General features: G+C 43.7%; 3 protein-coding genes across 4 annotated transcripts; 2 read left to right on the top strand and 1 right to left on the bottom strand.

Annotated features, from left to right (window-relative positions):
* Window positions 1–12,087: 12,087 nt before the first annotated feature.
* kif1ca (kinesin family member 1C, a) lies at window positions 12,088–40,343 on the bottom strand. The gene is made up of 23 exons (XM_062536351.1): window positions 39,754–40,343; window positions 35,827–35,976; window positions 34,537–34,610; window positions 33,796–33,975; window positions 32,778–32,843; window positions 26,707–26,885; window positions 26,099–26,210; window positions 25,423–25,500; window positions 25,171–25,236; window positions 24,686–24,764; window positions 24,456–24,534; window positions 23,856–24,004; window positions 23,285–23,457; window positions 22,732–22,811; window positions 22,232–22,307; window positions 21,848–21,927; window positions 19,472–19,566; window positions 19,232–19,315; window positions 18,713–18,893; window positions 17,979–18,051; window positions 17,589–17,687; window positions 15,086–15,688; window positions 12,088–14,643 (listed from the first exon to the last, which is right to left on the bottom strand). Exons 2-23 carry the CDS (start codon window positions 35,945–35,947, stop codon window positions 13,675–13,677), a joined length of 3,696 nt encoding a protein of 1,231 aa, XP_062392335.1. The 5' UTR covers window positions 35,948–35,976; window positions 39,754–40,343; the 3' UTR covers window positions 12,088–13,674.
* An 8,317-nt stretch (window positions 40,344–48,660) lies between these two features.
* Window positions 48,661–52,326, top strand: LOC134079490 (uncharacterized). Its single transcript, XM_062535573.1, has 7 exons — window positions 48,661–48,698; window positions 49,040–49,145; window positions 50,112–50,234; window positions 50,324–50,369; window positions 50,511–50,734; window positions 51,160–51,364; window positions 51,883–52,326. The coding sequence occupies exons 2-7, from the start codon at window positions 49,099–49,101 to the stop codon at window positions 52,045–52,047; spliced, it is 810 nt and encodes a 269-aa protein (XP_062391557.1). The 5' UTR covers window positions 48,661–48,698; window positions 49,040–49,098; the 3' UTR covers window positions 52,048–52,326.
* A 3,146-nt stretch (window positions 52,327–55,472) lies between these two features.
* On the top strand, window positions 55,473–59,065 carry tnfsf13 (TNF superfamily member 13). 2 transcript variants are annotated; one of them, XM_062535571.1, is made up of 6 exons: window positions 55,473–55,722; window positions 55,928–56,008; window positions 57,320–57,388; window positions 57,469–57,587; window positions 57,718–57,871; window positions 58,927–59,065. In XM_062535571.1, exons 1-6 carry the CDS (start codon window positions 55,512–55,514, stop codon window positions 59,040–59,042), a joined length of 750 nt encoding a protein of 249 aa, XP_062391555.1. In that variant the 5' UTR covers window positions 55,473–55,511; the 3' UTR covers window positions 59,043–59,065. The 2 variants fall into 2 exon arrangements, with proteins under 2 accessions (XP_062391555.1, XP_062391556.1); XM_062535572.1 differs by lacking the exon at window positions 55,928–56,008.
* Window positions 59,066–72,089: the final 13,024 nt, after the last annotated feature.

Genomic DNA, 72,089 nt, shown 5'->3' with positions numbered 1-72,089 from the left:
CTCAGTATCTCACAGAGGGTGCCTCTCATGCAGCGTTTATACGTCCTCCCTCGCTCCTCGATCCTCACTGATCTACATAAAGAAAGATAGAAGAAGGGATAGACTATCCCTTGTTGCCGCCCCATCATTCTTTATGTAGATCAGTGAGGATCGAGGCCCAAGGAGCGAGGGAGGACGTATAAACACTGCATGAGAGGCACCTAGAGACTGATGTCTACACAATCCAGAATGGACCAGACTGTCCTGCATGAGCAAGTCTAATGGAACGGGTAGTGTTAAGGGAGAATGCATGAGGCAGGGCCGAGAAAATAGCTATTTTGGCCAAAAGGATAATTACATAATTTGTTGATTAATGTTTGCAGTCACAGAGCAGAAATATTTGTGGAAGGCTAAATTAAGTGAACTGAACTGAACTGAGTGAATTGCCTCACTGCCAGTCTATGAAATACCTGACAACTCCATTAATCTGAGGCATTAACCACTACCATTTATAAAAACAGCATTGTTTTGTGATGAGGCAAAACATCCGCAAGCAAAAAAGCTGTGTGTGGTTACGATCACTCCTCTGACTCAGCCTTCTCAGAGACATTCTCAACTTCTTCTCCTTCTTCCCTTTCCCCTCATCGCTCACCTTGCTGCTTCTTCTTTTTTTTTTTTCTTCTTCTTCTGTCGGGTGCACCTAAGGGGGACACTGACTCACCGCTCCCATCATCACTCACCTGTAGAGCATGGCCTGGCATTCTGATTGGCAGGTGCCCAGGCTGAGGCCGCACTCGCGCAGGTAGAGCTCCAGACGCCGCCGCTCCACCAGCCTGTGCGCCGCCTCCAGGATCTGCGAGGCCAGCGCGTCCGAGTCGCCCTTCTGACCCGGGCCGCGACCCCGCGACCCCCCGTTGGGCGCGTTGGCGTTGTTGGACGTCCCCTTGGGCTTCTTGCTGATGCCGTACAGGTCCTCCACGGTCATCTTGCTCCCCTTCCCTCCACGACCCCCAAACATCGTCGCGACGGATGTGTTTTTTTCCTACTTTAGCTACGCGGTGTGACTTTGAGGGATGGCACAAGATAATCTACAGTACGATGCATCAGCTCTGGCCTGAATCGATACTCAAGCAGCCCTGGAGAACAGCCAGTCACAACTTAGGAAGATAAGTGTCGTCCCATTCCTCCATGCAGTCTCAGTTCAAAATACCAAACGAAAATGAAAACGTGAAAAGAATGAGAACAAAATGATAAATGGGAGACAATTCCAAAAATGGTCCCATAAAATTGATTATTTCTCCAAAAGAAGAAGAGCTGCAGTTCCCTCTTCGGCTCCTTATCAATGAATTTAATGCACGGTCTTGCAAAGAGTCTGGTTGGATCGCAGTTAAGACATTGTTATAGCGTGAGTCAAAGATAGACTTATCAGATGTCCGCACATTTTCATCTGATGGACAGAGAGCCAGAATCTCTCTTTTTCTCTCTCTCTCACACACACACACACACACACACACACACCAATGGACATGAGGGGGATTTACACTGATGCCCTTCAGAAAAACCCACTAATGCCACAGCTTTTCCTGTCCCAGATTAAACCAAGGCCCGGATGGAACGAAGTGAAGAACAAGAACTAGCATGAGGTTTACAAATGTAACATCTCATGTCCCTAAACAGGCCAGCAAGTTCATCAATGAAACTCTCAGATACCAGCTCTCAGTCTGGCACAAAGCTTCAGCAGCATCTGTGGTGGTGTTGCACAACAGGGTTAGTTTATACATGAAGTGTATGGATATAAAATGTATGCAGTAATATGTTTATAAGTATGCATAGAAAGCTTTGCCCAGATGCCACATAATCTGTGTTGGTGTGACCGACAAATGATAAACAAACTGGAGGAGCTGTAAAGCCTGTAATCTCAGATCCATCCATGGATTCCTAAATCTTACCAGAGACGCTAGCAACTTCACAACAAACAAGCAGTTTATTCATTCAATTTTCTCTTCATTCAGCATCGTGGCCTACTGTACTTCATCTCAGATGTTGGCTCAATAGCTCATACTCCTGAGAGGGAACCCATCTCACCAAAATCACAACTGTCAAAACATTTGTGATCTATTGCTGTTCTTCTTGTCTATCAGTGTTGCTTGTTATACTCATTAATCAATTAGTTATCAAGAAAGATATATCAGGAATTGGTGTTCTTAACCAACTACAGTGGAGATGTGGTTCACATGTAACAGAGACAGAGATTCAGGAAGTGTTCATAACTGACAAACATAAGAAAATGATGACAAGTAGCCCTGACGAGTAATGGTCATACTGTACAGAATATGTCCGTACGCCAGCGTTGCGTTAGGTCTAACTGGGAGAAGCCAGGGGGAGTTTCTATATTCCTCTCTTGTGAAAGGTTAGAATCATTAGGTGTCCTAGAGTTAATCCCTCCACTCTCCTTTGCCTTCAAACCCTTTTTTCTCTTATTCCCTAGAGAGGGAGGAAAAGCCTCTTAAAAAATCCCTCTAGACACCTCAGGTCTGAGCCCTGCTACAACAGGGCCGAACATCTGTGCTCCCTGGTCTCTGAGAAAAGGAGGGCGGTAACTGACGAGGAAAGATAAGACAAAATAGGATAGAGAGCAACGTTGAGGAAAAAGAATGTGACAGACAGTGGCGAACAGACAGGGACAATGTTTTGTTTAGATTTTTACAATCCTGACGAGAACCATGTGCTGCTAATACCGTTGCCCTCGCTTCACATACGGCGGCGTGCGCTGATTCAACTGTGAGCAAGAAGAGAGTGGACAGGGGGGCAGGCTAGAAAGCAATTTGGACACAGCGGGGGAGACAGACAGACAGACAAACAGACGGACGGATGGCCGGAGAGGGCACAGAGTGCCGAGGACCACAGGGCAGGCCAGATTAGGTGACCGCAGCGGACAGACACGATATGCTGGCTACTCCGATGAGACATGCCTCACGGACAGGCCCCTGACGCTGAAGCCAGAGGGACCCAGAGCCATCTCTCTGAATCAGCCTCTGCTGCTGCTGCAGGCTACAGTCAGCGCCCCCCATAGAATCCGCCAGAATCTGGGTGTGGAATTTTCAAGCACTGACAGGACAGGCGATGAGATGTTTGCATTTTGGTTTTGTTTTTTAAAAAAACAAACAAAAAAAACACACCACTTCCTTTAAAATTTAACTATAGCTAAAAGTGTGTAGAATATTACAATACCAACATATCATCTTCATCTCTCGTGCGCTCTTGTGAAGACTACAGAAGTCTATCTGTATTTTGAGCACACTCTGATGAATGGCTGCGCGCCATGTGCCATTTTAATAAATGAACATTCTAAGCGATAGAGACATTTTGATTGGCTCCAGTAAACTACTGGATCAGATAATGGACTGAAAGTGACAGCACTGGGAGAAGACACCATTGATTTTTTTTTTTTTTTCAGTCGAGTTCTTTGACCGTTCCACCCAGAACAACCGCGCAGATGTTTGGGCAGGGGGTATGTACTTCCTTTTTTTTTTTTTAAATCTCAGCTTGAAGTGATGGCTTTCCAGAGGCCGGTGAGTGCACATAGGCTGTTGAGGTAACCCCAGGGACCGTCTCCGAGCTCCTCTGTACCCCCTCTGAGCCGCCAGTGGATTTGAGGAGCCGTGATTATCCGGGATTAAGCTGCTGCGCTAAGCATTCTGTTGATTGACCACGCACACGCTGGCAGCTGGCAACGACAGATCGCTTCCTCTCTCTCTCCCTCTATCTCCCCCTCTCTCTCTCTCTTTCTCTTTCTCTCTTTTCTTTCACCCATAGCTCTTTCGTTATCCATCATTCTGTCTGGCCCCCTTCCTCTCTTTTCCTCTCTGCGTCAATCTTACAAATGAGAAATATCGGGTGCGCGGAGTTCTCCCACATTCTGGCACTTTCTATCTGTGGAAACCATGGTTACTAAGGGTTACCAAGGGGAAGGGGAAGAAGCTGACAGGGGAGATGCCTGCTCATTTAGCTGGTGGCAGCAGGAGCCAATTCCCAGTCTCTGGCAATGCAGAAAATCACATGTACAGTGTACTGCCCCTCCAGACATTACCTCCAGACATCCAGCATTACTGCAGAATACCTGTATCTTACGCATTCATTACCAAAACGTTTCACAGGCGCAGTGCTGATCATAAAAGTGCTGTATGACTCAAAAGCGGCTTTAGCTGTTTCCTGACTGGCGGTGCAACCAACTAAGCAAGCATGGGCGAGCACGAAAAATATCGCTCCAAGTTTTCTTAACAGCACAAATGGACTGCCTACTTTCAAATTAGACCGACGAGAGAGAGAGAGAGAGAGAGAGAGAAATCAAAGACAATATATGATGGGAGGGGATATGCCTGCCAGCCAGCCAGCCAGCAGTCTCAAGATAAAGGCGCAAGGCTGGTCTCCACTAAGTGAAGAGCCTCTCCATCGCTAATGGCCAACAAGTGCAGATTAATTAGATGAGCAGGCTTTCAGGGCCCCCACACCAGCCGTCATTACCAGCCCGGATGGATGGGCCCTGTCAAAGCGCAGGAGGGATGCCCAGGATGACATCACTTATCCCCCATCTCACCTGCCCCAGGACACGGGCCAGGGCATCCAGGGACCGAGCGGAGGGAGGGGAGGGGCGGGAGGGTATGTGTGTGTGTGTGTGTGTGTGTGTGTGTATGTGTGTATGTGTGTGTGTGTGTGTGTGTGTGTGTGTGTGCGTGTGTGCGTGTGTGTGTGTGGGAGGGAGGGAGGGGGGTTGTTGTAATGCATGAGGAGGAGTATAGGCGTATTGCTCATTCTGTTTCATCCAGGTGGGTATTATGTGAGTCATTATGTGAATATGCTTGTTCTGCTTGTTAATTACCATTCACTTGTCGTATGTTTTTTTTGTTGAATGCTTTTAGCGCATGTGAGTAAGAGATGGGAAAGAGGGAGGGAGGGAGGGAGGGAGAGACAGAGAGAGAGGAAGAGAGAGAGAGAGGGGGAGAGAGAGACTTACCCCTTTCATCCCCAATCTGTTGCCCTCGAATACTTATCCAGCCTCAGGAAGTGGGGAAATGCAGGTTTTCAGTAATCTGTTACATAACTCTGCGAAACGTGTGTGGCATTTTAATAATCCCTGGTCCTAATGGCGAGGAATACCACCCATATGGGACTCAGACACCGCACACACAGGTCACCCATATGGGACTCAGACACGGAGAACACAGATCATCTATGTATGAGCATGTACACACACACAAACTCACTAAATCTCTCTCTCTCTTCTCTCTCTCTCTCTCTCTGTTACATATGCACATGTTCATATGCTACCTCTGTATAACACAGACACTGATTCACACACACGCACACACACACACACACACTCACACACACACAGACACACACACACACACACACACACACACACACACACACACACACACACACACTCACACACTCACACACACACTCACACACACACACACACACAGCAGCAGCAGTGGCAGCAGCAGTAGCACGCAAGCCCTCTCACACTGCACTTATGCATAATGCATACACAAAGGGAGAGTGTATTTTCCCCCTGTGTACTGAGATGAAAACTGAAAACCAAGGGCAGGAGCTGCAGATGTGAGTGTGAAGGACTAATACTAAGAAGCCAGCTCTAAACCTTTACCATCCAATTCTGCTAAGGGCTAATGTGTTTCTCTCTAGGGTAGAAAGCTATATGCTTTAAAACGGCGAATTCGCAAAGACAAATTATCATTTTAAAATGGTCTACACATCTAAAGTCAGTTGAGTATATTGAATCAGTAATTGGCCAGAGGTTTGTGGACTTGTAGCTGCCCATTGAAAGAGCAAGCCAGCTTGAGCTGGAGGACCATTGAAAAACACAAGAAAAAAACTCATTGGTTAATGTCGCATCCAGTATACAAACACACGGGTAAATAAACTTGAATGGAAAAGGATTAAAAAGGATCGCACAGGATAAAATCTATTACAGAGGATCAAGGTGCATCCAAATTACTGTAACAGTCTAGAGAGGGAGATGGAGATAAATACACTATGGCAAAATATGTTTTTCTGAGTGACTTACAGTAAATTGTACAAGCAAGATTTCCCAGATAAATTGTAGGGAAGCTGGAGCACAGTAGCCAAGGGCAATTCTTTAACTGCTTGTCATTAGCCTACCTTGCAGGCGGGTCAGACTTTGGACTATGGCCAGGTCATGCCTTCAGCAAATGCAATAGCATAGCAATCAGTCTAATCCAATCTGAAATATAATCAAAAAGATTTATAATATGGACCTTTTGGATTAATAAAGATATAATTTTAAGTAATTTTACAATTTTGTCTAGAACTTCATCGTTATAGGCATATCTTATTCACAAGTTTAATTTTTACCCATATGTATTTTGGTGAACAATTGTCGCGTTTCAGCCACCTTTTCCCGCCTCTTGCCTGCCTTTCGCCTGCCTTTCAAGTCATCAAACACATGCAGCTCAGCTCTCCACAGGACGTCAACACAGACGATTTACTCTGCCGTTCACATCGATCGATAACACACCATCATCACTGAAGCGTGGAGGCCAGGTTTCTCAGGGTGTCCCACATGAATTATACAAAACGTTCTAGCATCCAAAAGATCGATACAAATGTGCACAAAATAAGCTCAAACCTGCACATACGTTATTAAAGGCTATATTGGCGAATAAACACACTCTTTGTCTTATGCCACGTTTTTTTACAGCGAGAACAAGCAACTGTCACCGTTCGCAACTGTCTCACTTATTGTGCAGCATCACCAAAGGTAGCCTATAGTCTATCCATTTTGCCAAAAGGTAAAACAAGACGGCGGCTAGACGTGCTTGTGATGATGTCGGACCACTCCTGAACAGTAGATGTCGACATACTGTATCAATGTGTCAGGACATTTGTCTAAATTAGGAACTTAGATCATAAATCTTTAGGCGTACACCAGTGTGTTTATAACTGGAAAGGCGTTCTGCGCTGGAGCTAGCCAAACCGAACCTTTATCACAGCACCAAGAGTTGGTTACAGATTGGACAGGTTATGAAGTTCGCGCTGGGGTGAGTTTAAATTTTCAGAAGTCGACCAGCCTTGTGTGATATCACTTGGTGCTGGTGACAACTGGGTTGCTCCCCTTGAAGGGAGGCCTATGCTCTGCCTGTAGCCGACGATAATCTCTCAAAACATGGTGTAAATCGCACTTAAGACGTTTATAAAGAATACATTTTTAAACATTGTTGACACAAAGGCTACATAGCTTCAGAATACTTGTTTTATATTCTCATTTTCTTTTGTAGGTATATAGGACCATCATCAAGCCAAATATGTCAATAATGTAGTGAAACAGTGAAGAACATACTTTGTAAAACCCTACTTACATTTACTACACCTAATGTAGGCCTACAAATATGTTGCTCATGGTCCATGTGCCAGGAGTCAGAGCCTAGCATATATACCTCATAGATTTAGCTCATACAGGCTGAAATTGTCCATATCCTTCCAAGGAAAATAAACAATTTCTACAGAAAAATAGAAAAACACGAAAACTTAATAATAATTGTTTATTCAATGTTTATTACAAATTTCACTTTGATTTTGACTCTTCATTGAACAGACTATTTTAAATGATAAAATAACAGAAAATGACACCGACAGAAGTTGAGTGAACACATCACCTAATAGTGTGTTGTTCACCTTGAGTTGTGCCACACTGTAGCTGTTTTTCGTCCGTGAGAACTTTTGCTTGCTGATAGACTTTGCATTTTGCCCAACATAAAAATAAGGGCCCTACATGCCTTACACAGACACTAACTTGTGTTAGCCTTTACCTTTAACATGCTTGTCTGTAATAGACTTTCTGATCCCCCTCAGGCAACTCTTTCATTTGATTTCTCTAGTCCATGTTCATTTAGGTGCACACACTGACATCAAACTGCAGTGTCTAGGCCTACTCATTTAAAATGTGATGCTACTCAATTCAATCCAATTACTCTCAATTCAATTTCTCTGAGGCTGAACGACTGGATTCAAGATCATACATCTGTACTAATTAAGGTGAAACCATTATTTTTTATAACATCACTATAATCTAATATTTCACCTTTTTTTTGGAGGTGCAAACAAATAGTTTGTGTAGGCCATTTTAGAATATATGCGTAAAATAAACGACCATGTAGGCCATTTTAGAATACTGTACATAAAATAAACAACAATGATTTTCAAACTTCCTATAGAGCACATCAAAGGAGTTTAGGACACTGTATACATGAGAGATCACTATTGAGGAAGAAATTAAGCATTCTATCAATAATTTGAGTGAATAATGTGCCAACAAATTCAGCTATGTTAAAGGTAGCATGAGCGATCTCGAATATCTCCTCCACTAGCTCTCCATTCTGTGAGTTCACTGTAAAAATAACCCCCTGGTCTTCATACACAGCCCTGGCTCTGAGAACTGGAAGGAAAGTGGAGCAACCCTGTCCCATGAACGTAACAAAACTGTTCCAACCAATCAACGAAAAGGAGAGATGGGAGTTTGGGGAAATGGAAGGAGAGTTTGGGGAATGGATTGGTGAGTACGTTCGCTGGTGTTTTGTTGGTGTATTCAAATATCAACAGACATGACATCATCCGAATTGCTGATGGTGCCTTTGAAAACCTTTTTCCTTTAGACTGTGATGAAATCAAAAAGTGCTCAACAACGTTTGAACCTGAGGCCTATTGATGCCTTATCAAAATAATTGTTTTGCAGACCACCATCATGGCAGTCGAGTTTGATGGTGATGTTGTTATAGGAGTATATTCACGTACAACAACAGGGTAAGAACTCATTTGTATACTGCTGTCAATACATGGTTGTTGGTGGTTGATTATAGTTGAAAACTTGAAAAAAAATTACCTATTGCAACTGAAGTAAAAAAAAAAAAAAAATGCCTGAGGATATGGTGATTGCTGGCACCACAGTCAGAGTAATTATTTTAGAGTTAATAAACCCTGAGGGCATAAATCTTGTTTTACATAGTGGAGAACAGTTTAAGTTTTTAATCGATCACCTCTTCCCCCTCAGGTGTTTCCAGTGCCCATTGGTGAGATGCTGGTGAGACAGCCTGTGGCTGTGGAAGCTCTGTACTGTAATGTCTACTTTAAACCAGGAATGACCAAAGAGGAGTGTTTGTGCTTCACTGGACAAGGTGGGTATAGTGGGGTTCCAAGTTCCATTCAATCAGGGTATGTCTGAAGACAACTTCAACCTTAAGGCTTCTGCGGCTGATTCAGATCTGTCTTTACAGTCATTGCTGAAATAGATGAGAGAAATAAATCACCCTTTTATTTCTTAGTCTGTAACTATAATGGTAGCAGATTCATTGTAATATTCTTGCCTGCCTGCCAGTTGTTTTGTGTATGCAAGTATGAAGGTGGGGGTGGTGGTTGGACTCCTCTAGTGGATAATGTTGTAAGTCAGCAAGAAAAACGAACATCGTTGATGGCAGATAGAAATTTAATAGCTAGTGCCACCACTTCCTCAAAGGCAGCTCATAAAAGAAAATATCTTCAAAGGTCACTGGTGGAGCTTGGCCCCACAAAAAGATAAAAGGGACTGCTAGAGTTGTGCCATCATTAGTGAAGATAAAGGACAAAAAGATGAATGGACGCCTCTGGACACTGTGATAACAATGTGATGGCCTCCCATTATTGACGGCAACGTTTCACTGTAAATTAATTTAGTCATTTTCTCTCCCCTCTCTGAGCATTGGCTCTGGCCATAGACCTCTGAAGTTCGCCTACAAAAAAGCTACCATCTTTGCCCAAATAAGGAGATCCGGTATCTTGAGATTTTTTCTATGGGAAAATAACATGGGGATTTTCACCTGTTTGCACCTGTTAAACTCTCGCGGGGATGATGACATTGGAAATGCAGACGTTTTTCGCTACAGTTTTGTCCACTGCCGTCTAGTGGATACTGTGATCTTCGGTAGGTGAAGACGGCACACTTTGATCTTTGCTACCCCAGAGCTAACTTACAATGCAACTTGCCATAGGCAGTTAGCTTCAATTAACCATCATGTTGTCCTCAAATCTTACCGACGTTCGTTATCCTTGGGGTCAATTTGACCCCAGCTAACAAAACTCTCAAAAAATGATTGAAATTATTTGTTTTACCCAGTTTTTTTGTGGTAGGTACTTAACAAGAGTGTAATAACCACCATCAAATGCCCTACAAAACAATCCCACCCCCCCCCCACACCCCTTTATGAACCCTGGAACCCTGGCTGGCAATATGGCCAATCCAGTGTCAACAGCCACAAGGCTGAGTTTTTGGACTTTTTCAGACCTGCCAAAATAACTTATATGTAATATGTACTTGTTTATGTAATAATGATAATAAGTACATGTTCTCATACTATTACAATAATAATATTCATATTGTGTCAAATATTCATTTACCTCATGTTTCATAAAAATGGGGTCAAATTGACCCCAAGAACACCAACGTAACAATTTTTTTCACAGGACATTGGAAACATATTTTTGTGCAAATTTCATGTTTACTCTGTTGTACCCTTCAAATGAGGAAAAGTCATGAAACTTGAAGCAAAACAAAAAAAGTGAACCATATATTTTATGATGTTAAACATTGCTTGGGGTCAAATTGACCCCAAGGACAACATGGATCTCCTTATATGGGCAAAGATGGCAGCTTTGGATCCTTTTTGTAGGCGAACTTCAGAGGTCTATGGGTGCCTCCCATGCAGCGTTTATACGTCCTCCCTCGCTCCTCGGGCCTCGATCCTCACTGATCTACATAAAGAAAGATAGACGTAGGGATAGACTATCATTGTTGCCGCCCCATCATTCTTTATGTACATCAGTGAGGATCGAGGCCCGAGGAGCGAGGGATATATACGTATAAAACGCTGAATTGAGAGGCACCTTGTGGCTCCTCGAGGGGTGTGGCCAGATTGGCGGCCATTAGAGAGGCAGGGCTTGGGCACAGTGTTATTCTGGGAGAGCAGCTGCCCACATTCTCAAGTTCATAGAGTGACGTTATCTCAGTCCTCGTAACCTGAAAATACCTTAGCATTCATGTCACAGTTGTGGTCTACATGAAAGCTTTCAGGTTACAACTTATTATTTTTATAAACTACATAAATTGATTGTTATGTTTTTTTTGTAAATAAAATAATATAGTAAAAATACAGGAGGAATGTTCTGAAGACTTTTTTTGTTACATTGAATAAAAGTGTGTCCTATCCACGTTGATATTAGGAAGATTTTGAAGACTATGTAGTCATTCAATGGAAATATTATATTAATGTTATGTATTTCTTGGATTTGAGAACTTTGTGAGTGGTGATCTGTCGTAGCAATTCTCAAGTAATGCAGCTCGGCCATTTTTGGCTTGGCAGATATCCTGATAACTCGCTCCCCACTGAGCAACACAAGTTCGTCACCACAGTGTCGTTACCCATGATTTTGCACCATCTGTCTCCTGTCAGAGACAGTCAAATTTAGCTTGGGGAACCCACTGCTCTGTCGTAACTCTGTTCCACTTTGCTCTCTGGCTAATTTGATAACAGCCAAACCGTGAGGAAAATCCTTGATCACAGGCTAGATGGTGTCGGTGTCTACTCTTCCATTGATCTTGCAATTTTCTCTTTACTGTGCTGCTTTAAACTTAATTCCACCATTTAAAGAAAGACAAACATCCCACCATCACTTCACATGGATTAGCCAAATCTCCTCCACCATTATGGAGACCACTTGCTAAGATTAGTTCTGAACTAAACCATATTGATCTTCTTGAGTGCTGCTGAATGTTGAGAGAACGTTGGAAGGTTGAATGGTTTTCACCCCATATACATCAAGATGTGTATTTGTACCTCAATAGATCTCTTCTTTCCATTTTATTACACAATAATAATGTTGAATTTCTGTTAAATATTTCCCAAAATGTGTCAGATTGTGATGATGAAAAAAGCCTATTAACTGCATTGATTTAGCAAATTCGGGTGCAATTCACTCTGTTTCTTATTAACATTTTCTATCACCAGAGGAGATAATATACGAAGGATCACCACCGTCATCATAGATATTGTTTATTTTTATTATTAATAATATGAGCAAACAAAATTCATGTTTTATCTATTTTCATCTTCTGCAGGGGGTTGAAATTACCTCACACAAAATCTATATTACATCAATTCTCTTCTCTTAAAAATACAATTTATGTCCTTATGATTGTATTGCATATTGTATTGTACAATGGAAAAGATTGTTAAAATGTAAAAAAAAAAAAAAAAAACTACAACTGTTAGCCCTGGATCTCAGTCACACTCATAGCTTCATGACTGAGTGTTTGTCCTGAAAAATAAGAAAAGAAAAAACAAAAACAACCTTCCTTCCTTCCTTCCTTCCTTTGCCACTCTTGCACTGTTGCTCTGTCCATGATGTCTAACTTCATTTATCCAACAGTACATCACGCATTTGGCTTTTCATCGTTTCTGATGCCTTCCTGACAGATCTCTGAGTCTTTGTCTAGTGGAATGCTGCCATTCATCACTCACACAATGAAAGCTGGGAGGGGATGGGATGGGGACTAAAATTATTAAAATGGAGAGCGAAAAAAAAATACAAAATATACAAATCATTCGCAACCACGCATTAAGCCTTCTCTCAACAAGCCTAAAGTTCTCAAGTGAACAACACATCAATCACGCACAGCAGTCCAACCTGCCTGCCTGACCTATGCATTTCTGTGCCTGACCAGGTGTTCCTCCTTGTTTATGTGCAGTAAGGGTCTCTTTGCCCCTGGGTGAAATTCTTTGGCTGTTTTAGCAGGTAAATATGTCAGTTTTCATAACCGCAACAGCAGTCAATCATAGCAGCTTATGCCTCAATATTTGCAGTTTATATAATCATATACACAACCTAACGGTATTCCAAATATATAAAGTATACCCCATGGTTTATACGGTATTAAAAACCTATGGCAAATCCATCCCTCCATGTACAAACATTGAATATGTACATTGTATAAAATGTTCTAATATATACCAGAACAAAACCCCACTGTATAACTATAAATACAGGGCGCAATTGTGGGTATTATATAGAGGCTGCAGAAAGGCACAAACATATACAGCACAGTGAGTAAGGTCCTGTCGTGATCCTCTAAAGGGTTGTGTCGGATCAGGCACATTTATCAACAGTCAAGAACACAATGATTCTGTCAAAATGTGGTATAAAATCAAGCTCAGTGTTATTGCACTAAAAGTGTTTCCATGTCAAACCCCCTCAAGGAGATTTCCAATAAGTGCAAGTGCTTGCCTGTGAGCACATACTGCCCTCGGAGCAAAATATCTCAGCACCTAGAACAGAGCGTGTGTGTGTATGTGTGTATGTGTGTATGTATGTGTGTCTGTCTGTGTGTGTGTGTGTGTGTGTGTGTGTGTGTGTGTGTGTGTGTGTGTGTACAGTATGTGTATGTGTGTACAGTATGTGTGTGTGTGTGTGTGTCTGGATTTGAGTGGTGTATGTGTGTGTATCCCAGAGAAATATTTGTGGAATCTGAATACGAAAAAAAAAAAAAAAAAAAAAAAAATTAGACGTCTCTCCCGCTTTCTTTCTTTCTTTCTTCCATTCGTTCCATTCCACTCCTCCCTCCCTCCCTTAAGCCTCCATGGGCTCCTCAGCCCTACTGTTCCTCTTGGCTGCCTCCTGGGCCGGCGGCCCTCTGGGGCTCCCCCCGCTGCGGGGCCTCTCGCTGGGCCTCTGCAGGCCCTCCTCCCCTCCCCTCCAGTTCTGGCTGTTGACGCCGCCCTGCTTGTCCTGGAGGTCCGAGCCGGCGTTGTGCCAGCTGTACCGCATCCTGCCCCCCTGGTGCTGCTGCTGCTGCTGTTGCTGCTGTTGCTGCTGGTGGTGCTGGTGCTGGTGCTGGTGCTGCTGGTGCTGGAAGCCCTGGTTCGGGTTGCCGTTGCGGTTCTGCCCGGCCTGCTCGTTGGCCCGCTCCACGTAGCCGTCGAAGGGGTTGCGTCCCTTCTGGCGGGAGCGCTGGCGGTTGTTGCGCTGGTTGCCGTGGTGGTTGCGGTTGCCGTGCTGGTGTTGGTGGTTGCGGCGCTGCTGCTGCTGGCGGTAGCTGTTGTGCCCCTGACCCCAGGGCCCCGAGCCGTCCTGGGGAGGTGCGTGGGAGGCCTGGAACGAGGGCACCGAGTCCGCCAGCGAGGCCGGCTCCAGGGGGCCCTCCTCGTTGGGCCCCTCGTCCGACCCCGGTGGGCCTGAGGTGGGGCCCCAGACGAAGGCTCTGTGCTGGGGGTTGTTCTTGAAGGGGAACTGCAGCTTTCGCTCCAGCGGGGGGAGGAAGCGACCCGTCCCGGGCAGGAAGGGGCCGTTGGGCGGGGCGCCGATGGGGATTCCGAAAGGGTTGGGCGGGCCCCGGGGATTGGGATTGGGATTGGGGATGAAGGGAGCGTTGGGTGGGCCCCCGGGGACCCTGCACAGGCGCTTGGGGTCCTGATGCTGCTCAGGGTGTTGCCAGCGGTGACGGCCGCGCCGGTAACCTCCGTCCTCCATCTGCCTGCCGATGGGGCCGCTCACCTCTTCCTCTCCGATTGCGTCAGACTCGTCCATGCCAGCGTCGCCCTGGCGACAGAGGAAAGGGAGACTCTGCATCAGCACAGCAACAGTGCCGTGCAAATGCACTCTGTGTACATGTACAGCTGCCTGCATCAGGTATCTATTTATCTAGATCTATGTCTGTATATCTATCTATGTATCTATCTATCTATCTATCTATCTATCTATCTATCTATCTATTCTATTCACTAAATAATATCAGTATATATGTGAGTAGGTGTATCTCTGGTGTATTTCAATCGTGTAGTTCAGTACCAAATGTGGCTTCTTCACCTTGTAAAACAAAGCCAAAAAGTTGTTCTTTTACTTACTATGAGTTAACCCGTTAGTATCCTATACACATATTCTATCTACAAACGGCACATGTGAAGGTCTATGTGTAGGTGTGAATGTGTGCGTCTGGTGGTGTGTGCTAGAGTGCGTTTGTGAAAACACGACGACTACTCACCATTCCAGGGATGACCTTCTCCATCTTGATCATGCGGTCCCTGAGCGAGCGGATCTCCTCGTCCTTCACGTTGTTCTGCAGCTTCACCTCCTGCAGGATGTCCGTCAGCTTGTCGATGTGCGCCTTCAGGTCCACCATGTCCGCCTTCTTCCGCTCCAACTTCCCCCCTCCTCCTCCTCCTCCCATTACTCCTCCACCACCACCTCCTCCTCCTCCTCCTCCACCTCCTCCTCCCGAGCTCCCCTCCACCATCTCCACGGCCCGGTCGCCCGTCTCCTCCTCGCCGATGCCCACCGTGTCGCAGACGTCGCGGGCCACGCTGCGCCAGCTGTCGCGCTCCTGCGGGTCCCGCTGCCGGTAGGTGCGGCACAGCTCCTTCATGCGCACGATGGCCAGCGCCTCGATCTCCTGCCGCGTGTGGCGGAAGTCGCCCAGCGCCACCTCGTAGCAGATCTCCTTGACCGCCTGCGTGCGCAGGTCGTCCATCGTCAGGTGCTTGGGGTCCATGTGGATGCGGCGGCGCTGCGGGATCTGGTAGACGCGCAACGGCTCGCGTCGCTTCCCACTGCTGGGCAGGCCACACTTCTTCACTATGGACTGCACCTGCACAGCCAGGAACAAGACGCTCATTAATGGCCTGGTCAGATCACACGATTTCAGCCCGATTTTGGCCCGAATTTGTCGTGACCAACAAGTTTACAGCGTCGTATCCGATTTCAAATGGTCGGGCACGACATCGAACGCGGAGTGAATTTTAATGTGACATGCTTCACGACTTGCGATTTGTCGTTCACGACGTTCTAAAACAGCCCGACAAAAAGTCTGGCTTGAAAACGACAATCGTGAGCGACAAAAAAATCGTATAGTCTGACCGTGCCATAAAAGGGGCTTGGAGTTGTCTTCCACACGCCATTACTTCCCCGGAGGCACTGTTCTATTGACTCGTTAAAGTTCAATTCAATTTAATTTAACTCAATTCAGCTTTTTTTTATTACAGGTTTATTCATATTATATTGCCATAACATGAGAAAGCATCTCAGGGTCCTTCGCATGGGGTCTTAACAGCTTGAACATGAACTCTGATTAAATATCTATAAAAGAGTGGGAATGAGTGTGTTAGTGTGAAAGAGAGAGAAACTAGGAAATGAGATGAGATGTGCAGTTATTACTACAGTGGTACACTGGTACAGTGATTGTCTTTGCAAGGCTTTTACCCATATAGGGTAAATGTGATGCTGTGCAAAATCACGTGGATAAAAACAAATCTTGTAAACTCATATTTAGTTGCAATAATGACAGAGGCATGCTGAAACTGAAAAATGTCATAAAAAATGTATGCTCATTTTGAATTCATCTTTATGATGCTTTTTTTTGATGCTTCATTCGCAAATATTGGTTAAAACTCTTTCCTTCTAGGAAGACTAACATCTATTTGTTTGAGCATGTATATGTTGTCTTTGCACTCTTCCCAATCAAATACAGGGTTTACGGGCCTTGCGAATCTTAGTATTCTGTTTTAATTTACATTTTTCACAGCATCCCAACTCTTTTGGAAATGGAGCTTTAGTATCTCTACTTTACAAGCACCATTGATTCCAGCAAGGAAATAAATTGAACTGTGAGTCCAAATCACACTTACAGACACCATCAGACACATTTGGCTCAAGGTGCCGCCAGTGAGTTGTCTATCAAAGGGCACAGCACGTCCAAAAAGCCTATTCTGCCAAACTGCATGTGAATAATTCCACCCTCCCATCAGATAAGGTGAAATAATTAAATCCCTAACTAGTGCTACCAGCAAGACAAGGCCTTATCATTCAGATGCAGCCCCGACAAAGAGAGCGAGAGAGAGAGAGAGAGAGAGAGAGAGAGAGAGAGAGAGAAAGAGAGAGAGAGAGAGAGAGCGAGAGAGACCAGCTCACAAACACAGTGGTGTGTGTGTGTGACCTTCAGACAGTGACTCAGACAGCGGGCGAGGAGAGAAATACTCTCCGGCTAAAATGTGGGTGTGTGTCTGTGTGGAGGTGTGAGAGATGGGGAAAAAAGAGTGTGTGTGCGCGAGAGAGAGAGAGAGAGAGAGAGAGAGAGAGAGAGAGAGAGAGAGAGAGAGAGAGAGAGAGAGAGAGAGAGAGAGAGACAGAGAGACAGAGAGAGAGTTTATCGGAGTGAGTGGGAGCCGTGACCAGCCGTGCGTAAAATGGGAATGTTTACCAGGTTCGGTAAAAGCATTTGATGAGACTGAGGTCGTTGGTGAGAGTGACAAGGGAGAGCACAAAGCAAGTGTGTCTGTGTGTGTGTGTGTGTCTGTGTGTGTGTGTGTGTGTGTATGTGAGAGAGAGTGTGAGTTTGAGTGTGAGTGTGTGATGCAGAGACTGACAAAGAAAGACAGAAAAGTGAGAGAGAAAAAGGGGAAAAACAGAACCACAAAGAAAGAGAGTGAAAGAGAGAGACCGAGAGAGCGAGAGAGAGAATGAGAGGGAGACTGTGTGTGTGCGTGCCTGACCTTGTTGGCTGGTAGCTTCTCGCGCAGGGAGGAGATGAGCCTCCAGCTCTCTTCACAGGAGCGCTTGTCGGAGTCGTCCCCGCTGTCGGAGTCTGCATACTGGGGAGGGGGAGCACAAGGTCACCGCCAGTCCACACGCTTAGGACCATACACATCACCAAATGCATATGTATATATAGGACTGTATGGGCGTCATGCCATTGTATCTACTGTGTGTTTGTGTGAGGGGTTGTGAACAGGACAGCTTAAGGTGCTCTAGTCTAGACTGCCTGGACATATCTGCAGTTTCAGCATATTAAGTAGTGATAATATGGAGATTAGTTTGAACAGCCTTTCTGTTTTGTTCCCTCGCTCACACACACACACACACACACACACACATACACTCACCAGTCTCTGTTGTTCCAGAATCTGGTCTGCCTCCTCCTTCTCTTTGCGGTACTGATTCTCCAGATCCTGAAGCCTGGTGGATGGGGACATAATGACAGATGCTGACTGACATGCAGGGGTGGGGGATGGGGGATGGGGGATGGGGGGGTTCCAAAGTGGAGAAGTGCAAAAAGATAAAACAACAAAAACAAACAAAAAGACAGAAAAAAAAGACACAAACCAAAGAAACCACAGGCAACAGATCAGCCCTTTATCAGCTTTTAATGTCTGACAGTACAAAGCGAGCCCGGTATCATGTCCTCACTGTGCACACAACAACAACATGCCCCTGAGCCGCACGCCAAAAAGCAAAGGGTACTGTGAGGGCATCCCTTAGAGTGATGATTTATTTATAAGACTGCCTGATGTCGAGATGAATACATTTCAACTCCCCAAATCCACTTGTGACATTCACGGGTCTGAAGTGCTATTTTGAGAAGTGACAATAGCACTGTCAGCTACAGTTTTCAACATGCAGCTATTCACTTGTTAGATTTATCTCCACATGATTTGATTTTGAATGTGAAACTTGCGTGAATAACACTATAATCCACCTCATATCCATTTCCTGTAATGATCCCTTTCCTTCAGTGTCAATTGTCCTGACGTATTTTGTCTCCACAATATGCCTGTCTGGTGGGTAACATAACGCTAGGGCGTGACTCAGGAGGAGAAGTTGTCTGGCGTGTGCTCACCTTTTCTCCATCTCCTGCTTGATGTCGATGCCCTGCTTCTCCAGCAGCTCTCTCTGGGCATAGCTCCAGTCCGCCTGCTCCCCCTGCTGGTCCTGGGCGGCGTTGCGCTCGCGCTCCTGCCGCGCCTGCTCCGGGTGGTTGAATCGGAACACATGATTCTTGCCCATCACCACCCTGTTGCCTAGGAGACAACAGAGAGTGAGAGTGAGCGAGAGAGGGAGAGAAAGAGAGAGAGAGAAAGAGAAAGAGAGAGAGAGGGAGGGGGATAGACGGACAGAGAAAATGTAAGGGGCGACAGCAGGAGCGTGAGAAAGATGTACGACCGGAACTTAGAACACAAGAAAACAAAATAGCCAGAATCCCTGCAGTCAGTTGTGCATGTATGGGCAGATACATGCATACATCTGTCTGTCTCGTCTGCGAGTGTGTGTGTGTGTGTGTGTGTGTGTGTGTGTGTGTGTGTGTGTGTCTGGTGTGTCTGGTGTGTGTGTGTGTGTGTGTGTGTGTGTAGTCTGGTACCTTGTTTGAGCACCACCGGCTCTGTAATTTGCTTGCCGTTGACATACGTCTCCGCCCCGTCCAGAGGCAGCACTGTCACTTCCACTGCAGGAGAGAAGAACACAAACTGCCATGACAGTCGGCACACAACAGAACAGCACACGCTGTACTAGTGCATACGGGAGGAACGGGCAATTAGTGGAGCTCAGTATGTGTGTGTGTGTGTGTGTGTGTGTGTGTTTATGCTAGTGTGTGTCTTACCCTCTCCCGATTCGGTGACTCTGCTTCCGAAGATGCAGTGCTGCTCTTTGATGAACTGACCAGTCAGACGAATGTCCACCTCGTTCTGACCCACCCTATTAGAAAACACACACACACACACACACACACACACAGTTATACCACAAGCTTCACACTGGGAGGAACAGGCCAGACTGTTGTGCAGTTAACACAAACGGGAATTTGAATGAATGGCGATAATGACTGACGGATGAAATCTCCCACAGACTGTGATCACACAGAGCTTGAACCATTCCAAGCTGTTCAACTCAACAGAACTCAAACTTGAACGCCTCCCACAGGAAATTAGGTTTGTAGGCAGCGTAATTACACCAGCTGACGACTATCCCAATCTAAAACCACATTAAGACAAGAGATGAGCTTCACAATACTGATGAGTGAATCTCGGAAGAGCGATTCCACAACTTGCATGTCAATGCTCTCAAAGTACTTTGTATCTCCAACTACCACTGCACTGAGTGATTGCTCCCAAGACTTCAACTGGTTAGGGGAAAAAAACATGACAGAATATTATAGTGCAATAGAGGTAAAGTGCTCTTCCTCTCTCTCCAAACACCCCCCCCCCCCCTTGCTTAAGCTATATTGTTGCACTCTCTTTGACAAAACTGGTTGCAGGGTAACATGGCAGCAGTGGCTAATTGCACTGAGGTATTTGTAGTCTGTGCACCAGTTTAGCTACAGAGCCTGTCACAGCAGCACCCAGGCCTTTTATGACGGTGCGTGTGAAACGTGGGTGGCGACTTCCTAAAGTCAACAGCCATATTCTTTACTTTAATAACATTCTGTTGACTGACTGGCCACACACATGACACAAAGTCAATACCGACAGCACAATGACTGGGGTTCTGTGCTTGTACATGGTTAGCAATCACCAGTGGACTCTCTTTTTTGTCTATTGTAACAAATGTTCTGACATTCACTGGTATTATGGGAGAGAAATGTCCCTGTGGGGGAAATTCGACTTGGTCGCCACAAAGCTTCACCCAACAACATAAGAGACATATTATGAATGAACCAGTGCCATCTAAAAACAGAACAGCAATTTGGAACTAGCACCAATTACTCTCAGCACAGTTTGGTAGCCTATTAAAATCACAAATGTTACTGAGGGACAAATTACCGCCTGTTTGACGCTATTTGCACCTTAACACATGACGTCGCATGCAGGGATGTAGTGAAGGTAAACACAGTTTATCCAGCTCTTATTCGAGTTCATCCACCTCTCAAGGGTTTATTCACCAATTGCAACTTTTAACATTAAAAATGTATGTGTACACTCATCAACACTCTAGGAATCATTTAATACCATTGGTATTGTTATAAATATTGGACAATAACCTTCACCATCATCAAACATGTTCTGAATGCCTTTTTCAAAATCCGAAACAGCATGGTGCAGTGCACCTTACAATCATCACAGCATTCACTCACACTTCCATCTCTAGCATTCACTCACACTTCCACACTAGCCATCTCTTATCTTACCACTACACCTCTGATTATATGTACAAAATGAAAATGAAAACGGGACGTGTCTGTTTTACGGAGAAAAAAAATTGCCTTTTAAAAAAGCAGGTGTGATCCCGATAACGGTGAAACGTGTCCATTTGAGAAACTTTCAGGGACAACAGAATCAGTATTCAGAGCACCAGTTTTTCTACACCGTACTATGTCAAAAGCACCCTTAACTTTTGTTTGCCTTTCTAATGACGTACTTTCACTTTCACAACATCCACTTCCCAATCTGCTAGAATAGGATATTGAAGGAGAACTCCATTGATTTTTCACATATATATCTCTGTCTCCCGAGGTCACCGAGTACTGATAGTACAAAGTACGAAAAAAATGATATAATGTATCTAACTCGCGTTGCTGCAGCCAGCAGCTAAGGCAACCCAGCAGCTCCAGTGCTACACTATGGGGGCATGAGCATGGGGACTCACAAACATGCCCCCAGAGTAACATTCCCCTGCGCTTGTGGTGGAATTGTACCTTTCAGCTGTGGGCACACAAATTCTAGTGATGAGCGCTGTTTACGTAGTGAGGTGACAGCTTATTAAATTCCACGTAATATGGCAAGGCACAGCATTCGCTTTCTGTGCATAGAAAACTTGATATTAGCGCTTTCCAGCTGTGAGTGTCTTAAGTGTGCTGCTTTTTGCTATTTGGACATGTGTGTAAACAACACTGGATCCCTTTGTCTCTTACAAGACTAGGATCCCTTTGCATCTTACGACAGTCAAGAATCTCTCTACAGATTCACATACAGTTTGTTTCCTTTGGCCTAAATAAAGAACTATTATTATGAGTGATTATCATGATGTCGGTGATGTTTACCTAGTCAGCCCGTCCTTAATGTAGTAAATCAAACACTCTGACATCAGTGGATCTTCATTCAAGTTCACCAGATGAGGAGTCTGAAACACACACACACGCACACACACACACACACACACACACACACACACACACACACACACACACACACACACACACGCACACACACAGCACAATGTTAACTCCTGACACAATAAGCGTTTTATTAGTTTTACCAGCCCGGAGGCACATTTCCCCTAAGCTGCGCAACAAAAGCTTCTCTGCAGTGTAATTACCCTTAGTAAAACAAATTATGGCACATTTGTGTGCGTGCTGGTGTAAAGGACTGTGTGGGCGGCGGGGGGATGGGGGTGGGGAGCGGAAGACTGGAGTGTGCTGACTCACTCTTTTAGGGGAGAAGACCCCCACCGTTCCTCCGTCCTCGCGGATGGATACGCCCATCTCTGCCAGCAGGGACTCTCTGCAGACACACCGGGGGGAACAAAAGAGACCGTGAGCCACAGCGCTCATCCTGACTACTGCACCGATAAAAAGGAAAGAATGAAACCAAAGTTTCCACTGTTTCACACACGGAGTGTGTGCCTGTGTGTATGTGTGAGAGAGAGAGAGTGTGTATATGTGTCCATGTGTGTGCCTGTGTGAGTGTGTCTGTGTGTGTGAGTGTGTAACCAAAGTTTCCACTGTGCATGGGTGTGTTTGTGTGTCTGTGTGTGTAACCAAAGTTTCCACAGTGTGTGTATGTGTGAGTGTGAGTGTGTAACCAAAGTTTCCACTGTGTGTACGTGTGTGTGTGTGTGTGCGTCTGTGTGTGAGCCACAGACAAAGCGATAGAGAGCATGTGAATGAGGCGTGACCGATGAAAGAGAAGGCTGGGTGTGGCGCACCTTTCCTGTCGAATGGCCTCCGTTTTCCTGAGCTTCTCCTCCCAGGTCTCGTTCATCTCCGCGATGATCTTCTCCGTTTCCTGGGAAAGCAGAGCTGAGGTGTAAGAGAACACATAGGGTGCCCTGCATAGCAAACATCAACAACAAGCAAGTGCTCTGACACTCTAAATACCAACATGAATACTATACACTACTCACAAAAACGTAGGGATATCGGACTTTCGGGTGAAATTCAAGCTACAGTGGTATTATGCCATGAAAGCAGGGAATTTAAGTAGAAGCATGCAATGGTTATTCCATCAAACAATTTATACCTGAAAGCCGAAATCCCTGACTTTTTGTGAGTACGACTGTTATGTGCATTGTGCACATAAGTTGACAACATGTGCACAACATGTTTGGGTATTGTCTCCACAAACACTTACGTCTTGCTTGGAAAAACATTATTGAAAAAGCAGTGCAGTCTTAGCAAAGGCTTTTTTGTCAAACGCTCAATCTCTTGTGCAGCCCAGAAGTCGCCTCCAGCCTGTGGAATGTGAGAGGAATGTCCTACCTTGAGCCTCTCCACGGCCTCCTCCTTGCTGATGGGCCCGTGGGGGCCCTGCTCTTCCGTGGGGGCCTCCAGGGGCGATGTGGGGTCTGAGAGGGGAGGCGGGTGGACGTCGGACACTTCCATGGCACTAGAGGAGCCGGCAGTTACCCGGGCCAGACTGTTGCCGTCCGGGCCTGACGACAGGGACAGAAGACAGGGAGGAATGAGAGGAAGTGAGAGTGTGTGTGTGTGTGTGTGTGTGTATGTGTGTGTGTGTGTGTGTGTGTGTGTGTGTGAGAGAGAGAAAGAGCGAGAGTGAGCAAGCGAGCAATCAAAATAAAATTAAGAGTGTGTGTGTGTGTGTAGCTGTGCATACATGTGTGGGTTTGGGTGTGTGAGCACACAGTGCAGAAACTTGGCATCAGTGTCTGAGCTATGCATGTCTACCAGTGCAGACTCAAACACAAGAGGAAGTAATTTCACAGTCTGTCTGCTTGTATGTATGCGTGAGCGCGTGCGCCAGCCAGTGTGCGTGTGCAAGTGTGTGTGTGTGTTTGTGTGTGTGTGTGTCAGTATCTGTGTGCTACTGTACCTGGGGCGGTAATGAGCTCGCTGAGGCCCTGGGCGAGGAGCAGCTCTTTGAGCCGGTTGACCTCCTCCTTGAGTTCTCGCACCAGGCGATGGTTGGGGTCCTCGTTAATGACAGCGTTGCAGCGGATCTGCTTGGCCCGGTCGGCATACCTGAACGAACACGAGAGTTTGAGCCGCCGGAGGAAACGAGCGCTTCAACATCCCACTTTCGCATCTCGTCTCCCGAAAAACAGAGCCATTACGTGAGTAAATGGTGGATGAAAAATAGACCAATTCTCATTCTCCTACAGCTTGTCTTCTCCTCAGAACACTCTGACAAAAAAGTGGGCTTGGGAATGTACATCATGAGCGATCCAATTTCGCCAATGTCAGAAGACAATCTCTGAGGAGGTGGTGACACTTGTGCTTTTGGAGAAGGGTGTGTGCATGTGTGCATGTGTGCGTGTGAGAATTGTACTGTGCTGACAGTACAGGAGTAGAGTTATGTGTGACAGTGGGTGTATTGTCTGCCTGCCTGTCTGCATGCATTTATGTATACCTGCATGTTCATTCATGCATCTGTGCGCATGTGTGTGTGTGTGTTTCTGGTTGTTGACAGTACCTGAGTGTGCTCAGTGTTTCATCGTAGTTGATGTCAGCTGGACTAAGAGCAGCGATCATGGCTGTGCGTGAGTTACCACCTGGAGGAACGAGAATACAGACTATCAGTACGGACAAAGCACATACAGGTATAGGTGTGCACTACACATCTAACCAACATACTTGTATTTGTGAACTCTATTCACCCCCTTACACACACACACACACACACACACACACACACACACTTACCTAAATTCTCCCTCAGAAGCCATGTTAGCACAGAATCTCGGTAAGGAATGAAGTCCGACTTCCTCTTCTTGGTGCTTTGCTTTAGGGGGGGAGGGGGAAGGAGGGACACACATTGAGATCTGGCAAATATGAGTCACACTAAATGAATAGTGAAATGCTCCATCACGGCCACTCCATGAAGAAGTGCCTCCGTAACCCCAAATCAATGACACTTGGCATAAATCAATACCCCCATCAGTGCATTAGTCTGATTAAGCTCCAGCCAAACAGGACCAGGGGTCAAGTGTAATGTGTTCTCAAGTGACAGTTGCACACAGGAATGTTGGTGGTGGGGGTGGTGTATGTGTGTGTGTGTGTGTGTGTGTGTGTGTGTGTGTGGTGGGGGGGTGTGGGGCGGGGGGCAATGGAATGTGGGATATAGGGGAGAGAGAACTAGAGGAGTGAAAGCAAGAGAGATGGATAGATAGATAGATGATGATGATCACCATTTCAGCCAGAGCAGAGATGACCTTGCCCAGCGTGGTCAGTGACTTGTTGATATTGGCACCTTCCTGTCGGATCACACAAGAAATTTTTTTTTTTAATTACAACAAAATGGCCTTTAAAAGTCAGCGAATTCCAAGAAAGTTGGATGTAAGTGCATCCCATCTGACATTTACTGTGAGGTGTGAAATATCACATCAAAGCTGGCCACCGGGACGGGTGTGGCGTCTGCGGTCGCTCGCTCGCTCGCTCACCTTTAACCTCATGCCCTTTGCTCCCGTCGAGTCGGCTCTTTCGCTTCCCGCCAGGTCAACCAGGCTGATCTTGCTCACCTGAGAAGTGAGAACACGTTAACACAAACCTCGGCTTTCACTTCTCCCGTTTCTGCTGCAACAACACTCAGCCACCATACCATGTAGCGTCCGATACCATAACAGCTGGTGACGTTTTGGACATGTTTATATTGTACAATATATATATATATCCATTCATAGCTGCAACCCAACCACTACTACTGGTTTTGGCTACTTTTATGTAAGGGATAATGTATAGAACACTGGTCATCATCGGGAAAATAAGTACCGACAGGGCGAACCGGACCCTGGCACAGAAGCAGAGAAATGTAAATAAATCAGGAGGTGTGGCTTAAATGTAGCCTGGCGTGGCGTGATAAATTTGGGCTGGCTTCCAGGCCAGATTAAACTGTTTAGTCGTGTCTGATCACCATCACCATGTTTTGTTTAGTAATCTAGGCTCTTTCTGTTTCTAGCCGAAGAACAAGATATGCCTCGCACCAGAGGAAGGCCTTGAGTGACCCCTCTGCTTCCTCCTTTAATGTGCTGTGTGTGTTACGTTCACACTAGTGGGCCAATTGCGCAGATTTATTGACACTGGCAAACCACACACCACTCCCCCAACCCACACACACACCTTCTCCGTGTCCAGGTTAGTCATCTGGTCGTGTCTTCGTTGCGTGAAGAGGATGGTGAAGACTGCATGCGAGCGACTGCTCGTCTCGTTCATGTTTGTGGCTGCCACAGTCCTGAGGAGGGGGGGGGGGATGTCAAAGCAAGTTAACACACCTACAAATGTGCGCACACACACAAACACAGAAACACACACTAGACACATAAGAGAGCCGCTTTAAAAGCAACCTTTAAAGCAACAATAAAAGTGTGATAAAGCGTTTGATTTCCTCAAAGTCCACGTTAATGTATAACCACTACGTTACGTGTACTTTCACTTGTATGACACACTGACATCGATAACTGGTGAACAAGTGCCCCAGGAGAGCACAACACCACCCAAACAGTAAGGGAACCCAGCCGTGGTAACACCATAATCAAACATTTCCTCAGTGTGTGGTGTACCTGGCCTTGTTTAGAGAGACGGGTGCGCACATCCACAATTTTTTCTTTAGCAGGTGCCAGACAAAAAACGTGTCAAAGTAGAAGTGATGGTCTGCACACTGCAATGGCTCCAAAAAGTAGTTCTTTATTATTTAAAAAGGCAACGTTTCGATCAACAGATCTTCGTACCTGGCCTTGTTGCCACAGTCCATGAGGTCAGCGATATCACTGTAGTTGGTGACGGCCATCTTGGAGAGGTCCTCCACATAGGGCCCCATGATCGGGTGCTCACGCACGCGCAGCGGCCCTTTACTCTTTGGGTTCAGCAGGTCCCTCACACGCTCACAGTAGATCTCCATATATGATACCTACACACACAGAGAAAGAGAGAGAGAGAGACAGAGAGAGAGAGAGAGAGAGAGAGAGAGTGAGAGAGTGAGTGAGAGAGAGAGGGTGACTGGTGGCTCCATACAATATGTCCCTCAAATGCCCAAATAATTCCCCCCCAAATCATTGATGAAATCAACACTAGCACTACCAGCGATGCAGGACTAAAACAGAGGTCAAGAAATGTCTGTAATCCTCTATCCTTTTGCAAAAAAATAGGCTTTTAATTTGTTGATGAACTTTCTTCTCCATTTTGTTAAAAACCTCTGCTCTGCCATGTTAAAATCCCCATCCAGTCCTTACCCAATCCACAAGTGATCTTTGTTAAAGCCCGTGCGCCAAGTTAAATTTATAATTATGATTGACACAAAATATATAGGGGAAATACATGTTTGACAAGTCGATGTATTGTTTTGTATGTTTTTCGACACATAAAGGCACAATATAAGAGGATAAAGTTGGTTATTTTCAGTACCTACTTAAAACTCCCCCTACCCCCCAAACGAACGGATTGACGTCATAAGAGTGACTCCTGCAGGTCCCTGAGAGAAATGGCGGGTTGCTCAGGTTTACAGCTGTTAGGCCTACCCGTCAGTCAAATAACTCCGCCATGACCCAACTCATTTTATCATTGAAAACTTCCTCATAAAAGTCAAATCATTAGCTTTCCAGTGGTATGATTGGTTAAGGGATTTGTGTGAATCGAGAGTTGAGGTCTTCTTCAGCTGAAGGAAAAGCAGCAAGAAGCACATAGCGCATCACATCACCTTCACGTCGTCTGAAGGAGAAAATGCGAGATCAACAGAGATTGGGTAAGTGTTTTATGAGGTTATTAGTTGTTATCCATGTTATTACTTCATAGTAATTTTTAAAACGTATTATTTTTAAGTTATTTCAAGCTAAGTTATTTTTGCCGGTAGCACCGTGTGTGCTATGCCTCGTGGTTCAGACTGGTGGTGTTCAAATTCATGATATTTTGGCACACTAATCTTTAGTAGCAGCTAGGCTAAATCAGAGACACTTATGTAGGCTACATGCATGATTTCCAGTCATTCTTGTGGGATTACTATATTATGTCAGCCAAGAACAAGATCGACCGACACTTAAAATATTTTGTCTATTTTGAACGATGTTGCTTGTCATTTAGGCATTTAGAAACTAGCTAAGATGTTGCTTGCGTTGCGTTGTCTCCATAAAATGAACTCCCGTGCATCCTTTTTGTCGAGCAGCTAATCTGTATTTTATTGTCAAATAAACCTGTTATTCCGTCGAAATATGTAGCACAATTTCAATAGCAGGCTAATTGTTTGTAGGCTGCTGTGGCATCTTGCTTGTGAGCTAACCTAGCTAGCAGTTTTGTGGGTGTGTGTTTTGCTCGTGCATGTCGGTTCACTTGGTAGCATCGGTGGCATCAGAGACCACAACAACGAAATTGTAACTCTCTCACTGTTAATCGAGGTGAGCAAACTAATCACTGAAGTTATGGTAAGATCCCTCATCTAATGTCATAACACTCCTGGCTGTTGAAATGGGCACGTACAGCTCGCTAATACTAATAGCAACAGAAGCAAGCTAGTGCACGTTTGCATAGTTAGGATCATTATGCTGATTGTTTGCTCATTCAGTCCCAATGGATTATAACACGTATTTCCCAACATTGTTTACATATAGGTTGCAAACTTAGAAAACACGTGGGGAATCTAATCTCTCCTACCAGCATGATTAACGTATTAGCTATCCAGCTGGTTTCAATCAGCAGCGCAGCTGAGTAGCTAAAATAATGAAAATATGTCGGAGGAGATAAAGAAACGATGCGATAATGAAAATGTCAGGAGAAAGAGCAACGCTGTATGCTGCTACCAACTAGTGCAGTGCAGAGATGTAGGCAAGTCTACAAACATGGTAGAAGTAGCCTTCTAAAGAAAAGGGCTTCTTTTTTCCCCCATTAGAAAAAAAAAAATCAGATCAGCAAACCTGTTACTGCATTCAATCCAGAATGCTAATAAAGCAGCCACTGATAACAATTTTAGTGAAAAGTGTGATGGTGTTTAAGATTATGTGTAAGTGACATATAATAAAACTAAACAACCTATTCACTACCATGCTTGTTTTTTTGCTTCTGTTATTTTAGATGGCACAACTGGTGGAAGCAGCCAACTGCAGGACATTGGCAACCATATGACCCCATGGACTATGATGATGGCATGAATATGGAAGATGGGAAGCCTCTGAATAAAGAGAAAGACAAGGATGTCCTGAATGTGCAGAGTAATCTCACCTATCCTTCTTTCTTGAATTTCCCCTTAGTGGTCAATAATCTATTTTACAGACATAAACGTCATTTACACCCCATCATCTGCTAGGTTTAGATGGACAGATGGACACACGTAGGCCTACACATATCAGCTGTGCTGGAACGTACATCACGTATCTGGTGTGAATGTGGCGTTATGTGTAACACAACTGTAATATATTGTATAAAGTATGATTTCATAAACATTTGTATTTACAGTTACTGTCTTCCCAGTAAGCACAAGAACGTCTGCAAGGCGTCTTGCAGATGTGTTCGAAAGGTCTGCTGGACGGCTGCAAGATATATTCTAGAGAGCGTTTGCTCATCTGGCAGACGTATCTGATACGTCTTGCTAAGTTCTTCAAACAGCGTTTAGCAGCCGTATCCCAGATGCTCATCAATACGTCATAATAGGACATCCATCTCCCTAACGTCTTCCAAAGATCTTATAAAGGTATTAAATATGATAAAGATCTAGAACTACGACACACATTCTCAGTGAGATGCCGCCGCTGTTTGTAAGATCAAAATAAGACGTTCTAAATGGAACGCGATGTAATTAAGCTGTTCAGATCTTTTCCAGGCGTCTCGGAGACGTATTTGTCTCTATTTGTGCTGACTGGGTTAGTTAATTCAGCCTTCTGATAATCTCCCCATTTCCACCAGCTCTAGGATGCATCTAGTATGCATACCATTTTTTTTAATTCTTTAAATTGACCTTTACATTTATAGTAATGATCCATGACCTAGTCAAGTTTGGGTATATCATGTGAGTGCATTTGCATCAACCTTCCTTCATAGGTAAGCTCCCATCCTTGAGGAGCTTCAACCCCACATGTATTGTAAAATAAATGCTCTTAATTTTGCTCTTCATATTGCAATCTTCAGTCAATAAACAATTTTTCTTTAAATAGAATTTATGTTTTCTGTGTATTGTGTTTGAACTTCTGTACACATTTTGTTTCCTGACTGCCAGCCAGTATAGCTTATTTTCTGTTTAAGTTAGGACAAGTAGTCAGTAAATAGCCCCCTTGCTACTTTCACACAATATGACAGCTTGTGATCAGAATTATTATTATTATTATTGCTATTATTGATCTTGGCCAATTAAAACATTTGTACATTCCACCTTCTTGAAACTGCTTGAAAATGTCTTCTGATGGCTGAAGCAAGAATGAGGGCCTCCGGATGTGCCTCCCCAGAATGCCATAGGCCCAACGTACCTGTCTGTATGCTGTGTAGTGGTATTGCCACGGATAGGGATGTAACAGTTAAACTAGATATGGACAGCTGGATTATTTTTCATATGCTGTTGCAGAATTAATTTGATTTGTTCACTAGAGTACTGCTCTGATGATAATGAAATGAATACCAAAAAAAAAATGTGAATGTGTAAGCATACTGATGACTACTAGTCTGTAGGATCATTCCTGCCTGAAGTTTGGTAGGCAATCTTGAGAACAAAGTGGGTTCATACCATGCCTCAAAGTCAGGGCATGTTTGTCTGGCAGAGGGTAATGGTCAATAGGGCCCAGAACCCACGCTTCTCTGCACAAGTTCTCTACAGCTGAGACCATGGGCTGGCAATGCCTACATAAACATTATCAATCATAACGATAAGGTAGGCTATGATAACTCCTTTCTCTTCCTCTCCAACAATCGGTCATCACTCATGGTAGCACCATGATTTGCTCATTACAACGTCTCGCACCAGTCTGACAATTATGCGCTTTTCAATGAATTGATAATAACCCGGTGTTGTGTCGAATTGGGCTACCCGTTGAGTTGCGCTACCATGCAAGTGCAGTGGAAAAGACAACGGACAATTCACTGTCATGTACAACGACTGTTAGGCTATGTGCTATCTCAGCGCACAATATTTCGCATACCGTAGTCAACCAAAATCGCTGAGCCAAAAACAAAACAAAAACCGGACATATTCATGTTGTTTATTTCATTTCACCTCTCCGTTTTGAAATAGGCTAGTCCAGCCTGTATGCACCACCTGGGATTCCTCGATTAAACATTGGATAGTGGGTGGCTGGTAGCAGCATTTTAGCTTGCAGAAACAGCACAAACGTGTCATTCAGAAATGCTAAACACAACGGTAGCACATCCTACAAGCAGCATACACTGGAGGTGCGTCCCTGGACACCGAGCGCCTGTCGGAGTTGGGAGTTGTCATAAATGCACACAAAGCGTAGTGGAAAGAGTTACGTTGAACACTAGAGGTCATATGGTGTATTTCAGACAGATTTAAATGAAGAATGAAGCATAAGGAAGGTCAGGTGAATGTTAAGAGGGAGGACGATTGGCTAAATTAGCTGTAGGCTACTTTCAAGGTGTTTTAGTGAAGGCGCATTTTTCTACATTGGATAGGCCTATTTTGCAAGTTATGCCTCCAAATTAATCTTCATGTTTGCTATTTAAAGTGTCTGAACTTTTGAGTTGGCTTTATTAAAAATTGATGAGAGTGAGAATTTGAAAAAAGTAGCTGCTATCGTTCTTTGGCCAAGTTATAGGCTACTTACCAAGACAACTGACTCCACCAGCACATGGTTTTCTTCACACCAGATATTTATATTCCTTAATGGGAATTATTTAATATTTGTGTTTAGTCCCTCATCCCTCTCATGTCTGGGATGCTCAAAATTGTATGGCTGGGTGCCATTATAGAGGTTTGAGAGAGATTTTGGATCTCCTCAGACTCAAAACTCTCCATATTGCATAATACTTAAATAGAACTTTCGTGGCAGGACTCACTCTTCTGACGTCATAACTCGGCTATGATTTTAAAATGTGATTTTGACAGAAATGGCTATAAATGTTACTGTATTGCAATTATAGTAATACTTTTAATGGTAATTATATCTTCACTGAGCTATCTAACCATTATCCAATAAATAATAATAAAAGTTTTAAGTTAACGCACGCACTTTAAGTTAGCTTGGCAGCGATCGGAGTTCATGATCCCCGGCACGGTGATGACACAGCGCCGAAAGAATGTTTTTAACAAGAACCTAGTGTGCGCAGCACGGGCAAACATCAACAGCACGACTCCTGAAGTGGCCACTGGCCACGGAGAACAATCGACAAAGCTCGTGTTTGCGTGGCACACTGCCCCAGAGCAGATGTTTAATGCCACCAGGAGATAAGGCAGGATTTGACTGGCACACGAGGGCAGGTGTGAGGGGAAATATTGATCGACTTGTATTTAGATTAGAAAAGTACTTAAGAACAAATGCACTTGTGCAAGGCAGACATTCCAAATGCACTTGTGCGAAGCAAACATTCATTCCATGTATTCTGTACTGTATGCGAGATGAGATTTGAAATAAGATACTGGGAATGGCCCTTGTGTGCAGTTGTCACATTCAACACCTCATCCTGAAACTCAACCCCCTCCCCCTCCCCCTCCCCCTCCCCCTCCTTGTTGTTACTGGCTGAGCTTCCCACTTCCTGGTTCTTCCAGTCAGGTGGGAGCAGAGCTGTGTATGTGTACATATATGCACATGTGTGTGTGTATGTGTGTGTATGGGTGTGTTATGTGTTGTGGTGAGGCCCGTGGCTGCTCTCTCACCTCCACTGAGAAGGACACGTCGGGGTCAACATTGTCCACAATGCGCTTGAACAGATCCTCACATAGCTGCAACAAGAAAGTACAGACATAGGACTGTTACATCAGCGTTTCACCAGCATTGCACCAGCTGAGAACAGAACGTGACAGAACATGAGGGTCTTAAAAAAAACACCAGAATCTTTCCAAAAGTAATAAATGGGTGAAATAAAGATGTTTTTGAACAAGAAGATTTGATCTTGAAAAATCAAATGCACTGATACACAGAAGGCCTTGTACATTAGATTGGTGCTTCACAAAGGATGGCTTCACGAGGCTTAACCTAATATAGACTCAGACGTTTCAGCATCAAGTAGTCACGTTACGTCTACTTGTTCAGATCATGTTCCCAACAAACATGTAACAATGTGGCTTTTGCATATTTATAAATTCGGTATTTCTCTAAAAATACATCTGCTTGCCTGCTTTAAATATCAGTTACTACACAGCTGCATGGCTCTATACATAGACATTAGCTATTTATGTGCCCTGTGAAATACAACTCCCATGATTCCCAGGGTCAGAGTACTAGTCTGCCAACAGGAAGTCACATATTTCAAGGCTGAATGTCAACATACAAATTGCTCACAGACTTGGCCTACTTGTTTGAGCTGCCTAAATGGTCTGATTGTATTTTGCATGGAAGCCATATCCAAATCTGAACCTGTGCCACAATATTTCCAAATTAAATGACATGCAGTAAGTAGGCAGCAAACATAAAAACCTCAGCCAACCAAAGTTAAAGTATGTCTCCTGTTCAACTCAAAAAATCCAAAATCCCCTTGCACAGCCAATTAAGTTGGGTCGTTGGGTGCTGGTGACTTGCAGGTTCACGATTAATAAGAAAGAAAAAAGGATCACCATTGCGTTGCTCAGTAATAAAATCTTAAAAGTGTAGTCCAATGGTGTGCGGTGATCCTTTTTTCTTTTTTATGTCTCCTGTTTGTTTGTTTTCCCATCTCCCTCTCTCGTGCTGAGGTACCTGTGGAATGATGCCCTGCTGCCCGGGTTCCTGCTTGCCCATCATGGTGTAGGACTTCCCCGACCCCGTCTGGCCGTAGGCGAAGATGCACACGTTGTAGCCCTCGAAGGCATGCAGCAGCATCTCCTCGCCGATGTCCAGGTACACCTGCCTCTGGGAGGCAAAACATGGGTCCTCCGCCTGTGGTCAGCGAGAGGGAACATCAGCAAAGGACAAAGGACATCACCAATGGACACTGTGTATCATAGTCTCCAGGGATGTAGTGGAGGCTAAACGCAAGTAAACGCAGTTTAGCCACCTCTGAAATTTCAGAAATAGATTTTATCCATCTCTTATAAGAGTATGCCTGCATGTTTTTTTCCCCAATTGCAACTTTTAACATCGAAAAATTGCACTGCATTATCCACATTCACAATATGTACTCATCAACAACCATTTAGTACCGTTGGTATTGTTATAAACATTACTCAATAACCTCCACCATCATCAAACATGATTTTTAAAAATCCGACAACATATGGTGCAGTCCACCTCACCGTGGCGTGTTCACAGAACTCATAGTTTACCCACCTCTTATGTTACGACTACATCCCTGAGTCTCGTGTATTCAGGATGCTTACTTTCATGATTGAATCGTGTAATTTAATACCACGTGAGTCACTGTGAGAAGTCACTCTGAGTCAGCTATGAGAAGACAGACAGACAATCAACGGGAGGAGTTTCAACGGAAGGGTTGCTCACCGAGGTGTGTGACCAGTAGGAGTAATCAAACGTGAAGTTCTTGGAGTCTTTGGGCTGCCTGGGGTTAGAGATGCCTGCCCATGGAAATAATCTGGATTATAATCTCATTTGTAACACAGATAAACAAAAAGTAGCTTTACTTACTGTAGACATAAAAATAAAAAGTTCAGAATTCAGCCCTTAGCTGACTTTCAAAGTTTGCATAGTATGTCTATTTAGCATTTAAGATTTTGAGAATAATCTATAAGAACCCTTTGAAACCAAGCATACTTAGCTTCAAATAAAACAAATAATAAAACACCAAAACATCAGGCAAACTTGGTTCGTAATTGTGAGGCCTTCTGTAGATATCTGTCTGGTCTGCACGAGTTCTCTCTTTCTCCAGAGGTTCCCTAACAAAGCCCTCTCTCTCTCCGCTGGCTATAATGGGACATGCTGAGTAGGAGGGCTTGCTGGGCCTCGGTCCCACATCTAAGGGGCGGTTAAAGGAAACGCGGGGCGGCGGCGGCCTCCATCGAGTGAGAGCAGACCGCCACCGAAACAATGGCGAAGCCCCAGCCTTGGCCTGTCAAACATCAGCGTGTTTGTACTGGAGGGAGGTCAAGCCAAACAGACTGCCAGCTGAGCAGATTCTTTAGATAGGGAGAGCGAGAGAGAGAGAGAAAGAGAGAGAGAGAAAGCGAGAGAGACAGAGAGGGGGAGAGAGAGAGAGGGACAGAGAGAGAGAGAAAGAGAGAAAGAGAGAGAAGAGAGAGCGAGAGAAAGAGAGAGGCAAAGGAGGGGTGGGAAGCCCTGGGTGGAAAAGTGTTGTGTAACCTGAACTAGAGAGCACTCATCACACGCAGGAGCCTCACTTGGCTGGTGTGCGTTTTTGACAGCTCCGGGCCTCGGCTCGTGGAGAACAATAGACGTAAGGCAGATTAAACAGCCGAGAAGAGACTAAGGATTGCCATTTGTCTAAACTGATGGATGTGGGAGAGCGTGAGCACGAGCCCCCAAACAGAGCTCCAGGGAATAGCCACGTATTATCAGTATCAGGGCTCTCGCTTCTTAGAGGACTCAGTGCGACTGACAACAATGGGGCTATATTTATACGGTCCACAACGCATGCTCAACACAACACCCACACTGTGATCTAATCTAATGGGAAAATAGGCAAACAGCTCGGGAAACAAACCGATGCCAAACATTTCACAAAGGCAGGCCAACGTAGCATGGGGGTGTGTGTATGTTTGTGTAAGAGTCTCTCTGTGTGTGTGTGTGTGTGTGTGTGTTTTGCATTTCACTCACATGTGGATTTCTCCTGCATCTGGATGACACACTTGGCCGCTCGATTGGTTTCACGAGAGTTAAAGGGCCGGACCCGCACTGCCACCTTCACCGAGGCCGACGCCATATTGGCCTCTGGCATTCCTGTCTCTCCTCTCGTTCTTTCTCTCCCTAGAGCACAGAGAGAGAGAGAGAGAGAGAGAGAGAGAGAGAGAGAGAGAGAGCAGATGTGTAATTATTGTGGCAACACATTAAAGAAAAGACATTACAGATAAACTTTGCACAACCCAGCGAAACAGAATGCACTTTATACAGAAACCCTTTGATGGAAAATCCTTTGCTTTTGCTGAAAGCCGGCGCGGCGCACAGCCCAAATACCCAGCCACGTCAGACAGGGCGGCGGGTAATGTGCGTTCTTTGGTCTTTTCATTGCAACCTGAGGCAAAAGCAAAGCCGGAGCCAACTTCAAAGTAGCCACGTCAATTCGAGGCCAAGCTCACCGGCCTTCGTTTGTCCGACACTCCGCCAGCCCTTGCACTCGCTTGCACCCTCGTACACTCCCTCCCTCCCTCGCTCGCTCACTGAGATACTAATATTTCCCGTCATTCTTCTCCGCCTGTCTGCCACTTGTTGTTGAGGGCAACAAACAGGTGTTCCCAGCTTGAGAGACGACTAGGTCAGAGAAGCACTCCACTGATGCAAGCTCTTGCAAAACCTCAGCATGGGATGATTGAACAATTACTCAACAGTTCTGTCTTTTAAAAACAGTCTCAGTCTCAGGGCAGGTAGTAGCCTCGTGAAGGGGGTAAGACAAAAACACATCTAGAAACAATCTTCCTAGAAACTCTCACCTACACAGTAAGCATGTGGACGTCCTAAGCAGATGATGTATGCTGATGTGACATAACTCTGGCTACTTGTTTTGGGAGGATCACAGGGCCTGCTGGGTGACAACAAGAAGGTGTCATCATTAAGAGACCAGTCCCTTTGGAATGTGCCTGTGGGTATGGACGACTCCTTATCTCCAATTCCTGAGGAACAGCCCTGCAGAGAAAAAAGCGGCCGTCTAAAACAAGTCCGGCGACGCCCTCCTAATGCAGACAAGACGGTCTGTCCGCAAACAGAGCATGCCTGCATGGCACGCATAACAAACATAACAGGCATAGCTTCCACAGGCTGGAGCAGCCACAGCCTTACGCAACAGCAGCAGGTGACCGAGCGAGCTGGCGAGCGAGAGGCAGAGCCCTCACCCCATCCACACGCCTCTTGCCATTCTTTCTTTCCACAGACAAATACTACAGCTGATGTGTGTGTGTGTGTGTGTGTGTGTGTGTGTGTGTGTGTGTGTGTGTGTGTGTGTGTGTGTGTGTGTGTGTGTGTGTGGCAGTCAGCGCACCTTCACCGTAATCCTCTTCATGTGGGGAGAAGTCATAAGGAGCTTTGATCATGCAGTGTAAAGTCTGCTTTTGTGTAGGCAACAGCAGTAGAATTGAGCCGGTACAGGCTATGATGGCGCTCAACTGCGCTCGTCTGGGAGGACCAGATTAAACGTGGTGTTTCAGGCCTACACTTCACTGACACAGTAACTGTTTACAAATGCTAATATTTCTAATTGCCATGCATAAACTTTGTGCAAAGTTAACATTTAGCTGACTTTGGGATTAGAATACTTCAAAGTAATATGTCAAAGTAATATGTCAACAACATTTGAAAAAGTTGTGCTTTACCGATTATTCTACCACAGCAATATGTTTACATTTGTGTCTGTGTGTATATCCGAATAATTCTGTAATCAACGTCTATTCTAACAGGTGGAGGTGGCCCAAACATGGCTACATATAGTCACTACTATACACACTGTATTATCCAGATCCAGATCATTCCAATTTACAAACAGTCCAGCGCACACTGGAACACATTATCTTTCTCTAACAGCTCCTGGTACAGCCTATACAAAAATCATTTGCATAGCAAATCAGCCGACCACTACTCGTTTCATTCTAGTTCCACAGGCCTGCGATCAGTTCCGACACGAAGGAAAGAACGTTAATTTGAGTTTGATTATGTCCCGTCTTTATCTCTCCCCCAAGTGTCGCCCTGGCACCGGACACGGCTGATCCACTTTCATAGGAGAGCGCGCTCGGTGAAGCGCCCGGCCTGTTTGTTTACCCCGGATTCAGATGACTGGCACTCGTTGCTCTTTGATGCCTCTGCCAGCGCTTGTTCTCTGCCGTCCGTGTAGTGTTAGAGACATATTAGTGGTGAGTGCGGCGAAAACAAGAGTCGAAAACACAGCAGCCAATTACATGGCGAGGCACTCAGTCCCTCTCTAAGGGGTCGGCTAAGGGGGGGGTGGGGTCATTTTAAGATGTTCGGATCATACTGATGTGTTTGAGTGAAGCTAGGCATACGAAATGAACTCAGCATGTCAAAAAAGCTTGTGCTCGTGGCGATGACACATGAAATAGGCCTTTTTGCTAAAAATATTCCACATGAGTGATTCCAGTGTCTGCAGGACTTGAAAAAGAGGTGGGATCGAAAAACAGCAAAAAAAGAAGGGCCCTGTGCAGAAAGAAAAGAGAGAACTGAAGATGAGAGAGAATATCAAGTGAGAAAGAGAAGAGGGGCATACAGGGAGAGAGAGCGCGCGAGGCAGGGAGAGATCCTGTGAGTCAGCTTGAGGAATGTACCTCATGCCTGTTATTATGTCTCCCATGTAATAAAAGCCTCGTCCAGCAGACGAGACCACAAGACGGGGAAACGGTTCGCACACAGCGTCGTGTTCTACAGCCTGCAAGCAATTCAGCTGAAGAACAGATTTAAGGAAACCACGCAAAACCACGTTTCAAACCTACCAGGGCTGACAAACCTGCAAGCACCTTGTTAGAGGATAAACAGAATCACATGGAGATTAAATGACGTTACATGCTGCATTGGCGCATGCACACACACACACACACACACACACACACACACACACACACACACACACACACACACACACTCTTCTCTGCAACCCAGTGAAAGACAACTGAACTTCATGATACGTTCAAACTATGTTAAGGCTGCTTTGTTGTCTGTGGTTGGAAATCAGACCCCTTAAAACTGAGAGTGCAATCCGGCTTTCACAGGGCGACTAATTACATGAAAATAAAATAGCTACAAAACATTTCAAAGAGCTGTTCAACCACTAGCCTAGAAAACTGACTTCATGGGGAGGAGATGACTTACAAATGCCCCTTTAGAGACAAAGGCCTCCACTGGGAGCCTATTGTACATGTGGAGTGCTATAGTCTCACTTCACTGATTTATCTTCACTGCACAAATAGCCTAACCTGTCTCACAAATGCTAGAGGAAAAATGCAAGACAGTCAATCATCAATGAGCAAGAGACCACAAGAGACTAGTTTTAGTTGTAAAAACATCACCAGACTAGATCACCTGTGAGCTACCTTCTATCAGATCACCGGTCACATGGTTTGGTAAACACAATGATGATGAAACGGCCACTCATCAGTGTAAACAAACCAGATGACGGCCTTCAACTAGGATATGTGGTCGTCGACGATACCATATCTCTCAACTTTAAAGTCTTTAAGTCAATCAGAAAAGTCGTTAAAAGTCAATGAAGTCTGTGCTTCTGCTGAACTAGAAAAATAGGCTGTAGGCCACACCAGTGGCATGTTAAATAGATAGGGCACGCAGTTCTACTATTTTTAAGAAACGTTGACAAACACACAGAACTTCGTGGAGTAGATGTGTGATTTAGTAGTCTGCCTGTGATTTAGTATGGGTCTACATCCTAATTGAGAATTCTGCTCACAATTTTAAAACAGTTTTAAAGTAATCGTGCCCTCCCTTTCCATTACACGGACGACAGATAGAGGGAGAGAGAGAGCGAAAGAGATTCCAGATGGATGATGTAGGAGTTAAAAGTAGGATACTTACCAGTTAAATTATCTTATTTCCTGCAATAAATGCTCCTGGTGATTGCAAAACGACCAAATCCCAACTCCAACTGCTTTAAAAGTTTGAAAAGCTCGAATAACTACAGAGAAAAACTTCAGAAAATACTCTAAAGCTTTGCCTACCACCTGCCCAGATAATTGGCAAGCGGATCACTGCTCTCGACGACGGAATAAAAAGTTAAGTCCAGTCAGTTTTTTCGGGTTGCCCATACATCAGACATGAAGTGAAAGTACACCAGTACAGCACGTCGAAGAAGAACACGACGTAAACTTTTGTAAACTTTAAAACACGCTGTCTTGACCAAACAGACGAAAGAAAAAGAATAGATTTTCCGTTCCACGCCTGGTCACCAAGACAAAATTCCGAACAAGTCCCCAAAATCTTTCCTTCCAAGTGACTGCCAAAAAAGTACACCGAAAAACTTAGAATGAGAAGGGCTTGGACACTCCAATAGTTGACGCGACAGTTACGTATGACCCTAAATAATAAACCATAAATAAATTTAAAGAATAAGGTGATAGATTAAAAAGTTGCCGCTGCCCGCAGCCTCGCGTGCGGCCCCGTCACCCTTCTTCCCCTGTAGGCTCCACCTCTTCACGCTCACAGGACAGCACTGCCCCTATGTCCCACATGACGTCGCTTTCCATAAAGACGAGTCACAGATTTTTTAAGAGCTGAGGCACAGTTATCTAATAGCATTTACCTCTTGGTCTAATTTGAGTTTGTAAAAACTACAGTGAAATTGCATTAGAGTAAACTAAAGTGCCTCAAAATAGCATTCTCAATATAAAAAAGTAGTGAAGTCTGCCCTGAGTCTAACTGTGTTGACCTGGCTTTCATCCATATAAAAATAAAATACTCCCAAAATAATATGGGTTAGCCTACATTGCTCTGCGAGTCTCATATTCATTGTGGTCTGGATTTATAGGAAACAAAGTAATTAGATTAAATAATTAATCATTAAAATGCAGTAGGCCTTCAAACCTGATTAGTTTAGCCTGATATGAACTATGTACTCCTATTAACACCTTACAGATTGAATTATAACACCTGATTATTGTTTTTTACATTAATTGATAACCCTTCATATCTCAAAAAGCCAACTAATTGTTCAGTTTTAGATTGGCACTAGGGTATCTTGTAAATGTGTGCTCTAGGTTCCTCTGTACTGTCTGCAGAGTTCTTCAGCATGTGGAAACAAACAGGGGCACTTTAGAAAACAAAAGAGGGAGTGTAGCAATGAAGCAAGGTCCAGTAGGCTATGTGCCAACCAGCTAGATTGTGCTTTGAATTGGATTGCTTTATTAGCATTGATACAGTCATTCAAATGTATTTATTCAGAGATAAAAACAAAACAAAAACAAGTCAGTTTTATTCCCAAAAGTTGTGTTCCCAAAATATGATGGTGTTTGTAGACAGATAACAAAGTTGCATTAAATGTGTGTGTGTGTGTGTGTGTGTGTGTGTGTGTGTGTGTGTGTGTGTGTGTGTGTGTGTGTGTGTGTGTATGTGTGTGTGTACATAATGCTCCAGCCATTTGTTAGTGATAAGAAATATGTGAGAAGTGAAAGTGTGTCATTCTAGCGATACACACACACACACACACACACACACACACACACATATGTACCTACATCTGCACGCACACAAAAATGCTCATTCAGATATACACAAGTGCAGACAAACACATGGTGGAGGCAAATCCAATATGCTGTTATGCTGCTAAGACAGTCTTGCAAAGTCTACAAGGCACATGCATGCATACGAGAAACTAAAGTTCATTTCGATCCGGTAGACTTTTGAATCCATTTATTTATTTCAATAATCTTTCATATCATATTGAGGGTTAAGTGACAGTGTCCATGTGATGAGTTGGTGCAAAGCAGCAACTTTTCCCTACCATAGCGAACAGGCCCTAATTTCTCAGTCCTACTTCCCAACCATTTCCTCTCTACTCCTCCCTTCCACACACTCTCTCTCTCTCTCTCTCTCTCTCTCTCTCTCTCAAAAAAAAAAAATAGGTAAAAAAGCCCCAAAATTAACTAAAACAAAAATAAAACTAGAAGATCACTCCAAAAGCGCAGACCTCAGCCGCCTCCTGGATCCAGACGGTGATCCAGATCACTCCCTTGGGTCATTTTCTGAAAATTTCATCAAAACTCATCCATAACTTTTTGAGTTATCTTGCAAACAGACAGACAAACAAACAAACGAACTAACTAACAAACAAACCCTCAAATTTTAGACCCATAAGCTTGATTAATTGTGACAATAAGATAATAACAAAGGTAATAAATAATAGAATGGCCAAGGTACTACCATCAATTATTCATCATAACCAAACTGGTTTCATACCACATAGAAATTTGAAAACAAATGTTAGAACCTGCATATCTCTAATACAATGGGCTAAGAAACAAAAAGTAGATTTAACCTTAATGGCGGTCGATGCCGAGAAAGCTTTTGACCGCCTTGAATGGTTATATTTATATGATGTGCTAGCTGCATTCCAATTTCCATTAGAAATTATTAATTTAATTAAAATGATTTACAAGTCACCTATTGCGTTTGTATATACCAACGGGGTCCTTTCCGATGGAGTCCAGGTAACAAGAGGGACAAGGCAAGGATGCCCACTTTCGCCAACGCTATTTGCTCTGGCCATTGAGCCAATGGCTCAGAAAATTCGTCAGTCCAAGGAGGTAAGTGGTATAGAGGTGGGTGGACAATCCTACAAGTTAAGTTTGTTTGCAGATGATCTTATGTTGTACTTGACTAAGATAGATACATCCATTACTTACCTTTTAGAAATCATAGATACATTCTCTAAAATGTCAGGGTATAAAATGAATATGGAAAAAACAGAGCTTTTGCCAATAACGGAATTGTTATCTTCTAACAAAGAATTACAAAACTTTAAATGGCAAAAAGACAGAATTAAATACCTGGGATGCTATATAAGTTCAAACAAAACAAAATTATACAAGGATAATTATCTTTCTTTAATTAATGAACTGAGATTGAGTATAGATAAGTGGATGGATCTCCCATTAAATTTAATTGGTAGAATTAATTTGATTAAAATGATATGGTTACCGAAGTTTTTATTCATTTTTCAAACAGTACCTGTAACACCTCCAAGAGCTTTCTTTAAAACTATAAACCAACTGTTTGGCTCGTTCATCTGGTCAAACAAGTCCAATAGAATTAGTAGAAAACTCCTACAGAACAGCAGAAAGGAGGGAGGTCTAAATTTACCAAATATGGAATTATACTTTTTCTCAGCTCAATTTTACTATATAAACTCTATTGTTAATAGATTAGATGAACCTTGGATAAACATAGAAAACCATCAACTTAAACCAGACAATCTCCTTATGGCAATGTTTTCTAAGCGTAAAACTAAAAACTGTAACTTTGTAATAAATAGTACATTGAGGGCATGGGAAAAAATTAAAACCATTACAGGAATCCGTATTAATATACCACGAGCTACATGCCTATGGAATAATCCCCATATTAAAATCCAGAATGAAAAACTAAACTGGGAGTCCTGGAAAAAAGGAGGAATAAATAAACTTTCCGATATTATATCACAAAATAAAATAATGTCCTTTGATCAGCTCCAAAGTAAGTATAATTTAACTAATACGGAATTATTTAGATATTTACAACTGAAGAGCTGGGTTAATTTACATTTTGAGTTTGAGTTTGATACCAGTCCATCTGTTATAGAGCATATACTGATCAACCCAGGAAAAAAGTTGATAGGTAAGCTGTACGAATGCTTGATTAAGGCACAAATGGAAAATTATTCCTTGCAGAAAATCTATAATAGCTGGGATAAAGATTTCAACACTACAAACGCAAATATATATTGGAAAGAATGTTTAAATGTTACAAATAGTGCGACTACCAATGAAAATCTACGTTTAATACAATATAAAATCATGACAAGAATATATTATACAAAATACAGAATACAGAAATTTGATCCTTCTGCCTCTGCTCTATGTGTTAAGTGTCACAAAGAAACGGATACAATTATTCATGCTTTCTGGGAATGTGAGAAAGTAAAGAAAACATGGATTGAAATTAAAAATTGGATGGCGGATATAGGCAAAATAAACCTTAAACTAACACCACTGGAGTGGATATTACATAAAACTGACCATTTGAAATATCCTGTAGGGTGGCAGGTTATTCTCTCTTCCCTGGTTTTTAAAAAGTTAATTTTAAAACACTGGAAAGATTCTCAGGCCCCAACCCTGCAAGAATGGAAGGGTCTGCTTAAATATTACCTTAGCATAGAAAGGACAATGTATGAGGACAGAAAAAAAAAAAAAACAGTTTTGTAAAGTATGGCAGGATATTTATGATTCCTTATAAAGCAATGGGTAGAGGAGATGGAACAGGACAGATATGGATGAAGATGGATGTGTGTGTGTGTGTGTGTGTGTGTGTGTGTGTGTGTGTGTAAAAGTGTTAGTAAAAGGTGTGGATGTACTGTATTATACTGTCTGTATGTATTGGTGTATGAGTGTTGGTGTGTCTAATATAAATAAGTGGCACTGGTAAGCTACATGTATGAACATGAATTATGTTGATTTAAAAAACTGTACTGATGTGCGAAAGAAAATCCCAAATAAATATAATTATAAAAAAAAAAAAAAAACAGACAGACATAACAGACAAACAAACAAACAAACAAACCCGATGAAAAACATAACATTAAGACACAGGCAATTCATGTTATTTGTCCCCTAGATCAAGCAGTTTATAGAGCAGGCTATGAACATCTGAACAAGCATCACAAGTAGGCTAGGCTACATTCTTAGAGAGAAAAGAATGTTGTTGGCATACAAAAATATGCTGTGTTCGAAATGTTCACTCGTTCACTCACTCACTTGTTCACTATATAGTGTTTGCTATATAGGGGGGCTATGTAGGGGGCTACCTAGGGGACAAGTGAGCTGGCGATAATTAATTTCGGACACTCGGGATGTTACTACTGCCACATATTAATGCGCCGGATTTTCGTCAATTATCTCTGTCGCATAAACAAACGCAAACGCGTTATCACACGTGTAAAGCCATGATAACAACGGTGCTGTTTTTAGATGAGTAAACAGGCTGGGATTTCTCAACTGCATTGAAATAATATTTCAATATATAGGCCTACATGGTAATATAAATAAAACCGTGTGATATGTATCTGTGTATATATTAACTTTCTTTAGGTAGGCTACCTTACAATATTAGGCTAAACATGGGGGTTGCATTGGCTACGTTTCTTGTTGTATTTGCTAGCCTACGAAATTATAAAAAAAAATTGGTCATCCTAAAGGTATTATTAATTATGCTACAGTAGCCCAGGCTATATGAGCTATGTATAACATGACATATTCGTTAGCTAAACGTTTTAAAACTTCCCTGGGGTCACGTCTTGCTGATCATGACTAATGTAAACTAATTTAACTAGCCTAGGTGTTCCCAATGCTGCCCTGAAGTGGTGGCGTTAGCCAGGCTATATCATTTTAAAGCATTTAGGAGCAACGTTAGAAATGGATCCGATTCAGACATTTGTGACTTAATCAAAGTGTTGGTGCACGGGCAAAGAAGATGAAATTACATGGCAAGAGCGAGACGTCTTCATATTTTACTCGTCAGACATAACATTGACCAAATAAGGGAAACAACACATTTAGGCTGCAGCGTTCCTGTTAATGCTAGCGCCCTTCTTGGCAGACGATTTCATTCAAATGCTTGATCTTTTCTAGAAGGTCTGACATCCTTTGCCAATTCTGAGTTTGATTATTGAAAAAGTAAAATGTATAAAGTAAAGTATTACAATTACAGCAATATCTCACGAGCCACAAGGATCTGTCTTGCAGTAAAATGGATTTAACAATATACCTCTTTTAAAATATCCACAAGGTAGAGCATAGGAACAACAAATATGCAAAAGTGTTCGTAAATGTCTTGTCCCACAACAGTCTTTGCCTGAAATAATCCTTTATATTGTGATCACAGAGTTCTCACCTATTTTTCATGATCTTCCTGTGGACGTGGGGAGCCAAGTAGCCTTTCAATTGGCATGCAATGAGGGGTCGACAACCTATATATTTCATGTTGTTGTAGCCTACACAAAACATTTCCATCTTACTTCTTATTTAAGCAGTTCACTATGACAACTTAAATACTACAAAAATAAAACACACTTAGTAGTTTATCAGTGACACTTTATTTACAAGGATACAAGGATGTTTATTTGTCACATGCATATGATTACTAATGTAGCATAAAGAAGTCAGTTCCTTCGCCTACTGTGCATGTATGTTGCCTTCTATGATGCAGTGAAGTGAGGGAGTTAGGTTAAGGTGGAGTAGGAGGGCAGTTAGGTGTGTGTGTGTGTGTGTGTGTGTGTGTGTGTGTGTATAAAAGTTGAGAAGTATTGTGAGTGTTGCGGAGTGCATGGAGAAGTGTGGTATATTGATATGAAGTGCTGCAGTCAGGTGTCCTATTTGGTGCCCATTACAGCATTGATGGCTGCCATGTTCGCATCAAGCCTCCATCACAAGATCAATCATGCAATTTAAATAGAAAACCTTTTTCCATTTTAACTACAGGCAGTATGCAACAACAAGGGGCTGTTTCTTGACATTTGTGTTGGCTACCCAGGGTCAGTCCACGATGCCCAGTGGGGGCTTTTTGAGCTCCTGTAACATTCAATGTGGTCACAGTTAGGGTACTGAAAATGCAACTTTTTAGGCTACTGAATGCTAGCCCAGCTCTTTAACCACTACATTACAACTGGCATGCATGCCTTCCCTACACAGGTGAAATGTCAAACAAATTAGAAACTAAACAAATCATTCTTATATTTAATTAAATGTCATAGTAAACCTTGGCCTTGCCACAAACTACTTACTTTGTAGCGGGTTTGTTTAGGTTCTACCACTGCTTCCAGCCCCATCTCCTTCAGGATAACCCTTCAAGAACAATTTTACATGAATATCACTTAGATAGATAGATACTTTATTGATCCCCAAGGGGAAATTCAAGGTCCCGGCAGCTTAAGACACCACACACAACATACAATACAATGTAAACAGGAAAATACAAAGCAAATCAACAAATCAACATGACTAAAGGAGCAGTAAAATACTATAGATAAGATGTGCATGAATGTACTGTTACTTTGTCATTTTAATTATGTATTTGATGTATTTATTTACAACAACTTACTTCCATCCATGCTGGGCAGCATTCCTTTTGCTGGAGATTAGATCCTCTTCTTGTTCTACCTCAGCTTGAGGCGGCCAATGTCCTCATCAGACCCTGAGCAAAAATGCATCTCATTAATAATAAAGTAATGTAATTCAAGTAAATCCCCCCATGTTTCAATGATTGTGCTACAAAACTGAGTGACAATGCCTTGTAATCCCTTGTAATGTAGTTGACATGTACAGTAAGTTACTTTGGACAAAAAGTGTCTGCTAAATGTAGCCCTAATGTAGGCTAATGAAAAAAAAAACTATCAATCTCTGTTAGCACCAATTCATGGACGAATCCATTTGTTCATTCACTGATACCGTTGATAGGACAGACCCCCATGAGTTCATAATTTGTTTTATTGCTGAAGGATAGCCGTGCTAGTCAAGGTTAAATGACTGCAAGTTTTGTGGATTTGTGATACCGTTAAACTCTTAATCAAACTAGGCTACCTGACATCAATCAAAGGAAGCGAGGATGAAAAGGTAGCTAACGTTGTGTGTGGCCTGATGTCCCGTGTGTTTTTTCAGCTAACGTTAGTGAAAGAAACTAGTGTTGTGTTGTTGAGACGAAATGGTGACGATGCTTCGATATAACTAACGTTAGCTTGTAGGATAACAAAGTTGTTGTGACATTACCATTACATGTGAGTAAGCCGTTCAGTGCAATGATAATTAGAGTATTTTCAACTAACGTTAACGTGGGCTAACTTATGCAGTAGGCTATCATAACGCCAACGTCAAACCAGCTGAGGTAGGTCGTGTTAGTATTACACGTTAACTTTGTCTTAACGTTAAGTAAACCAACCGTAACGTTAATTAAAATAATATTGAGATGACTAAATTCTGACTCAACTGGCTACACAGGGGTGAATTCATTACCATAACGTTAACCATCAACAACAAAACATCACTTACATTTGTAGAGAGTTGTCCGTCTTGTCAGCTGGCAGGCTACAGAGACTGCTGTTTTGACTTTTCCCGGGAATCGCGATGGTCCGCAATGCATTATGGTCAAGGTTAGTCCAAGTAGTGTACAGCTTCTGTACCCTACATTTAGGCATATCACGCGACGAATTTGTAGGGGACGAAAGTAGTGAACGAACGTAACAGTTAAATTTCGAACACCACTACAAAATGGCTGATTCACTACATAGTGCACTACATAGTGAACGAGTGAACTTTTCGAACACAGCTTTGGACTTTGTTCGCTACTCAGCACCCATTGTTAGAAAATTCATAGGGAAAAATATCCTCATTTAAATGATGAATATGAATATAAATGATCGTATAATTAATTTGATTTCACCTAAACTCCATCACATGGTTTATTTAAAATACCTGAATAATCGATTGAGGTTGCAGGCTTGTGACTGCAGCTGCTGCTTATTCTTCACATTAGAATTCTGGAATGACTTGTAAAAATATGTTTATATTGTAGGCCTACAGCAAATATCTAGGCCCAGAGGTCAGATCTGAAGTGCCTCCACATCTGAAATTAAACTTTAGGGGGTGAAAATTATATGGTGAAACGTTCATGCTTTAGTCATAAAATGCACAGTTGTTTTGCTTATCAGCCTAACTACCTGGAGGTCACGTGAGGGTAAACACCAGCTGGCTAGCCAGCATACATATTACCTGAAACATTTGGTAAGCCTACAGTTCTCTCTGTGGATTCTTGACTTTAGGTACACGTTGTCTGAATGTTGTCGTCACCATATTGCTATTGTTGTACATATTTTGACTAAATATTGTAATCTTATTCTTACTCTTTCATAGTAATATGAATGAAATAGAAAACATTCAGTTGACAGAATGCTAGCTGCTAGCTAACGTTAGCCAACCTGACCTGACAGGTTAGCAGTTATTAAATTCAAGCTAGACTCATCAAGATAGCAAAAAGACCATGTTAACAGCTACAGCTAAGTATGTGCTGATACGAAACTGCAAGATACCCTAACACTTAATCCTCTTTCCCTTTGTTTTCGCAGGTATTCGAGGTGTGTGGCAGCCAGGATTAGACAGATTTGACTCTAGTTAGCGAAATCAGATGGAGCTCCAGATTGAAAATGATGACGAATTCTTGTCTTTTGCCAGGTGAGTACACAATAACGTTTACTAGCCTACAATAAAGTTGGTCTGAATGTTGTTCTCAATACTCTGAAGAGGAAAACTAGAAATACAATTGTAGGTGTTTGTCATCTAACATGGATGTTTAGGTAACCTAACAAAGTGACATTTTCTAGGTAACTCATTTTAGCTACAAGGCTATCTAGTACTGTTGACACTTTCGGGAGTGGGCTAGCATCTACTATCCAAATTAGTTATGGTGTAGCCTAATTAGTCGAAATCAGTTTTAATGGTCACTTTCTCTCTCTTTGAATAAATGCAATAAAGTTAGTAAGTAAGCTTACTCTGTGGGAGGCTATATTGATTTGGTGCATGTTTCTATGGAGAGATGGCAAAATATAGCCTAGCCTACCTGTGTTTAAAAAACGTATAAGTTACTGATTAAACTTCTTTACTCAAGTCTTTTAGCCTGGGAACACAAGTCTTTATGTCTGAAAGGTGAAACGACTCAAAATAAGAATAGATAAGTAATAATTCGCTCAAATGCAATTAAATGAACAAATCTATTGACATTGTAAGAAGTAGAAATTAGCTAACTGTGAAAATGAATGTAAATGAAAGATGATGTTGGCAAATAAATAAATACTCCAGTAAAGTACAGATACCTGAAAATGCTACTGAAGTAGGCTACAGTACTAACATACTGTATTTCGTAATTCATTACTGCCCACCTCTGTTCCTATGGTTCTCTGTAAAACAGGTTCCCTCACCCGAATTCTTCTTTGCGGTTATATTTTGGATGAATGATGAATGCATTCATTTGTAGCTAGCTTTTACAAAAGGAAAAAAAAACAGCCTATGCAAAATCAGCCTATGTCGTTTCTCTCTCTCTCTCTCTCTCTCTCTCTCTCTCTCTCTCTCTCTCTCTCTCTCTCTCTGTGTGTGTGTGTGTGTGTGTGTGTGTGTGTGTGTGTGTGTGTTACAATCCCACAGAAAGTCAAAGGAGGTGCAACGAATGTGTGAGGTGGAGGTGCCACAGTCTGTATCTTTCCAGGAGCCCAGTGCTTTCCCCCAGTATGATGAGGCATTCTGGGATAGAATTGTACATCAGCCTAGGTCACTATCATTGTCAAATCTTCAACAGTCACATATTTCAGTTGTGTTGCGTGAACCTGGCTGAAGTGTCCCTTTGTTGACCCCCCCAGCCACGAGAGTCCCTACGACAACTGCTTTACATCCCCCAGAGGACAGGTGAGTGTCTGACTGAAGTATGGCATTGATATTTCCAGCTATGTTATAAAACGACACACATATATTTCAGCCATATTTCAACGTAACAAACAAAAATATGAAGTCGTGTAGACCTAGAAATCAAAATGTGACATTGTCCAGGTGAATGCCAAGGGAGTCATACAGGGGCCACCCTCAAAACGTCGATGGGGTGAGGGTCTGGCTTCGGGAGCGGAGCAGCTACCTTCCCCAGCTGATCTGATGGGGCGTCGACAGAAGGGGAAGAGAAGCACTGAGGTGCAGAGGACTCCAGCGATGCAGCCCAAAGTGGCCGCCGTGTTGAACCACATAGGAGATCTGAAGAGAAGACAGAGCTCCATTGACCTGTGAGGGTATATGGGCAGAGAGGGGTGGTGCCATTTTAATTGCAGGGTATATTCTCAATAATCTGGTTTATCTGGGTATATTTTCAGTAATTTAGATGTATTCACTATGTACATGCCCTGCAGGAAATCATTGTTTTAAAATAGGGTCATGTATGATACATGTTATCATCCAGTCAACTGACAAGCGGTGAGATCAATCAGATATCTGATGTGTGAGTCAGATAATGTAAAAGTGCTGGTTTGCATGGTGTCCGGCTCCCCCATGTGGTTGCACTAAGCAATTACTGGTGAAAACCAGCTGGGGCCTTTACTTGTTGAAATGAGCAGTGTGCAATGCAAGCACTGCATACTTGTGGAACGTGTGTAAAAGCTGATGGGACTTTGGGTTTCCATTCTTGAAAAAGAGAACTGTATCTGTTTCTTAGGCTCAAGAGGGATACCTGGTGGAGCGACAGCAATGACTTTGTGCCAACAGAAGACAACACAATGGGGTTTAAGGACCTTCTAGAGGCTAGGGATGAGCAATTGCCTGAGCCCATTTCCAGAGTTGGTTTTAATGAGGCTCCAATAGACGTACATATGGATATCAGCACCCATACGTTCACAGACGCAGCATTGTACAGCCACAAGGTACACGTTTAGCCTAGTTCATATATATATATATATTTTTTAATCAAAGTATTTTTTATTGTATTTTCATGTAGAACACAATTATTCATACCCCTGGCATATATAGAGCTAATGTTGATTTTCTTGTTGATACGAAAACTCTTACAGGTAGTTTTTTGATTCCATGTTCCTACTGCATTGTCTTAATACCTTTAGCCATGTGGCAGTGTCATTTTCAGTCAGAACCAACATATTGGTCAAGAGAAAATCAACATTAAATCAATATTTGCCAGGGGTATGAATCATTTTTGTTCCTAACTGTATATATAAATCGAAATCACAACACACAGATTGAGATATTTTGCAGATGACAGATATCCTAGTGCATATATTGAGATTATTTATCAATTATTATGTATAATACCTGCTGTTTTGTCCTCAGGGGCAATGGCTTACTTCAATGATCCAAATCTAGAAAATGAAATGTAATCCTCAAAATTCTTACATTTCGTACTAAGCGTTTATGCTCTGTTCCGCAGCGCGTGTTTCCTGGATGTGATCAGATGCTGAGTCTTGCGCCAGGTGGAAATCCCATGACGGCTTTTGTTCTGGCATCTGTGGACCGGCAGTCACAGAGTGCCTGGCAAAGCCCCAGTTTGCCGCGGGAACAATTCTGGGGATTTGGGCAAAGAACTGAGGAGTGAAAATGTTCTTTTCTGGGGCTTACAACACTCGTTTATTTCAGATGATGAATGCTTTCCTTCGTCATGTTTTTTTTTATCATTAATTGTCAAGGAATGTAGTTTTTCACTCATGCATCTCTAGTGTCAACATCTTATGATAGTGTCACAATCAGATCTTAACACAAGTTAAGCATAAATTAAATTAAATTAAATTGTATTTATCTCGTTTTAATGTATTTAAAAAATATGACTTGTCATTGACCCGTTGTCATTGACATTAATGTTAATATCAAACATTAATCATCCAATCTCAATATTTCCCATTGACATTTACTTAAAAAGTTTGTTTTTTCTCTGGTCTTTGAAAGTATAATAAAACAAATATTGGTGAAATGTCAGAGGAAGCTACTGGTCTTATTCAGAGTACTGATAAGGACACTGCAGTTGCCAATAACATTCACAAAACACTAGAAACAACTATCAATCAATTTCCCCCTCTTGGAATGCTTTTACATACAAAGTTAACACCATTGTCTGACGCCCTGACAGAAATTGGTTCCAACGTTACTGCCTCTCACAGGCTACACATTTGCATGTTTACTGGCAATGGCATGTCGCTGCTTTTTTAGTCCTTGCACAAATGTTGCCTTATTGTTGAATGACGAAGGATGAATCGCATTGTCCAGTTATCTAGATGTTTGCTACCACAGCTGCCACTAACTGATGCAATTGATGTTGGTCTCTGCAACTGCCGTCCTAAAGCTGACATTAGTTGCCTTACCGGGTGTTTCTTTTATGTGTCATGGTTAGAACACATCTCACTGCCTTGCCACAGGGGACTGGACTGAATCCGGACTGGATTTGGCCCACGGGCCAGGCGACCACTAGCCTAAACCATCTTAATACTACTCTCCATCAGAAAACAAACTGCACAGTGCAGGGTAGACATGTCAAAATGTTTATAACAAAAAGTAGATGCATTACTACTGTAGATATGACACACACAGACGGACTGTAGGGATGTTTGGTGAAGTATGTTCTTGATGTCAGCTCTGGCAGGTCACCCTGAGTAAACTTTTAACTTTTAAATGACTCTTTAACTTTAAAACAAACACCCTTTGTTTATACAAGGGACATTTGTCTCAGCATTAAGCTCTTTTACAGCAAAGTTTACCAACAAAGAGAAGGCAAAGACGGCTAGATCAGCACAATTTTCATGAACATGTGTCATGGTCCAACATAGGCATGGGCTTTATCAAAGAATACAAATTGATGAACTTTTTACTATTTAAAAACAAAAAGACAGAGAAGAGAGTTTGGAGAGAGAGGATGCAGAGAGAGAACAGAAGAGGGTGAGAGAGTGAGCCACAAAACAGGTCCTTACTTGAAAAAGCAATCCGAGAGAGCAGACCTCCGCCAAGCGAAAACATAACCGCCTGCTGGATCCAGACGGTGACACGGATCACAATTTAATCGTTTCTTTCTTGGGTCATTTCAGACCTTTCCTGAAAATGTCATCAAAATCCATTCATAACTTTTTGAGCTATCTTGCAAACAAACAGACAAACAAACAAACAAACAAACAGACACAGACAGACAGCCAAACAAACCCAGATGAAAAACATAACCTCCTTGATGGAGGTAAGAAATACTCGATACAGGGCTTCATTGGTGGGGGGCCTGGAGGGAGCTCTGCTCCTGTACCTCTGAATTTGAACCACTTGAGTTCTACTAGGCAATTTGATTTGGTGACATGTATGCCCTTAAACATGACTGATATTATCTTCAGAGCTCTTATTAACTTTAAGAGCTCTTGTTTCTTCATGACTATTAACCTAATACCATGTCCATGTGTAGGAATTTTTTTTATCCAGCAATGATGAAATATTGAAAAATATACTGTCATTTTTGATATGGTGACTCTTGATTGTTGATATTTTTGGGTGCAAGATGGCCCTTGTTACATCATCTGTATATATTGTAATTTACTAATTGAGTGACACACCCCCCTCCATGTATATATATCCTCCCCCTGCACCTGTTCTGTGTTGCACAGAATGATGAAGGACCTTGGTCCGAAACGTTGTGCTAAATAAACCTGAGAGCTGCTATCAGTGTGCGGACCTTTATCATCTCTTTTCACGTCTTTTTTGGTCCAGCACCTGCTAGATGTGCGTGCATTCTCTTGTTTTTGCCCCTTAAACATGTCACCAAATGCTCTGTGTGCACATACTCAGTTATTAAATCTCACTCCAAGCTGATTTGACAGCCCTGAGGCCCATATCTTGATGAGAGTACTGTGCACCAACCTGACCAAGTTGTAGGCTTTGTGCAATGTCTTAAAAAGATGAACAGACACTGAAGGCCATTTATTGATAGACCCCCATTCATAATGGTATATGAAGTCCCTGTTGGTTTTGAATACCTATATGAATGAAGGCACGAGGCAAAATAGTTATCATTAATCAATAATGATCATTTTTGTAAAATATCTCACTGCCATATTGTGAGACTGTATCATGACAGACAGCTAATGTGTGTGCGAATGCGAATGATAGTGGGCCTTTTTTTGGTCCCAGTCCGTCCCTGCTGACATCCATGTAGCCTAGTCAAGTTTTCCTGGTCTCAAGTCATGGGCAGTGCCTGTGACTTTCTCCAAGCAGGGAGTATTTGTTTGGAATAAGCTGTGTCTCGGCTCACCAGAGGAGTATGCATTTAGTGGCCATGCTATTGGCCTCCAGCTGGGAGCAATGTCTACCCAGCTTACTTGCAGTGGGTCACCTTGTCTGTGCATCCGCTCTACTGCCTCGAGCGGTGCTCGATGCCTGGGTCCACGGCACTGCCCTGGGCGTTTGGCACACGGTTGAGATGTCAGGCCAGGGAGGCATTAGTGCTCAGGAGGAAACCCTGGGAAGGTGAGTGGGCTTTGAAGAGCTGCAGAGAAGTGCCTCCATCCAAAGGCACCCAGCGGGTGATGTAGTGGGGTTTTTATTTTCAGGCCGTTCTCAGAGACTGACCACAGCATGCTACCACCCCCTCTCTCCTTTAATCACATTCTCCCTGCATATCTTGTGTCTGTTTTTCAAGCGAAAAGTTCAAGTCAATACCAGGCCGGATTCAGACAAACCTTAGTGCACAGAATTCCATCTAGCCTACAAATGATTGTTGCCTTTGAGAGAAGATCAGTTTTGGAAATGATTTACTAATGTTTTACAACTTTGTCATTAATATGAAAACATTGTCTGAACTTACTTAGGCCTACTGTATTTTCAATTAGAGTAGCCTACTGTTCCTTGGATGTACATTGTGTTGTTACAGGACAAACCAATGACTAATATACTCCCACGCATTTTCTTCCAAAGCTATGACGATGATGACATCCTGAAAGTGAAAGCGGACAGAAACGTGTGTTCTTCTTTGTTGTCCGTGCATTTACGGCACAAGAACTTTATACAGACGGCCCGCTAACGGTTGGCACCATTCCCATGGCGCAAAGACCACTTGTGATATGCCCCGTGAGTGGCGCGACAACAGTCATTTTCTGCGCAGTGTCACTTATAACAGTTTGTATCTGCTTCAGTCTGTTACGTTTGCAATCGGAGCAGATCAATGAATTGAGGAATGATCTCATGGCTTTAAAGATGAACGTTGAAAAGGCGGACATCATCAAGCGTTCTGCTTACTGCAGCGGGGTCGGTGAGTGATGGTTGAAATGTATCATAGGCTCCTTTGACAAGTAGGTTATGCTACCATCAACAACAATGTTGACGTCTGAACAACTGCAGACATCTAATGTTAGAAAAGTCGCTTTCAAAGTTCTTCACTGTATGCACAGAAGTATGCCAAAAGAATAGCAATAATAGCCAAGACAGTGTCATACAGGTATGGGACTGTTACACAGATGCGAAAGGACAGAGTGCAAGTAGAGGCAGAAGAGAGACATCCAAACGGGGACGAAAGCAACGGCAGACCCAGAAACGGAGTGAGTCTTTGAAATATCATAAAAAGTACGATCTATAGTCTAGCTTCACTTCCAATTTCTTACAAATGTACAGCATTTTGCAATGACTATAGGCCTAAAACACTGAACTCCATTCATTGAACCAAATGCTCAATTGAACACAATTGAACACATTTATTGAATCGATCACTCTTTAAACAGTATACTCTATAAATAGTTTACACTTAGTAGGCTAAAACACACGTTTTACTGTGATGATCCTGTAACCACAAGTGGCAAAATCACAATTGATCACACTTGTTTCAAATGATGTGACACAACCAAGCTAGTTCAGAGTGCAGGTTGCTGAACAGTGCAGGTTCTAAACTTTTATAAACAATGACTAGTGAGGCAGTAGAGTGCCTAGCCTACATTACTGACATGTCTGTCTTTTCCAGTATTTTTTTCCAATATTTTATTTATACTGAATTCGAACTGTTGTGCTGATGACGACAGTGTGGTTGAGTCCTTTGTCTGTCCCAAACAAGGGGAGTTAATCCCAGAGAAGCGGAATTGAGCCTGATGTAGTCATATTTTGGCATTGACAACTTGTCTTGTCTCAGCCTCCCTCAATATGTCATTTGCTTATTTTGGACCTAACCCAGACCCTTTCTATCAGGAAACCATCTTATGTCTGAGACCTGTTTTGTCATATGCATGACTCTTTTCAGTGTAAGAAGAGCTTATTCTTCCATTTAAGCCTTTTTGAGCCATTTGTTCCAGTCTAGTGTGCAACTGATAGTATTAGACAGTCAAGATCTATCAAGAAATCTCTAAATGCTCTTGATAGTATGGAATCAGCACCCATCATGTTGAGCTTGACTCAAATAAAGTCCCTGTCCATATCATGAGCAAGGTGTGCAGTGCTTTGTCAGTATGCAGCCTACACATTGGGAGACAGCTCACTGAAATGTTGCTATCAAAACCAACTCCATGAAAACATTCAACAACTGAACTCTAGGAATAAAATAAAGGTGTGTTTTAGAATTTTAAACTGCAGACATGTGAGAAATGACACTGTCACTACCTCATAAATTCTCCTAAATGAGCCATGCTAGTTGAAGCTGGTGCTAAGACAGCCGCAATCATAAGGTGCTGTCGACAATATGTGGTTGGCATTGTAAGTATTGCTGCTGTTAAATTCAATGTATGCGGTCCAACACATTTTCAGTGTAATGTATCAGACACAAGAAGCATGCTTTGGTTACAAAAGCCTATTTACCTGACCAGTGCCTATGATAATGTAGACATCAGAATGGGTTTGGGATATCACCTGACATTGTGCTTCAACAGAACGCCAGTGCGCTTCAGTAGGACGCCGTACTTTCCTTCATCTGAGGGCTTCGTCTTTTGTTTCATATGGTAAGTTTCTCAAAAGCACAACATATATACCTATATGTTAGTTTTATTTGTGTCATTTAGCCATTTTGTCCTCTTGTCAGATAAAGACGACTATACAGCCATACAATGGACGGCTGCAGGGAGCCAAGGAGAGGGGCTGGAGGTATCTGGGGAGACTGTGACCGTGGCGACAGAAGGACCTTACTTCATCTACAGCCAGGTAGAACATGCACATGGAGGTTGTGGGTTGTCCAAGCTGTTGGAATTTGTTTGAAGTAATTGTAATTGAAGGAATTGACTGTAATTGGAGAAAATCAAATGTTTTTTGTCTGTTGTGCTTCCACACACAGGTACTCTACAAGGGCACCACATGGTCCATGGGTCACGTGATCACTAAACGCCCTAATGGCACTGAACACAGCAATGGCACCAACATTATGATGTGTGCAAAGAACATGCCCGACAATAGCAAAATCAAGGCCCTCAATAGTTGCTACACTGCCGGTGAGTAATGAGTAGGCTATCCTTAAAGGGATAGTTCGGATTTTAAGACACGAAGTTGTATGGGTTCCCTGTCAGCAACGTAGTGCATCAGCACTGACTTACCCCCGACAGCGTCCTGTGAGCCGAGATCCAGCCGGTTTTAGATCGTTTTTGATGCTGAAGAAAGTAGTCCGGCAAGTTTCTGGGGTCACGAAAGTAAAGTGTTTTTCTTCTCAAAACCATATGCGTTCAACAGAGTGATATATTTGCACCACAAAAACGTTGTCCAGGAAAAATTCAAACCTCGTTATCACTTACTTATTTTTCGCGATTCCTATCACTGCGCGCTACTGACAGCTGGACAACGTTTTTGTGGTGCAAATATATCACTCTGTTGAACGCATATGGTTTTGAGAAGAAAAACACTTTACTTTCGTGACCCCAGAAACTTGCTGAAGAAAATAGTCCGGCATCAAAAACGATCAAAAACCGGCTGGATCTCGGCTCACAGGACGCTGTCGGGGGTAAGTCAGTGCTGATGCACTACGTTGCTGACAGGGAACCCATACAACTTCGTGTCTTAAAATCCGAACTATCCCTTTAATGCTCACAGCGAGACAGCACTAAAGAACAGGCAACTTGCCTGCAAGTTGTTATTTGTTATCGTTATTATTAGGCTATTATTATTTTTTGAATCACTGTGTCTGGTTATAGGGAACTCGTGGTGGAAGGGTGGAAATAATTTATACCCATGGGTGGTGCAGTGAAATGTTTTTTGTCAGAGTTTGCGGGTTGTTTTAAATATTTATATCTACTTGCTTTGATCAGCACAATGAAACAACCGTGTAGACTTGGTCAGTACAGGAGATGAGGAGGAGAGGAATCTGTTTTTCAATCAAAAAAGGGAGGCTCAGCCTGTGGGTTTCCTAGTGGCAGCGGTGTGAATTCACTTTCATTGCAACCAGCTAGCGATGTATTGTTTGGGTTTATGAATGTGCTCGCTTAATTTAAAATGTATGAAACTGTGGCATTTCTGAAGGAATTGTCCAAATGAAGAGTGCTCTGTCCTTTTTCAGGGATTTTCTTCTTGGAGTCTGGAACCGTCCTTGAGCTCTATGTCCCACGAAAGTCAGCCGAACTCGACCGCCGTTCACACGCAACGTTCTTCGGCATTTCCAGCCTCTGGCAGTAGAGCATGGCTTAAAGGGATATTCCGCCATTTTTGGAAATACGCTCATTTTCCACCTCCCCTCGAGCAAAACAATCGATATTTACCTTGTTCCCGTTCATCCAGCCATTCTGTGAGTCTGGCGATACAACTTTTAGCTTCAGCCTAGCATAGATCATTGAATCGGATTAGACCATTAGCTTCTCGCCTGCTAGCTTCATGTTTAAAAGTGACTAAGATTTCTGGTAATTTTCCCATTTAAAACGTGTCTCCTCTCAAGTTAGAAAGTGCAATAAGACCAACTGAAAATGAAACCTGGCATTTTCCTAGGCTGATTTGACATGGAACTACACTCTCATCTGGCGTAATAATCAAGGCAACTTGCAAACGTACCATAGGCACAGTGATATCGTACGCAGCATCTGAAAATAGTCCCCATAGACAACAAGCAGTAGTAGTGCCAGTAGTTTGCAAGTTGCCTTGATTATTACGCCAGATGAGAGTGTAGTTCCATGTCAAATCAGCCTAGAAAAACGCCAGGTTTCACTTTCAGTTGGTCTTATTGCACTTTCTAACTTGAGAGGAGACACGTTTTAAATGGGAAAATTACCAGAAATCTTAGTCACTTTTAAACATGAAGCTAGCAGGCGAGAAGCTAATGGTCTAATCCGATTCAATGATCTATGCTAGGCTGAAGCTAAAAGTTGTATCGCCAGACTCACAGAATGGCTGAATGAACGGGAACAAGGTAAATATCGATTGTTTTGCTCGAGGGGAGGTGGAAAATGAGCGTATTTCCAAAAATGGCGGAATATCCCTTTAACACTCACAGGCTCACATTAACACCACTGTTACTCTATATTGGTACTCTATGTTGCTGCTCGGTCTGTCATTCATCTCATTGAGATCTCAGGGCATCTGAATATACTACTTGTGATGAGATAACGCTGCATGTCCCCTTTGGTTTCAACAGTGAACATTATGTCCATGTATTTAGTGTTACATTATTCTGTTATATCTGTAAAGTTTAACAAAGCTTGTTATGGGACCATAGTGGCGCAAGTTTGGCACTAGATTCATTTGGGTGTTTATCTTACTGAATGTCATGCTAACAGTTTCTGCTATGGAGCATGTTATCTGGATTCAGGCAACTGCCTTGAGCAATCAGATGACTTATTCTTAACGTTCTGATTGGATGCTTGAGAAAAGTTGACTTCCAGAAAAGACTCACACATTACAACACACTCTCAAAATCAGTGTTGAAAACAACACATCTCTGTGTCCAGATAGGGACCAACACACATTCCTTTTGAGAGTGCAGAAAGAATGAACTGCTTGGTTCCGCATCACTGACTGGCAACATTGCGTAATATTGCCCAGTATATCATCATCTTAAGGCTCAGTATCAAAAGAACTTGAGGTTGAATTTCAACAGAGGAAGTAAAATACTCCAACAGGGAAGTAACATTTCTCAACAGGGGAAATGTTCAGCTCAAAGTAGAGTATATAGTGTTGAACATTGTGACATAGTGTGTCATTGATGAAATTGGGCACACAAATCAAAGGGAATCGGTATCACTTTGAGGATGACCCTTCCTCTGCCAGAGCACAGTGTCTTACTCCCCCCTCTGCCCACTTCCTCTGAGATTACCGCAGATGTCTTGTTCTGTTTTTGAAGGACTAATTTAATGGTTCGTGCTATAGCAATGTTCCATGGCAGGTGGCACTGTGGAGCTTTGTATGCTTTCACGTGCAATGGCTAGCAGCCAGACAATGACTCATTTTCCTGTTGAGCTGAACTGTCAGCCCTAACACTGAGAGAACAGTGGTCTGCAGAGGCCTTCAATTTTGACTGTTTATTGTCTTCAGCCACTATTGGAGTTTCAAGTATATTTCAACGAAGGGCTAAAGGTGACTAACACGCTAAAATAGTGGACATTTTTCAAATAACCAGTATGTGGACTTTCTCTGTGAAATGTTAGAGAACACATTTCTCAGGCATGTTCTAGCCTATTACATAAACTGTATGAATGCTCAACAGTCTAATAAAAATCTCTTCTATTTATTTGTGAATATGGTCATTTTTGTATGTTTCGTACATTTGTAGTAAGGATAATAATTTGTCTCCCTGATCTTACAACACCTACAATCATTCAGACAATAAGCTTTTCAGCTGAAATCCAAAAGTGTGCAGTGCAGAATTTTAGCCCTGTCTCTTGTGGCTCTAATTCCGTTTTCTAATGTTTTTTTGCTGAATCATACCCGGATAGCATCTATCTTTGTCATATCCTGAGTTGGCCATGTTTCATCACAAAGTGCTTTTACTAGTCATACCCGTCAACATTTGCATTTGGCAGCCATAACATTGTCATCTTTGTTAAATCACCATGATATTCGCTCGTAGGACAAAAACAAAATGATGAACACGAGTTATTTTTAGACACATCCGAGGGAAAAAAAAAGAGTACAGTACAATGAAAATCTCACATCATAAACAGTGAGAACTCTCTCTTCTTGCACTGTTCTCACACTCCCTCCCTCCCTCCCTCCCTCTCATCACGTACTGTATGGGGAGGGGGGGAAGCCAGGGTCGGCCAGGATAATGCACAGCAGGAAAATGTAAGTCAGCACCTCAGGTCTTTGGAGACTTGTGGGGTTATGGGTAGAGGCTCTGCCACTGTTCACAGCGAGCCCCCGGGTTCCTCCGTCCCCGCTAAGAAGAGCGCACCAAACATAGTCGAGAAGGAAAGGAGGATGAAAACAAGCAAAACAAACAAAATAAAACAACACATGTCTGAATGTGAATAAGCGGTATATACCCTCTTCCTCTCATTTTCTCTTCCAGCGACGAGCGCTGACCTTTATTGTGCGGCAGGGTCAGGTTTGTGCCTAAGCGTGTAACAATCCTAGCTTCCTCACAAAGCAGTGGGGACTGTGAAACGGGAGGGGTGGCTCACCCAGGTTTCCATTAACTAACTACATTTGCCCAGACTGGCTCCAGCAGTGCATATGTCTGTGTGTTCTTTGAATATTATTTGCCCATTAAGCGAGGCCGTGTGAGGAAGCAAACAGAGCAACCAGAAAATGCAAACAGATATGGAGGCCCGTATCAGAGAAATGGAGTGGAACGGAGGCTGGAGAGAGAGAGAGAGGGAGAGAGAGAGAAAAGCGGGAGGGGAAAGTAAACAGATAACAGCACAAATCTGATGGACTATTTCACACGGCACTGCACCGATAAACGGAGAGAAAGGTCAAGATTCATTTGGAGGTAGATGGAGAAACTAAGGAGATAGAAATGAGGAGGTCAGGAGATAAACGCTTTTTTGATGATGAGATGGTGAGATGGAGAGAGAGAGAGAGAGAGAGAGAGAAAGGTGCTGAAATGAGGGGAATTCAGGTGAGGGGAGAGAGAAAATGAGCAGATGTCAGCTGAAGCGCCTTTCGTGAGAAAAGCAAAGAGACGGAGATTGGGCGAGAGGGTGGCTGATAGGGCGACTGCCAACTCGGTGTCACCGCGTTGTGACTAAGTATGTGCTGCTTGTGTATTATTTGAAATCCTGTATTTGGTTCCCATGCAGTGTGTTTCACCCTGACCCAAATGGAACTCTCTTTCTTTCACTCTTTCACACAGTCGCCCAGTTGCACCCACACACTCTCTCTCACACACACACACACACACATACACATACACAAACACAGCCACACACACACACACACACACACACACACACACACACACACACACACAGCCACAGCCACACACACACACACACACACACACACACACACACACACACACACACAGCCACAGCCACAGCCACAGCCACACACACACACACACACACACACACACACACACACACACACACACACACACACACACACACACACACACACACACACACACACAGCCACAGCCACAGCCACAGCCACACACACACACACACACACACACACACACACACACACACACACACACACACACACACACACACACACACACACACACACACGATAGGCTGATAAACAGCCACAGGCCGGACACCTTTCCCACAGAGAGAATGGAGCCAGTCGTGTCAAAGATATTTTTAAAGCTCAGCGACTCAGCACTATCCGAGACGAGGCTGAAGGTTGCCTCCATTTCGCCCTCTCCCTCAGTGGGCCACAGCAACACAGGAGGGGGGGCAACGTGAAAATGGGAGAACAACGCTGTCCCAGCCTGCTTCAATTCATTGACTATGGAGATTGTGTTTTGGTCAGGCTCTGCCCAAGGCGACTGATGATACTGAATGATGCACAGACATATAGTGTGACATTTATGTACTTCACAGTGTTCAGCTGTAGGGGGCGATGTAAACCTAGGCCTTGGGTCCACTTCACTCCAGTCCTTGCATGTCTAGGACACCACTAAGAGATAGACGGAAAGGCTCTTCGGTGTCTTTTACAAAGCCCCCAAAACAGTTACTGATGTCTGGGAGAAAGCGCTTGGAGACCAAAGCAATAAGAAGAAATAAATGGATTGAAAGTTTAGAAAAAAAATATTTTTTCCAATCATGTGCTCTCATTCATGCTAGGTAGCATTAAACAAAACGTCAAAAGGATTGAAGCCATATTAAAGCCCAAGTTGCTATTGATCGGAAGGTTATTTGCACTATGGGGGTGTAATTCAGAGAAGTTTTTGAAGGTCCCCTCTGTCTCCATTTCCAAAGAGCTTGGCAAAGAGTATGAAGTTTCTTTTCTCTCACTGGGCCTCGGTTCAGAACAGAATGTCTTAAGGAAACATTGATTCAAATCTCCAGGCTCACAAGAGTAGAAAAAAAACTTCTACAAAGTATTTTCCTCGGCAAATGGTTGATATATGTCTGATACAACACCTGTCAGCGCAATCTTCAAACACACCTACAGATACACACACACACACACACACACACACACACACACACACACACACACACACACACACACACACACACAGAAGCATTCTCTCACAGTACACATACACACACACATACACACACACACACAGACACACACACACACACACACACAGAGAGATGTGTGTGTGCATGTGTGTACGTGTGTGTGTGTGTGTGTTTGTTTGTGTGTGTTTCTGTACAGTACGCTACATACAGTACACGCGCACATTATATATATATATATATATATATTCAATTCAATTCAATTCATATATATATATATGGCATGTATGTATGTCTGTGCATGTACCCATATTGTCTCACGGTATTTCTCATGGTATGCTTTCACGATAAATCTGTTATCTCTTGCGTGCTGCATGCGTTCCCTCCAGAGCGGCAGCACAAAGGCGGCGTGAGGCTGGAATGCCAGTGGGAAGCTAAGGAGCCGCGAGAGTGTAAACATCTGTTTATTATTCCACGGCAGGCAGGCGGGCAGGAGGGGCAGGAGAGGCAGGCCAGGCGGTCGGCCGGCCGGTCGGTCAGCGGGGTGGGGAGTTCCCTGCACTTCTGCATCCGGTAATGAGAAAGTGGGCCCTGCCTCCCCCCCCCCCCCCCAACCCCCCCCGCCGCGCGGCCCCGAGTGTCGACTCCAGGCGCCCAGTTCGTGCTGACAGCCCCCCTGGTCATTACCTCACTGACCAACACAATGCCCGGCCGCAGCCAACGGGATATGGTGGGCTTTAAGTGTATTGGCAGGCTGCGGAGCTAATGTAAATAACCGGGGGCCGCTCTCTGAGTGCTGGCGGTGGAAGTAGACATTTTTTTGTGTGGTCATGTTGGGCTGGTAAATGAGAGGGTATGAAAGCTAGGTATGTTAAAATGGCGGCCTTTGGCTGTGTGAGTGCAGTAAATGGGTTCCGTATTGAGGATGAGTGTATGTCTAATGATGACACTGGATCGAAGTGTAATTAGTGTGGGTGTGAATACTGTCTCATGTCTCATCACTGTGAGTGATGGCAGAATTGTCTACCGTGCAGATGTTTGCTTGCAATACATTCCGTGGCTAATCTGTGGTATGTGTGGGTTTTTATTTACGGCTGGTGTGGATTATATAGCTCCTTCTCTGTTGCAGCGGGGTCAACATTTTGACACTGTACATATTACATACCATGACATTTCCCATAATTGTGGCTCAGGCACTGAAAGAAGAGGTAATGCAATATCGAAGCATGATTTACAGTTTGATATTGTCGCCTTATTCTGTGGCATGTGTATGGGGCTTTGGACGCCAGTGTCTCCCTACCTGTTGAAACACTCTCCATGACTTTTGGTTAGGAATTCTATATTTACCTCCACCACGGAGGTTATGTTTTCATCGGGGTTTGTTTGTTTGTTTGTTTGTTTGTCTGTTTGTTAGCAAGATAACAAGAGATCGTGTTTGCTGATAATGCGATCATTCCTGTGGTGCAGCAGGTAATAGGCGTGGCTGTATGCGGCATGGTAGTGTGGTGATGTGTGTGAGGCAATGCTGCTCGTGTGATGATGATAATGTGTGAGATTGTGTGGGTAGTGTGATAGTGTGTGAGGATATTTTCTTTGTGATGGTAGTGTATGAGGTTATGCTGGTAGCATACCGATGGTGTGTGAGGTTATTAAAAGGTGTAATAGGAAATAGGCGTGGCAGTAGCATCATGTGGTATGGTAAAGTAGTGCCTGTTGTGTGAGGTTATTGTAATGTGCAATGTTATGTGTGATGGCGGAGTATGGGGTTATGCTGTAGTGTGTTGATATTGTGTGAGATTATTCTAATATGCCAGGTTATGTACTGTATGACTGATATGAGGTTATGTGTGAGGCTATGCTGTATTGTGCTGATGTTGTGTGAGGTGATTCTAATGTGCCAGGTTATGCTGTGTGATGGCGTATGGGCTATGAGGTTATGTGTGATGGCAGGGTATGGGGTTATGCTGTAATGTGCCGATGTTGTGTGAGGTGATTCTAATGAACCAGGTTATGCTGTGTTGATGGCGTATGGGCTATGAGGTTATGTGTGATGGCAGGGTATGGGGTTATGCTGTAGTGTGCTGATGTGTGAGCTTATTCTAATGTGCCAGGTTATGCTGTGTGATGGTGTATGGGCTATGGGGTTATGCTGTAGTGTGCTGATGTTGTGTGAGCTTATTCTAATGTGCCAGGTTATGCTGTGTGATGGTGTATGGGCTATGAGGTTATGCTGTAGTGTGCTGATGTTGTGTGAGCTTATTCTAATGTGCCAGGTTATGCTGTGTGATGGTGTATGGGCTATGGGGTTATGCTGTAGTGTGCTGATGTTGTGTGAGCTTATTCTAATGTGCCAGGTTATGCTGTGTGATGGCGTATGGGCTATGAGGTTATGCTGTAGTGTGCTGATGTTGTGTGAGCTTATTCTAATGTGCCAGGTTATGCTGTGTGATGGCGTATGTGGTATGAGGTGAGGCTGGTGGGTTGTGCAGAGAGCTGCTCTCCCTCCCTTCAGTCACACTCCAGTGAACAGAATCAGTGGAGCTGAGGCACTCTTTGATCTTTACCCCTAATAGAGCTCCTGCTTTAATCCTCTCCCTCCCACTTGTTCGCTCTCTCTCTCTCCCTTGCTCTCCCTTTCCCCCCTTCTTTCTTGCTCTCTTCCTCTCCCTGTGTCTTTCTCTCCCTCTCCTGTCCTTTCTGTCTCAATCTTTCTTTGTCCACTCGCTCTCTTTCCTCCCTCTCTCTCTCCCTCTCTCTCTCTCTCTCTCTCTCTCCCTCCCTCGCTCTTTCTCCGACCACATCCACTTCTTCAACACATTAAATTGATTCGCTCTGAGAGAGCCACGCCAGAAGTCATTTCAGCCTGAGTCTAGTTTCCCCTGCCTCTCGCCACAGTTCAGCTGGAGTTTGACAGCAGAGCTTCAAAGATAACAGCATATTGGATTTGCCTCTTCTGGTGCGCTTCACCATGTGTTTGTCTGGACGTGTGTATATCTGAATGAGCATTTTTTGTGTGCGTGCAGATGTAGGTACACATGCGCGTGTGTGTGTGTGTGTGTGTGTGTGTGTGTGTGTGTGTGTGTGTGTGTGTGTGTGTGTGTGTGTGTGTGTGTGTGTGTGTGTGTGTGCGTGTGTGCGTGTGTGCGTGTGTGTGTGTGTGTGTGTGTGTGTGTGTGTGTGTGAGTGCATGCGTGTGTGTGTGAGTGTGTGTTAGACACATTCGGACAGAGATAAAGAGGCACACTGACAGACCGAGAGGGAGAGGAGGAAGGGAGGGAGGGAGAGAGGGAGGGAGGGAGGGAGGGAGGGAGAGTTTGTGTATAACGGAGACAGACAGAGGCAGAATGAAAGCATAGAGCCAGCAAGATGGAAAGTGTATATACAATCCATGTCCATGCACTCTCCCACCTCTGCTCACCTCTGAGCAATGACGGCAACCACAGGTCTTATACCACCAGAGACGTGCTTTGCCACATGTTCTATGGCAAAACAAAACCATAATGCCTCATGAACAGCAAAAAATGTTGATCATTAACAACTACAAAAGTCTCGGTCAGTCATTTCCCCCCTTCTGAGTCACGTGGAATATTATTATTCATTCTACATTCATCATCAGTCTTATGCAGTTCCACCTCAGTCTATCAAAGTCAACAACAAACGTTGAGGTCATTGTCAATGAGAAGACATTAAGGAAAGGAGAGAGACAGACAGAGAGAAAGACAGACAGACAGACAGACAGACAGATAGCGCACACGGAGAGAGAGCCTGGGAGACTTAAAAGAGATAGCGACCACAACAACAGGAAGTCGGTGGAAAGCAAAAGGGTGAAGTGGAGGGCTGAGGGAGGCAGGATGGAAACAATAGCACTCGATTGGAAAAAGTGAAACTCCATAAAGATTGCCATTCATGCTTGACCCCCAGCTCTGCTGTCCCTACACCAGCAAGGCTATCGCTCCCCTCTGTTCTCAGGGCTTTCTGAAGAGGTGAATCATCTTTGTGTTTTCAGATGCTTTCATATCAAATAAACTATTCATCAGGGAAAAAAATGCATCAAATAACTCACGCTTTTCATTTTGAAATATGAAATGGTACATAATGCATGAAACCATCTGTGCATTCCACAGTTCCACAGCACAATACACAGTACTGCGCACACATAGACTGCACATAATGTACACACACACACACACACACACACACACACACACACACACACACACACACACACACGTACATATACAACACACAGATATATATTTATATTCATAAGCACACACAGGCACAGACACACACATAGGGAACACAGAGAACACACACAACCCTTGGCAGTAGACCAGGTCCCCATTGTTGGCGTGTTTCCTGGCTGGTGTGTATGCTGGGTTTAAGGGAGATTGGCAGCAGATGTGAGTGAGCCTGCAGTCTACACTGACAGGAAAGCCTGCCACACTTCAGTGTGTAAGACGACACCGATAACACACACTCACTCACACATATACACACACACACACACACAAACAGACAGACGCGTACACAGGACCACTGTCTCTCCAAACCAGTGTGTGTGTGCGTGTATAGCACACCAAACACACACACACACACACACACACACACACACACACACGTACACTCTCTACCAAAAGGGCACAAGCAACTTTATCCAATGACTGCATGTTTTGCTGTTTCCCGTTTCCACGTAATCCAAAATAATCCCCCCCTTCTCTCTTCCTCTTTTTACCTTCCTCCCTAAGCCTGTCACTCTCGCTTACACTGAAGCTGAAACTTTCTCTGTGTGTGTGTGTGTGTGTGTATGTGTTTGTGTGTGTGGGTACGTCTGTGTGTGTGTGTCTGTGTGTGTGTGTGTCTGTGTGTGTTTGTGTGTGTGTATACGTCTGTGTGTGTGTGTGTGTGTGGGTACGTCTGTGTGTGCGCATGTGTTTAAATCTAAAGTAAACTTATGCAGCGGCACATTTGCCAACAGATGGAAAGAATAAAGGAAACTTGAGCCCAGGCTGTAACATGGAAATTTCAGGGGGATTCTGCCTCTTAGATTAGCCTAGGCTCCCTCCACTGTAATTACCAGACTCTAAACTCTCCTCCGCAGTTACACACACTCTCTCCCACTCTCCCTCTTTCTCTCTCTCTCTCTCTCTCTGTCTCTCCCTCTATCTCTCTCTCCTCCAGCACTACTCGAGGTATTAATATTAAAGGCTAACTGCTGCATGGGTCCATTATACATTACTGCGGCTTTCCTCCGTGCTCTGCCCCCTCTCGTCAGCCCCTCAGGTAAGTCTCTATCTCCCCGAGCTGACTCAGGCCTTTCTGCTCCGCGGCCAAATGAACAGGAAGACGTCCTGGCGGAGGAGTGAAGAGCATGGTCCAACTCGGTGTCAACACACACACACACACACACACACACACATACACACATATCTCTCTCACAAACACTCTTACAAACACTCTCTCTCTCTCTCTCTCTCACACACACACACACACACACACACACTCTCTCACAAACACTCTTACACACACACACTCTTACAAACACTCTCTCTCTCTCTCTCTCTCTCTCTCACACACACACACACACCTACCCACACACATACACATACACACACAGACACACTCTCTCTCTCTCTCAAACACACACACACACACACACACACTCACACTCACACTAACTCACATACCCCTGGCCGTACACTTACTCGTCACGCATGGACAGAGCTCCAAAACGTTCCGGCACTGATAATGTTTTCCTAGGAATCGTTTGAAAAACAATGGGAAAAAATAGAAACAATTTGCACAAAATTGATGGGCACGAGCCTCAGCTTCTTTCATTTGCTGCAGCGACAGATCATATCTCAAACTTTGTTTTCTGAACTGCGTGCGAATGCACAAAGCCAATTATGTCGATTGGGAGGTCTCCATGGCCATCTCCCAGGCAGCATGAACCACTTCCTGATAACATTGTTTGGCTTTCTAATTATCTCTGTGGCTCGAGTGGCCACGAAGCCTGTTCCCTCAATAACAGCCTTCCTTTTTCAAATGTGGGATTTACAAGGAGCTGAGAAAGAGCAGTAGGGAGACAGACAGCTAGAGAGAGGGAGAGAGAGAGGGAGGGAGAGAAAGAGAGAGAGGAGGGGAGAGAGAGAAAAGAGAGAGAGAGAGAGAAAGAGAGGGAAAGAGAGAGGAAGGAAGGAAAAGAAAGAAGAGGTGGAAAGCGAAGGAACAAACGGAGACATGGAGGCAGAGACGGCCAGGTCCCAAGACGAGGACTATTGTTTTTTTTCTCCTTCTTCTCTCATGGCAGGATGTGTCTTTGCGGTCCCCCCCTAAGCTCCGGTGATTTAATGCTTTGTTTGTTTGTGTGACATGAAAGCACCGCAAGGGCTCATCTCCGTCTGCAACCGTGTCGAGCGGACGGACAAAACACCCCCTTGCACTTCCACCGGCACGATTCCACCGTCAGAAATGTAGGTGCACGACTATTTGATGCTGACTTGAGAAGAGTCTCAAAGAACCAGAGAGACAGACAGACAGACAGACAGGCTGACAGTTAGACTGGGAGATAAAACAAGGTAAAAAATCAAGAAAAATCCACAGGTGGTGCAGAGAGAGACAATAGAGCTGGATGAAACCAGCAAACGCATGATAAAGATTTCCCGGCGGGTGGTGAAGAAAACAATAGCGCTTAGATATAAAAGACTTACAAAAAAAAGTTGATCAACATTCCTGGCCATGCTTGACATACTTCAACATGAATGGCTTGGGGGGATTTGAAAATACTTCAAGCGCTTCTCAAAAATAGCACCTTTCGCTTTGCATCTACATACAGACACACACACACACACACACACACACACAGACACAAACACACACACACACACACGCACACACACGGCAGACAATGGTGAGCATCTGCGCGCAGCGTATTTTCAGATGAAACAAGTGCGAGCGAATGACTGATGAAGAAAGAGACGACGCAGATGGATGACAAGTCACAAGATGAAGGGAGGAAACATCAGAGCTGCAGTGAAAGTGTATTTATATCCCCAACCATGCGTGTAAACCATATAAAACATACAGGCTGTGTGATGCAATTAATGCCATTAGACACGGAGCCATCTGTTGGTGCAAATGGAGGCTTTTGAAAGTGGCAGCGTCTAAAGGTTTGCGGCGGAGGGGATGGGGAGGGGGATGTGGAATGCGGTGTTTGTTGGGTGGCCACGACTCTAATTGCCTCATGTCGATGTTGTTTCCTTTTTCGAAGGCTCTCTCTCTCTTTCTCTCTCGTTCTCTCTCTCTCTCTCCTCAGGATGTGGGTTCGGGGCAGGAGGGGAGGTGGAAAACAAACACATTTACTGACCACAGATCACACCGAACGGTGAGCCATTCACTGGCCATCAGTGTCCACTGACCCCACCCACACCACACAAACACACACACACATGCGCGTGCACACACACACATACACACACACACACACACACACACACACACACTCTCACACCCTCTCTCTGTCTTCCTTTTTTCTCCTCTCTCTCTCTCTCTCTTGCTCTGCTTCAGAGCCTCTTCCTTCACCACCTGTCTTTACCTCAAGCTGCTAGGTTTCCTGAGTTTTATCTCCAGACTTTAAAAAAACTTCAAAGTCACAGACAGTCCAGACTTTTTTTCCCTTTTTTTCCTCCCCTTTGGCAGAGTGAAGGTCTAGCTGTTGTTCTACCATCTTGAGTACTTGAGGCGCTGCTCTGCAGCTCACCCTGAGAGACTGCATTCTAGTGGGGGGGAAATATTGGATGCTTGCTGGACGTTGCTTTTGAAAATGTCCAAAAAGCAAAGGTCATACAAGATGTAGCTTAAGCCCACCGTACAGTACCTGCCGTCCCCCCCCCCCTTCCCCGCAGGCTTTGCTCCGGATAAAGAGGCCAGTTTTGACAGCAATGCAGCAGGTAGACATTGCTGTACTGCGGCTGTGTCCACGAGAACGTGGCCTGTGGATCAGACCTTACACTCACAGCACACAAAGAAGGGAATAGAAGAGAAGGGAAGAGAAGTGCAGAGAAGAAGGGAAAAGGGCCAGAGAAAAGAGAAAAGAGAGAAAAGGTCCTGGATTGCTAAAGCTGATGGGCACTCCCCAGACAGAGAGAGGCGG

Source organism: Sardina pilchardus, chromosome 5 (genome assembly GCF_963854185.1).
Source record: "Sardina pilchardus chromosome 5, fSarPil1.1, whole genome shotgun sequence".
Lineage (NCBI taxonomy): Eukaryota > Metazoa > Chordata > Actinopteri > Clupeiformes > Clupeidae > Sardina > Sardina pilchardus.
This window is presented reverse-complemented; position numbering and strand designations above follow the sequence as displayed.

What these genes read in the sequence shown, in the direction of transcription:
- kif1ca (XM_062536351.1), bottom strand. Translation starts at nt 35,947, where the DNA reads ATGCCAGAGGCCAATATGGCGTCGGCCTCGGTGAAGGTGGCAGTGCGG. An exon ending in ATTAAGGACGGGCTGACTAG is followed by an intron (nt 19,567 to 21,847) that starts GTAAACATCACC and finishes GTTTTCTAATAG; the next exon opens with GGTGGGTCAGAACGAGGTGG. An exon ending in AGAAGGTCATCCCTGGAATG is followed by an intron (nt 14,644 to 15,085) that starts GTGAGTAGTCGT and finishes CTCTGTCGCCAG; the next exon opens with GGCGACGCTGGCATGGACGA.
- LOC134079490 (XM_062535573.1), top strand. Translation starts at nt 49,099, where the DNA reads ATGGAGCTCCAGATTGAAAATGATGACGAATTCTTGTCTTTTGCCAG. An exon ending in AGAATTGTACATCAGCCTAG is followed by an intron (nt 50,235 to 50,323) that starts GTCACTATCATT and finishes TGACCCCCCCAG; the next exon opens with CCACGAGAGTCCCTACGACA. An exon ending in TTACATCCCCCAGAGGACAG is followed by an intron (nt 50,370 to 50,510) that starts GTGAGTGTCTGA and finishes GACATTGTCCAG; the next exon opens with GTGAATGCCAAGGGAGTCAT.
- tnfsf13 (XM_062535571.1), top strand. Translation starts at nt 55,512, where the DNA reads ATGGCGCAAAGACCACTTGTGATATGCCCCGTGAGTGGCGCGACAACA. An exon ending in TGCTTACTGCAGCGGGGTCG is followed by an intron (nt 55,723 to 55,927) that starts GTGAGTGATGGT and finishes ACTGTTACACAG; the next exon opens with ATGCGAAAGGACAGAGTGCA. An exon ending in CTTACTTCATCTACAGCCAG is followed by an intron (nt 57,588 to 57,717) that starts GTAGAACATGCA and finishes TTCCACACACAG; the next exon opens with GTACTCTACAAGGGCACCAC.